Source organism: Silene latifolia, chromosome X (genome assembly GCF_048544455.1).
Source record: "Silene latifolia isolate original U9 population chromosome X, ASM4854445v1, whole genome shotgun sequence".
In the NCBI taxonomy this organism is placed as follows: domain Eukaryota; kingdom Viridiplantae; phylum Streptophyta; class Magnoliopsida; order Caryophyllales; family Caryophyllaceae; genus Silene; species Silene latifolia.
The window spans coordinates 340,137,913-340,210,001 of NC_133537.1; the positions used below are offsets into that span (position 1 = coordinate 340,137,913).

The 72,089-nt window shown below is 35.3% G+C and overlaps 1 protein-coding gene across 5 annotated transcripts; it reads left to right on the forward strand.

Moving 5' to 3' along the window:
* Window positions 1-20,534: 20,534 nt before the first annotated feature.
* LOC141619385 (uncharacterized) lies at window positions 20,535-30,933 on the forward strand. 5 transcript variants are annotated; one of them, XR_012531692.1, is made up of 12 exons: window positions 20,535-21,011; window positions 21,876-21,943; window positions 22,181-22,278; window positions 22,595-22,894; window positions 23,861-23,960; window positions 24,450-24,738; window positions 25,506-25,833; window positions 26,847-26,914; window positions 27,161-27,354; window positions 28,438-28,504; window positions 28,907-28,997; window positions 30,720-30,933. XR_012531692.1 is itself a non-coding variant. In XM_074436403.1 (4 exons), the coding sequence occupies exons 1-3, from the start codon at window positions 20,654-20,656 to the stop codon at window positions 22,232-22,234; spliced, it is 480 nt and encodes a 159-aa protein (XP_074292504.1). In that variant the 5' UTR covers window positions 20,535-20,653; the 3' UTR covers window positions 22,235-22,278; window positions 22,318-22,332. The 5 variants fall into 5 exon arrangements, 1 of the variants encoding a protein (XP_074292504.1); XR_012531689.1 differs by having other exon boundaries at window positions 23,877-23,960; XR_012531690.1 differs by lacking the exon at window positions 30,720-30,933 and adding an exon at window positions 29,356-29,587 and having other exon boundaries at window positions 23,877-23,960.
* Window positions 30,934-72,089: the final 41,156 nt, after the last annotated feature.

The window sequence follows — 72,089 nt, forward strand, 5'->3', positions numbered from 1 at the left end:
ACCATCACCTAAATTAATTACTCACATATATAATAACTCTTAGGGGTCGTTTGGTTCAAAGTATTAGAATGGTATGGAATGGATTGTGATACTATAGTGGTATGGAGTTAGAACCCCATACTTACTCATGAGTGTTTGGTTCGATCTTGGAATGGATATAGAGGTAGTAATAGTATGGAATGGAGTTAGAAACTTGAGTAGAAACATGGGTATGAGATTCCAAGGGGTTGGAATGGAGTTAGAATCCATTGGGTATCTAACTCCATTCCAAAAACCTCCAACCAAAAACTAGAATGGATTGAATCCATTCCAATTCATTCCAAAATCTCCAACCAAACACCCCCTTAGTTGATGTAGTTATTTGTTATCATAGTTTGAGAATTGTTACACTTTCGCATTGTTACAATGGAATTTTAAGTAGAACCTCAACATGAATGTATATATATGTTTCTGCTTAAACGAAACTCACAAAATTTAGCATTTGTTAGTGGCAATCAAATTAATCAAACAAAAAATATTAACCTAAATGAGGGCCAAATGGATCAAATGCTTAGTTGCAAGTGTCGAAACTTTTGACGCAAGTAAACCTGCAAATCCAAACACTTTTATTAGTAACTTAAAATCTCATATCGACAATACACCAATTAAAAAAAAACTAATTAATACAAAAAAAAATTATATATTGAACTGTAAAATAATACTATATTGAATATTAAAACATTTTGAATGATAAATATAACTTCGCCAACCTAAATTAGCATATGGAAATATAAACATATTAATTAAAAAAACTAATAAACGAAAATATTGGCAAAGAGAATATGATATTGAAAGAGGGAGAAAACTTGTATATTTATACATTTTTTAAGACATTAAATATTTGGGTACGCCTCTTCCTCTTCCCCAATATTAAACATAAAAATGAGTAAATTAACTATATGAATTTATGAGATTAAAATTTGTCAAATTTATATAGATTCTTTAACTATGTGATTAATGAGTTTTTAATTAGTTTTCCATTCTCTTGAACTTCTACTAATGTAAATACATAATTAAACAATAGGTAAAGATGGAAAACGGAAGTTTATGTAGACATAAGTAAAAAGAGTTTAGTGCTAGCTAGCATGAGATGATGTCACATGTCCTTTAGTTAGATGCTCTACATACCTTTTTTTTATATTATTGTATGTATAGATGAGTGAATTAAATTAATGTTGTATCACAATACATTATTTTCATATCACATTGTGGCTGAATAGAATCCTAAACCAACGGCTGCGTCGAGGGGACTCTCCGAACTGGCCATCTTCGGCAGCTGTGTAAAGGTCAAATTGGGGGAAGATGATACTTTGGAGGTTGTGTAGGTAGTAAATTCATGTAGGTTGGCTAAAAGAAGCTAGATTAGAGGGGATTAAGAAGGTAAAAAATGGGGTGTTAAGAAATGACGGGCAAACATGGTATATGTTGATTGTGGGTAGGCAACGATAGCTAGGTCCACGGTATGTGAAGGTGGTGACGTGGGATTTTTGTAATGTAAGGTGACATTTAGTCCATGTCTACGTGACCTTTAATGGTCACCCTTTTTAATAATATTTATAGATGATATAGGACAGTGTGAGTGGAAAACATGTATGCGTGTCAATAGTTAGAGGCTGACTTTTACATAGAATGTCCTACGTGGCTTTTTACAAGCCTACTTGGCTTTGTCTAGGTGGACTTTATTCCTCATTTTAGGGGAGGCTTTTAATTATATTTATAGATTTAGCAACTGACCAAAACTCAGTTGTTAAATATACTATAATTTAGCGACTAATGTTGAAACAAAAAATATATTAGTCTCTACTTTAGACACCAAACTAAAATGATAGCTAATTATGTCTCTATTGTAGAGACTAGATAAAGTAGGTAGCAAATTTAGTTTCTAATTTATGTTTTTAAATACGGAAATTTGCCAGTAGCTAAGTACGTAGTTATTATAAAGGCGAAACAAAGCGAGTAGAAAATTTAGTATCTAATTTAAGTTTGCAGCTACGGAATTAAGTTGGTAGCTAAAGTTATAGAGACAAAACAAAGTGAGTAGCAAATTTAGTATCTAAATTAAATTTTCAGCTACAGAAATACGTTGGTAGCTAAAGCTAATTTTCATTATCATGTATTTTTTACATTTCATATAAAATGTATGCCAATGTGAAATATACTTTTGAATTATTATTATTATAATCCATTTATATGATTAGCGATTCATATTTATATTTATATTTATATTGCCAAATACAGTTAAATGATGCAATCGCGATTCATATCATTAGTTATCATCGCTATTTACTAGCAGTACAATAACAATAAATCAGATTATTGCTGCGATATATTTATATTTGGTGTATTGTCATGGTATATTTGAATCTACCACAATTTAATAAATTTTTTGCCACGATCACTATTTATTAATATTTTCTCACAGATGTTGTTACATTTATAAGTGTTATGTCACTACAAATGTCACTTATACGAGGATGAGTTGTCATTATTGTTTTTAGGAGCTTTCTTATTGTTTTTACAAGTTGAACACCAAATAAATTTGAAGCCGGATACTAACATGAGAGCTGACAAGCTCCCTTATCAGTTTCCAAGTCGCTTCCCAACACCGAACTACTGAGCTTGATTCACTCGTGTATACCTTACACTAGATGCAATTTGAAGAAAATCAAGTTTAAGGAATTTATTATCCAGTTATTTTAGCTTTTAAGAACAAGAAATAGGAGGTCGGATGTATGCAATCTTATACTATACTAAAAACTGAGTATGTTTACAAGTAATCCATAATCTGTCTGAATCCAATTAAAAAAAATAGCAATTTTGAAACAATAATTAGGATTTACCTAGTAGCCCTTAACGGGGTAGTATTCATACATCCATGGCTGACTATTGAGCAAATTATTAGCCGAGGGCCTTGATGTGGGGTCAATATGTGTCATACCATTTATGAGTTCGCGTATTCCAATGTCGAGCTCTTCCACCGATGGGGGAAATTTACCATACTTCTTGTATGCACCAAACACATCAGCTTTTTCATGAACCGCAAACTCTCCACCGAACCGGCAAAGCATCTCAAGTAACACCATTCCCAGACTATAAATGTCAGATTTCAGGGTGTACAATCTGTAATTCTTCAGCTCAGGTGCACAGTACAGGGTTGTAGGCGGGTCTTCATCATCCGGTAATGTTCATTCGGCATCGCTTGACAACCCAAAATCGCCATACATGAATCGTTGTTGGGCTTCATCCATGAAAATATTTCCGTGCGAAATATCGCCATGCCTCACTGATTTACCATGTATATAATCTAATCCCTCCACCGGCTGCTTGAAAATTTCCCATATTTTGTCATTTGAGATGGATAGCTTAATATGTCTTTTAAGGACCTGTCAATTTTTTGCAAAAGGAACATGTCAATTCTTCTAAACTTTTTCAACGGGTAGAAAATAAAAAAGAGACTGTTTTATGTTAACCCAAATTTTATTAATATTGCCCAATTTTTGCAAAAAAAAAATAATAAAAAAAAAAAAATCTTGTTTTACTCTTGTCATAAAAACTAAAGATTTACTATTAGATTTACGACCCTTGCTCGTAATTGAAATTCCGATACAAAAACTCGACTCAGAGGTTAACATAGGAGTGTAAAGGATGTTATAGTCAATATATTATCTCCAAGACATATTAAACTTCTCATAATTTTATCAAGAGAACATACTTGTAACAACGTTTTTGCTCAATACATAGCATTGGATTAGGTTCGTCATCCTCTTCTATCTGCATCGTTCCCCCTTTAGATTAGGAACATGAAAGATACCAAGAGTCTTAGTTTCTATCCAACACGAAAAGTAGCACACGATGTTGGTGTGATGAAGCTTCGCTAGAATACGAACCTTTCTGTTCAACACAATAAGTAACAACTTGTTAGTTAATGGTACCTAATCATTCATCCGTTTAATTAGTGTCATTACGTTTGTTTTTTGCACAAACAGTAACAAAAGGTAAAAAGGTGGGGTATTCACATGTTTGGTTACCAATATACCCTTGTGTTACCCCACAATTTTTGATTTATTAATGAATTGTGTGGAAAACATGAGAGTAATATAGTCAATTAGTTGGAAACGTAAACAACTAAATAAAACAGGTCAAAATCAAATAAGTAAAGAACTAAATTGAACGGAGTAAGTATAATATAATACTAATGTTTAATTCAATAAAGCATACTACGTATAAAACTTGAGAAATGTCAAAATGATACCTAAAACTCAGTTGCTAAATATACTATAATTTAACGACTAATGTTGAGACAAAAAATATATTAGTCTCTATTTTAGAGTCCAAACTAAAATGATAGCTAATTATGTCTCTATTGTAGAGACTAAATAAAGTAGGTAGCAAATTTAATTTCTAATTTATGTTTTTAAATACGGAAATTTGCCAGTAGCTAAGTACGTAGTTATTATAAAGGTAAAACAAAGCGAGAATAAAATTTAGTATCTAATTTAAGTTTGCAGCCACGGAATTAAGTTGGTAGCTAAAGTTATAGAGACAAAACAAAGTGAGTAGCAAATTTAGTATCCTAATTTAAATTTCCAGCTACAGAAATACGTTGGTAGCTAAAGTTAATTTTCATTATCATGTATTTTTTATATTTCATATAAAATGCATGCCGATGTGAAATATACTTTTGTATTATTATTATTATAATCTATTTATATGATTAGCGATTCATATTTATATTGCCAAATACAGTTAAATGATGCAATCACGATTCATATCATTAGTGATCATCCCTATTTACTAGCAGTACAATAACAATAAATCAGATTATATTGCCACGATATATTTATATTTGGTGTATTGTCATGGTATATTTGAATCTACCACAATTTCATAAAATTTTGCCACGATCACTATTTATTAATATTTTCTCACAGATGTTGTTATATAAGTGTTATGTCACTACAAATGTCACTTATACGAGGATGAGTTGTCATTATTGTTTTTAGGAGTTTTCTTGTTGTTTTTACAAGTTGAACATCAAATAAATTTGAAGCCGAATACTAACATGAGAGCTGATAGGCTCCCTTACCAGTTTCCAAATCGCTTCCCAACACCGAACTACTGAGCTTGATTCACTCGTGTATACCTTACACTAGATGCAATTTGAAAAAAATCAAGTTTAAGGAATTTATTATCAAGTTATTTTAGCTATTAAGAACAAGAAATGGGAGGTCGGATGTATGCAATCTTATATTATACTAAAAACCGAGTATGTTTACAAGTAATCCATAATCTGTCCGAATCCAATTAAAAAAAATAGCAATTTTGAAACAATAATTAGGATTTACCTAGTAGCAATATGCATACCGCTAACAGTGTCGCTCAACGAGTCCTCCTTGCCTTCCAGTTGATGTCCAACATTCTCCTTGCTCCGTTCTTCCGATGCTACAAAATATTAACATTATGCAACATCATCAGTAAGACAGTAGAAAATTACAAGTAAGCATGAGAAAGAAAATTTAGTCATGACATCTACGTATCTAACAACATCGCAAAAATACTCGGCAATTATTTACGATGACGAACGCCTTCAACATTTATTTATGTTATAACTTAGTAGATCGCATTCCACATTTACGTTATTTAGATCACTCGTACATCAATCTAAGCTAATTTGAACCGAAAAATCTAAATTTAACATGACCGAGAAAGAAAATTCAGCCAATACATCTACGTATTTAACAACATTGATCGCAAACATACCCCACAATTAATTTAAAATGCTGAACAAAAATAAGCAGCCCGCCTTCGACGTTAATGTTAATTACGTAGATCGCGCATCGCGGTCGATGTTGAAGATATTACGATATATTGTAATATATACCGTAATCGTAATAATATTATATTATAGAATAAGAATATTATGCTACTACTATTAGAAGATACGATTATTATCTTCAGATATTTGGAGTAGTATAAATACGATATTATTGTAATTGTTTCAGACACGAACGATTATCATCAATAATACAACGATTCCCTTTATGAACTCCTCCCTCTCGATTTCTAATATGGTATCAGAGCCTCACGCTCTTGAGGCCTAAAAACGATCTTTCGCTGTCCTGCCGGAGGGACTAATGAATTATGGTGCCCTCCGGCGGAATTTCATCGTGATAATCTGTTCTTTTGTTTCAATTAAAAAAAAAATCAAATTTCAAAACCTTTACTCTCATGATACGTAGTAAATGGCTTGATTAGGAAAGAAGAAGAAAAAAGTTTGATTCATGCCATGAAAATGGAATAACGGGACGTGGTTTCAACTTTCAGCCATGTAGTTAGTTCAATTCCTTCATTAGGAGTACAGACGAGTTCTCCATCAATTCGATATGACGGATATTTTTCGTTTTTTTTAACGAAGTTAAGTTCGAAAAATTGCGGCGTTCTTGACCATAAAAATTCTACGATTTCGAAAATTTTGATCGTTTGATATTTTGACGGGTTCGAAAAACGACGACGTTCCCGTCTCTATCGATGTGTTGAAGATCGGAGGTCGAAGAAATTGAACATTTTCTTCCTACCTTTTTTTTTATTTGTGTGCAAATTACCATGAGTTTGAGGGTGATGTTAGAGAAGATTACGATATAAATATATCGTAATCAGAATAATATCGATAATATTGAATAAATTATTATATTACTAGTATTAGAAGATATTGTGATTGTGTTCAGATGCTTTCGAGTACTATAAGTACCGATTAATGTAATCATTCGAAAACCACGAAAATTTTATCAATAATACATCGATTCTCTTTATGCATTTACCCCTCTCCATTTCTAATATGGTATCAGAGCCTCTTCGATCTTGAGGACCTCGAAAATTCTACCCCGATCTGCCGGTGGGATTAGTCACTTCTAATACCCACCGGCAGGTAAAAGCTGATGATCAAAACCCACTTAAAAAAAACGCCGTCATAAAAAAAAAAAAAAAAAAAAAATTACGAACTTCCGAACCGATCTTCACCTTTCATGATGACAGAAAACCTTCCGAATCAATCATGGATGAAAGATAATTTTCATCTTTCTCGATGGTCTCAAAAATACCACCACGAAACAATGCTACTGCCATTGATTGCACCATGATCAGCAGTAGCGACAACGAACCGAAACTCAACTTTTTTTTTTACCATGTTTCAAATTTTGCGTGTTCTTATATGCATCTAGTCTTGTGACTTGGCATACGTACGTACTGATTAACATTAAGCATATATTTCAACGATTTCGCGGGTTCGAAAAGCGACGACGTTCCCGCTCGACGAAACCAATTCGAAAAGAGAGCCGCTTCTCTTTGTCTACCTTGCAAACCCATGGAAATTTAGACAAATTACCATGGGTTTGAGGGGGGATGTTGAAGATATTACGGTATATTGTAATATATACCGTAATCGTAATAATATTATATTATAGAATAAGAATGTTATACTACTACTATTAGAATATACGATTATTATCTTCAGATCTTTGTAGTAGTATAAATACGATATAATTGTAATTGTTTCAGACACGAACATTTTATCAATAATACATCGATTCTCTTTATGCATTTTCCCCTCTCCATTTCTAATAGTCGACATTAACGTTATTTAGATCAACAAACACAATTTACTCAACCTCCTTTCAAATCTATGTCAGCTAGATAGCATTGTAACAAATATTTCTCAAACAAAAAACTACAAAAAAAACATCCGCACTAATTAACAACTCGACATTCATCGATCAATCTTTACGTCTTAATATACTTTTGTTTTACGGCTAAAACGACTCAAATGAGATAACGCTTGTATGAATGAGACAAATATTTCGTTAAATTTCTAGGCAATTTACTTCTGTTTTACCTAGCATATTTAAATCATCTTAATATAAGACTAAGACAAATACTTCCGTCTTACAACTCAATACTTAAGACTCCATTTACAGTTGTTCAAATCTTTACGTCTTGCACTGATGCTTACACGGTTTTGCGCATAAAACTTGTACATTAAAACAGATTTTTGTAACTAACTACAGTATTTATTTTACTGACTACGACTACAATTGTTCAAATCTATGTAGATAGAGAACAATCGCTAGGTAGCAATATTTGTCGAACAAAACGCAATAGAAAAAATATCATCTCACTAACTTATTTATCGAAAATACTCAGAAAGTCAGAAATAGTTTAAAATGATGAGATAAACAATAATCATACCGCCGGTAGAAGTTTGAGACCACAAGCCTGTGTCATCACTAACTTGTTGTTCTTCTGGCAGTTCATATAACATAACGCACAACATCATTACAAAGAAAAAGTAAGCTAACAATATTTGTCAAGCAAACTACAATAAAAATATGTGAAACCGGATTTTAGAAATTCGTAGTTATATTTTAATGTACTCCATAACTTTATGAACACGGTAGTGATCATTACCGTTCAAGGCTTGATACGCACAAAATATTAGCTAATGCATTACATACATCAATTGGTCATTTGGTCCATCTTAAGACGAATATATATCCGTATTCGTCTTAAGATTAAAACGAGTCAAATGAGATAATAACACTTGTATGAATGAGGCAAATATTTCTCTAATTCCTAGCATTTAACGTATGTTTTTCCTAGCATATTTGAATCATATAACTTTTGGTGAAATACAAATTGTTCAAATCCTTATGGCAAAAATCATACATAACTAACAACATGGCAAAAATACTCCTCAAAATCATACATAACTAACAACATCGTAAAAATACTCCTCAATTAATTTAAGATGATGTACAAAAATAAGTAGCTCGCCTTCGACATTTACGTATTAACTATGTAGCTCGTCGTCGACATTAATGTTATTTAGATCACAAAACACGGTTTATTCAACATCCTATCAAATCTATGTCAATCGAAGAAACTTGACAGCATTGTAATATTTGTCAAACAAATGCGAGTACAAAAATAACATCGACACTAACTTAATTAGCGAAAGTACTCAGAAAGTCAGAAATAGTTTAAGTTGATGAGATAAACAATAGGCATACCGGTAGACGACGAGCCTGAGTCCCTCTCTTGATGACCTTCATGTTGATGCTCAACTTGTTGCTGTTCTTCTTTTGGCACTTCATGTAACATAATGCACGACATGAATTTTGAATCATCTTAAGGCTAAGACGAATATATACTTCAGTCTTTAATAGAAATTTGTATGCATACAAAATATAAGTGCAAACAACTCGATTACTTACGACTACATTTTTTTAAGTACAATTGTTCAAATCATTTTTTTTCAAATTTGCAACAGATTTTTTAACAAACTACATAACCTTTTTACTAAAACTAGTTTTATTGCCCGTGAAATTCACGGGTCTAGCTATGTTGGGTGTTAGATTGTAAATGTGTTATGCAAACCCATGTTTACGATCGCACTGAATACTGAGGACAAAAAGGCTTTGTAAGAAGAAAAAGATCCATTAATCAATACGTATATTTGTATATTGCCACTAATATTGCTACGTTTATTAATGTTTTACCACGATTATTGTTATTATTGTTGTTGTTGTCTTTGATTTTTTTAAAGTTTTTTTTATTAAACTTCTTCCATTCCAGTCATTTATTTTATTTTATTGTTCTTTCATTAAAAATAGTTGAGCCACGTAATTAATTCAACCGAAAATAATTTTTTCAAAATAGAAAAATTTATACTCCCTCCATACCAGACCAATGGTAACATTGACCGTTTTGCCACTATTCATGGTCGTAGGGAATCTTCGATATTATTCTTAATCTATAAGACAAAATATAGTCATTTGATATCTTGTTTTATTTATCGTCATGAGTACTATAAGAGTATCAAATTTTTGTAATTTTTAATAATGCGTAACAAAAGATATTTACGTTGCAAAACGTGTCTCGACAATTGTGAAAAAGTCAATGTTATCATTGGTGTGGTATGGGGGGAGTATTTTTATTTGGGAACTACTCCCTCATATTCTCTAACATCTTCCACATTTTCTACAACGACCAATTTACTAAGATCTTTCAATTTCCTTATTAGTCTATAATTTGTGATTCTTATGACTTATGATCCCATATTTTCTCTCTTACTTTTCATTTCCTCCATTTTGCACCACAACTCTTAATTCTCTTAAAAACTACTTAAAAAACAATGTGAAACATAATAGTGAATAGGAGGGAGTATAATTCAAGGTAGATTAATCGGTCAACATTGTGTTGAAAGAATATGGTGCGGATTATAAACGTTGAAAGAATAAATATTATTTTATCCGTAAAATTTATTCTAACAAAATTTCAAAATTTATTTAGTATTTATTTTGATGTTTAATTAGTTTAATTAGTTTCAAAATTTATTTAGTAAAATTTAATGATTGTGTTTAATCCTATAAACTCTTACAACAATTTATTTTTTTTTGCTAAAATAAAATAAAATAAATGCATAACGATGTGGTTTGAAAAAATTCTGTCAAATGGAATGTGATGCTTTACCATGTCTTTTTTTATTATATATTAGTTTAATTTCTCGTGAAAATCACGTAAATTATTTTTTACTACTTTTGTAATAGCTTGATATTCACATAATTATGTTGAGTTTTTGTGTGTGTGTGTGTTATTGTAACTTATTATTCTTTTATTCTTATTTTGGCTTTTGTTACGGAATTATATAAATTTTGCTCGGTGACTGAATTATATTTTTCTTAGTCCAACTCTATCAAAATGATAATAAGAAGTGTTAATCATAGGTATATACTTATTTTTATTTTTTTATGTACGTTTGGAAATAACAATGATATTTTATAAAGTTAATTATTATTTTCCCTCATTTTCTATTAACCGTTGTAACGTTTAATCAAGTAAAACAATTTAAATGAGAAGGGTGTAATAGACAAAGCAACATCAATACTCATGCAACCTTCTTACATTAAAATTAAAAGCTATACTATTTCTACAAAGAAATTATAAATTTATTTTAAGTCACTTGATAAAAAACATAAAGAATACTATATTTACACTAAATTTGCTTTGGTTAATGCATTTGTAATATGTTGTTAATATCAGTCTCAATAAATTAAATACACATTAACAGTTACGAATATATTAAAAATATCCCAAAACATTCCATTCCTATTAAAAATGTGAGACTAAAAAAATTTATATAATTTGATCAAGTTAAGGTTTTATTCAACAAAGTTGGACCTCCATTCGGCATAATGGATAATTATATTTGATTATCGACAATCTTAAGTTTCTTCAACAACATTCGATAACGGCAATAGCAAATTATACAATACGAATACGTGTCATATTGTTCTCTTTTTTATTCTAATTCCCTTTTATCTCTTAATTTCTCATCCATTAATTTGATTCCAACTCACCACAAAGGAAAAATATGATTTTTTTTTTTGGAAAAATCGAACCAAAATAAAATATATAGGTGAAAATAGACAACCTTTTATGTTCTTTTTTTTCTAGGAATGTGTTAGAGTTCTTATCAATTGATCATCTTTTTAGCCAAAATTTTGTCGAATTGATCTCATAATTATAGAATATGAAAAGTTTGGCATTAAGTAGAGATATTGTGGTTATAAGGTGAAGTTATGCGTGGAAGATGATGATTTACATAATGTGGAAAATCAGTATATTAATTGCTACTTTGCCTTTTCATGTTTTTTTTTTTTTTTTTACTTTTTTTATTATCTTTTTTAGGTAAAGCTAATTTTGTTACCCGTGAAAATCACGGGTTATCTCTAGGAAAATAAAAAATTTAGATAGTTGATTTTTTTGGTGAATATCAAATGAAATCGGCATTTATTTCATCATTGATCATATGCCTATTCTTTAATTTTGATCATCAACTAATAAAGATTCATAAATTTTAGAATTTGATTATGTACGAATTAGAAAACTTAAAACCAAATTAAAATATTAAAATTGCTAGTTGTATAAAAAGTAAATTTACATGTGGAGTATGCATGAGCATGACACCAAGAGTTAGCCGCTAACCATACGACTTCACCACAAGGTTTTCCTTTCGTATTGCCTACAAAACAAAAGTACAACAAAAAATAATACACAAATTAGTATTTGGTCATTCCAAATTCAAGTTAAAGAAAATACTGCAAATTTTTACCATCCACAAATGATTGTTTTGGAGGAAAATAAATGAGACGTTCTTAAATACGAGAAGCTAAATAATGTTAATTTGGAAGTTAAATAATGTACACTAAAATTAGTGTTCACAAACTTTAAATGACATAAATATTAATTAGGAAAAATATAAAAACATTCAAAGGGTTGTATATAGTGGGTTGCTTTATACAATCTTTATGGTGGTAGGAATTATTGCAAAATTAGTATGCGAGTTAAATGGAGTAACGGTTAGGGTAGGGTATGGAATTAGAAGAGACTTGTGAGAAAATTTGACGATGCCTTTAAGAAAATCATTGGACTTATGTGAAAATTATCGTGGGTTGAACTTAAATAATGGTTGAATATAAAATGCCATAATTTTACGTTTAAGAATATTATTAAGCTCATTTATTTTTCTTTTCAAGTTTGTGTAATTTTAAATAAATAAATAAATGTATAGGTTTTATGAGCTATATTACTATGAAAAATGTTAATCGATTCACTAACATTTCTTTTTATTGTAAAATGGGAATTTTAATTGTAAATTAAGAAATTTTGATGTGAATTTTGATAAGTTACATATTTTTTTTTTAGAATTTTTTAATTCAACCATAAAATATAGTTTGTAATTTGGAAGTTCATGAGTAATAGTTATTAAATGGAGGATTAGTGAATGAAAACTATTGTATGTTTAATAGCCATTATAAACTATTGCTTCCCATCTTTTAATTTGCCTTTTCACTTATTTTTGAGTTATGAGTATTATTAAATAAGATAATTCATTAGTGAGAAGCTCAAGAGGTAAAACAAATAGGAAAAAATGTTAATGAAAATTACTATTATTATTATTATTGATCTTAAATAGTGGTTGAAATAAAATGGCATACCTTTACTTTTAAGAATATTATTAAACTTCACAATTATTTTAGTTTTAGTTAAAAGGAATTGTATAACGATCTTAAATAAATAGATGTAGGTGTAAATTTTAAGTGGTACAATTTCAGGAAATTTAAGTTTTAACTTTTTACCGAAAAAAAAATTAGAATATTTTCAACCAATATTTCATCATATGAAAATAAATTAAAAAAAAACCTATGAAAAACTTTAATCAATTCATTAACATGTTTTATTACAAAACATTCAATTAAAATGTTAATTTTATAAGTTAATGTTATGTTGTCAATTGTCATTAATCAAACAATATAAATTAAAATTAATTAATATTAACCAATCTAAAATAACATGTGGAATAAAATTAAATGGTATAAGTAGCATTTTAACTATATAGTATAGATGCCTGCGCGGAGAATGGTTGGGTAGACGTGTGTCAATCTTAACCAAGGTGGCAATGTGAATGTCTATGTGGCTTTTCCACATCCTACGTGGTTTTATCTAGTTGGCATTTTTAGGATGCCTTTTAATAGTATTTTATAGATGAGTCATAATTTTATAAAAGAATCATCATTGGTTATTTTATTCATCTACTTTTTTAGCTCAATATTTTACTCTCCTTTGGTGTAACACAAAGAACAATAAAAGACGAAAGGGTCAATTATAAGATGACAAGTTGACCAAACTAAAGATGAAGGATAAAATTGTACATCAAATTGCAATCCTAAATAGACAACAATTGACTAAGACGCCTTAAAAATATGAGATCGGACAACAATAACCGAGAGGGAGTATTAATTTAATGTAGGAGTATATTATTAATTAAAATCATTGTACCATCAATCTAATCACACTATATTCCTTTTGAAAAGAAAAATCTAAATTTAGCATGAGAAATTGAGAATTAAAATTCAGTCATCATCTACATATTTAACATCATCACAAACATACTCCACAATTAAGTTAAGATCGATGAACAAAAAATTGAGGTGATCAAATCCACAGAAATGTTCATAATAATATAAAATGATGATCTACTCATGGAAGCAATATGCATATCGCTAACAGTGTCGCTCAACGAGTCCTCCTTGCCTTCCAGTTGATGTCCAACATTCTCCTTGCTCTGTTCTTCCGATGCTACAAAATATTAACGTTATGCAACATCATCAATAAGACAGTAGAAAATTACAAGTAAGCATGAGAAAGAAAATTTAGTCATGACATCTACGTATCTAACAACATCGCAAAAATACTCGGCAATTATTTACGATGATGAACCAAAAAAGTATCTCGCCTTCAACATTTATTTATGTTAACTTAGTAGATCGCATTCCACATTTACGTTATTTAGATAACTCGTACATCAATCTAAGCTAATTTGAATAGAAAAATCTAAATTTAACATGATCGAGAAAGAAAATCCAGCCAATACTTCTACGAATTTAACATCGATCGCAAACATACTCCACAATTAATTTAAGATGCTGAACAAAAATAAGCAGCTCGCCTTCGACATTAATGTTAACTACGTAGCTCGCGCCTCGCGGTCGACATTAACGTTATTTAGATCAACAAACACAATTTACTCAACCTCCTTTTAAATCTATGTCAGCTAGATAACATTGTAACAAATATTTCTCAAACAAAATGCTACAAAAAGAACATCCGCACTAATTAACAACGCGACATTCATCGATCAATCATTTTCGGTAATAATTTAAGACGTTGAACAAAAATAAGTAGCTCGCGCCTTCGATAATTACGTTGACTACGTAGCTCACCGTCGACATACATTAACCTTATTAAATCACAACACACAATTTACTCAACATTCTATCAAATCACAACACACAATTTACACAATTTACTCAACATTCTATAACAAACAACATGCTACAAAAACATCCGCACTAATTAACTTCGGCAATAATGTAAGATGATGAGATCGGGTAAAGAATATGCATACATAGTGAAGTGTCGTCGCCGGACGCCGAGTCCTCTTTATCTTCGCTACTCTTTCCGTCCTCTTTATCGTCTTCATGCTTTTCAACGTTCGTCATCTTCTCCGAGCTATCATAATCATCGTCCGAACTTCAATAAATAAAACACACACACAATAAATATCTAGAGAATGTTTATAACGATCACAAATAAAGAAACATTAACAAATAATATGAATTCCTGAATAAATAATCGACGACGACGTCGCAAATGATGAATGAGTATTATACCTAGTAGACATTTTACTCCGTAGTAAAATAAAGCGAGGAGCAGAGAATTATTAATTTTGGAGATTTATTTATAGAGAGAGAGTGGAGTAGAGTCTAGAGAGAGATTGTAATTTTGTAATTGTGAGACATTATTAAAGAAAATTATGAAGGATGAAGGGAGAACGAAAGGATTTGTATATATTTATAGAGAGAGATTGGAAGAAATGGAGTGAAAATTTCAAATTATGAGCTATGATGATTGTGGGAGATGAGCGCCAATTTTTTTCATCCTAAGATATTTTTTTGTAGAATTTCACATAGAATATTATTATTATTGTATTATAAGCCGACCTTAGTGAGTTAGTGGTAATAAGTTATAACTAACTTAAGACATCTCAAAAGGAGTGAGACGGTTACACTGGTGAATGTAATGTAATTTGTGTGTGTTGCATGATAGAGAAAAATATTCGACGATCCCAAGGTAGTTTAATTGTTCTAATGATGGAATTAGCGGGGGTTCATTTTATTAAAAGAGTAAGTCATTGATCGATGATAATAATTATACGAGTCTAATTTTAAAGTATAATGGTAAATGAAATTATAATAATAAGAGTGTATGTGTTCTTTTATAAACCACTAAAATTGTTTGATAATACTACTACCAGTAATAATAGGGCATGTGCTAACGATCATACGGCCTAAGAGTGGTAAGTTGTTGTAAGCATGTAACCTAAAAAGTCTATGTAGTCTCATAAGACGTACCCCTGCCTAATTCACACAAAAGTATACACCGTTGTTGTTTCAAACCTTTCATAATATCGTCTGATATCTCATTTAGTAAACACATCAAAGCTTATTGTTTTGTGATAAAAGTTCAAATATGTTGGCTTATTGATCAATTTTAAAAAAAAAAATTCAGATATATCGATCTGGGGTGGAAACAAGTGCGAAACTAGAAATGAAATGTACTTTGGGCTATGTTTGGAGATGAGGTTATTGTTACTGACTAGAAAAACATGAGTCTCGTCACAATACTCAATTTTTATAAATTAAGTAGTGACTTTTATAAGATTGTCGAAATGTATTAATCATCGAGAAAATTCTATTTTATTAACTTAGTTAAGTATTTTATAATTTGACTCATTTATTTGTCAATTGAACAAAAAAAGTAGAAATTCCTTAAAACGTTATTAAAGGAGTCAATACTCCATACTTGATAGTGCATGTACAAATTGTTACAAATTTTGGTGAGGGAAAGTCAACCACAGCCAAATCTAAGTGGCTTGGAAAGCAAGTATCTTATAGTGGACTCACAAGATATAAGAAAACAAGTAAAGGGTGAAGGTGTGGCAGTGTAGGGCGTGTGGCACCGAAGTCCAAAAATAAGAAGGGAAAAAGAAGGGATTGAAAACGCCGATGAACAGTCGAACTTGTAATTAACCTCTTATTTAACACAAATTTTTATTTTAGACGGATTAAATGTTATCATTTTTAGGGTAAAAAGTGACAACTTTAATTATAATATTTTGTCATTAAATGATTACGTTCTATTAAGAAAATGGTAATATTTAATTCATCTTATTTTAAACCGTCTGAAACAAGACTTAAAATATTAATTTGTGAAGAAAATAGCTGAATTGAACTGAATGTAGGTGAAATGAACTAAACTAAATTGAATAGCACTGAACTGAATCGAAATTAAGTTAAAAAAACAGGGCCCTTATTGCTCATTTAATAGTTAGAGTAATTATTTAACCACTTGATTTCATTTGCATTTCTGATATTGCATTTCTCATTTAATATTGCATTTCTAATATTGCATTATAATATTTTGTCATTAAATGATTACATTTTATTAAGAAAATGGTAATATTTAATTCATCTTATTTTAAACCGTCTGAAATAAGACTTAAAATATTAATTTGTGAAGAAAATAGCTGAATTGAACTGAATGTAGCTGAAACGAACTAAACTAAATTGAATAGCACTGAACTGAATCGAAATTAAGTTCAAAAAAATAGGGCCCTTATTGCTCATTTAATAGTTAGAGTAGTTATTTAACCACTTGATTTCATTTGCATTTCTAATATTGCATTATAATATTTTGTCATTAAATGATTACATTCTATTAAGAAAATGGTAATATTTAATTCATCTTATTTTAAACCGTCTGAAACAATACTTAAAATATTAATTTGTGAAAAAAAATAGCTGAATTGAACTAAATGTAGCTGAAATGAACTAAACTAAATTGAATAGCACTAAACTGAATCGAAAATAAGTTAAAAAAAACAGGGCCCTTATTGCTCATGTAATAGTTAGAGTAGTTATTTAACCACTTGGTATCGCTTCAGTTACCAGAGCGGAACTCATGGCTCTCAAACGTGGTTTGGTTATTGCTATAGAGCGGAATGTTACTCGGTTAATTATTCAAACTGATTCTCAAGTAGTCGAGCATTTTATGAATCATGAGCAAGAACATTATTCATCGGCACATTCTCATTTGATTGGGATATGCAAGGCCTTTGTGCAAGATACGGGAATACAGGTACGAATTCAACATATTTATCGGGAAGCAAACATGTGTGCGGATGCAATGACTAACCATGGCGTGGTACAAGGGCAGAGAGTGCAAATCTGGGAAGTGTCGGATATGTCGGCACAACTGTTTCAGTTGATTCAAGAGGATATGGGAGGCGTTGCTAGACCTCGATATGTCCCCTTTTATGCTTTTTAGTTTTGTTTTAATTTGGACCGTGTTCTATATGGGTTAATCCCGCTTCTTTTCACCAAAAAAAAAAAAAAATAACCCCCCCCCCCACCACCAAAATATATATATATATATATATATATTTCCATTTTTACATCTCCAAAATAATTTTTACTTGACAAAAGTTCTCATGCGAGCCCGCACAATAGACCTTCATTTTTGCCTAGGCCTTTATTTCCGACCTTATCGATATGAGTTTATTTGCTTTATTATTTGTATAGATTATTATATTTCATTTGTTAGATACCATGTGTTTGGATTTAAATATGAAATTCATATAAGTGTTAGATAGCATATGTTTGGATATAAACATGAATTTCATAGCCATTTTAATTTTGCGAACATATTTTTCATTAAAAATAAAAAGCTGAAATATAAAATGTTTGGTCAATTGAAGAAATGGTAGAACTGGGTTATATACTTTGTACCAAAATATCAAATGTCAATTATTATCACAAATCACAAGTTTCATATATACTTTGTGATTTCATATGAACATATAAGCTTGGTAAAATTTACTTTAAACAACCACACTAGCAAATTTGTAAATCCAAATACTGTAGTCTTATTGGTGAAGTTTACGCATTTATAATGTGATTCATTAGGCGACTTTTCAATTTCATTAAACTATGTATCATTTCAATTTTATATTGACATAATATCTCTCAAGTGTAAGTGAAAATAATACACTCCTCCGTGTTGTATTTAACTAATAACTTCTCTAAAAATAAAGGCATTAAGGAAGGGTCCCCATAATCATTGTAAAAAAAAAAGGGTCCCCATAATGCCATGAAAATTGTGCATTATAGTCCAAATCACAACACATCTAGTAGAGTAGTTCATTTATCCCGTGAAAATAGGGTTTCCCTTAAGGAATTGGTGATAAAATAATGCTTCGTCATGATAAGGGTATTAATTGTACTCAGGCTTTTCTAAGATTTACAAAAAAGGACAAAAAGAACAAGGAGGGATACGAAAGAACGGTCAAATTAAAGCTATACCTTATACTATACCCCACCATTCGTGCGTGGAGATACAATTGCATTGCATGGTAGGAGAACTCTAAACGTGACTCGTGAGTGTCTTATACGAGTATGTCAGTATTACGTACCCTTTATGTATTATCGAACGAGACTTGAGCAAGCTGACGATTAGATTGGAACAAATTTTTGAGTCCGAACGGAAATCAAATCGTGTTCTTTCTATTCCAAACTTTAATAGGGTCGGTTATAAGACTTCAAACTTATATATACCATTTTAAAATTATAATGACATTTTACTATTGATATTTACATATAAGAAACTCTTTGGAAAAATAAACAACAAACATCTACCATTTGAACAACGCACTCCATTTCAGCCCAACAAGTTGTAAATTCCACTCAAAACGTCTTTATTTGGTCATAAGCATCATCTACTGAATTTTCAAATTTTGGTCCAATCGAATTAATTAGATTCTAACTGATCCTTATAAGTAAATAAACCAATTATATACATGGTTTTCAAACTCATTACAAATTTCATCAAGAGTTATTTTAGAAGATCAGCTGGTTAGTAATAACCTTAAATTTATCGTCAAGAGTTGCAAAGATTTAATATACGATGCAGGGTGGACTGTGAAGTTGGAGCACACGTATAGGGAAGCTAATCGAGTTGCGGATTTCTTAGCAAATGTTGGAGTTTCATCGAGCACTAGCCCGACTCACTTGGATGCACCTACAAATGAGCTTCGGTCCTTACTTCGGGAGGATATTTTTGGGGTGGCCATTCCCCGTATTATATCGAATAATTAGTTCTCGGGGCTTCGCCCCTCATATGTATCAAAAAAAAAAAAAAAAAAAAAAAATCATTTTAACGGCTATTTATACTAAGAGGAAAATTTAACAACAATACACTTTCATATAGTAATTCGAAATACAAACTGTCCTATGGTCCATCACCCTCTTTTCTCATAATGCAATTGGTACATTATAACCGATGGAATCCGACTGAAAATTTACGTTGGAATCCGATTGAAAATTTACAATGGATCCTTATTTTAAGTCTGGACTTTTCTTTGTCCTTTATTGCATCATCTTATACCCAACCAACCAACCAAGTACCAACACTCCACCACCCTTAACCCATCCAATTTCTACTAAACGCCCCTAGCACGATCAGATGGATAGACCTTTGGGACCAAGCTGCCCTCACCAATCGAAAAACATCACCATTAGTAAACCAACCCAGGCTCATAAACACAACCACCCTACCCTCAAAGATGTTGCTCCATCCACAATTCTCAGTACCAAGGGCTTGTTGGTGGCATTATTTAACCCAATTTACATTTGCAAGTTCTGTTTTAGTAAAAATAATTTATGTTTTTAGTAATAGTTTAGGTCTTTTTCGGTCTGAACCGATCCAAATTTATCGAAACAAATAATATCCCAATCAAAATTAGACATAATTTATTTATTTATTTTTAGTTACAAAATTAAAGACATAATAGAAGATAAACCGCAAAAAACCACCCTGAAAACCAACGGACGAAAAAGCTCAACACCGGTAACAATGGCGGTTGCCGGCAATATCGCCACCAATGATCTCTTTAGAACCACGTCTCCTCTCCCTCCATCATCGCCATTTTCGCAATCCTTCAATTTCTCTTTCTTCCTCTCTCCTACTTCATCTCTTCTCTTTCTCTCCACTAAAACACACTCTCTCTCCTCCCAGTTTTCGCGCCCCGGTCCTTCGTTCTCCAGGAAATTCGCAGCTAAACGACGACGTCGAAGACAATTTTGAAGGCGAAGATGAACACGAAGAGTTTGTGGAGTATGAAGGTTATGAGAGCGAAGCTACTGATGAAAACTTCTTAGTTGATGAAGATGAGCTTCAAGCTGAAGCTAGGGTTTTGGTTCAGCAGTTTTCTAGATCTCTTTCTCGTGAATTGACCATTGGTATGTTTAATTTCTAGCCTTAATTTTAGCTAAATTCATTCAATTGTCCAGGAAATTATGTGTAATGATGATTAATTGAAAACGCGAGCATTATCACTTCAATTCAGGTGTTCTCGAGGCCTGTTTCGCTTGGATTACCATTTATGCGTTTAATTTTAGCTAAATTCACTCAATTGCGTAGGAAATTATGTGATTAATTGAACGCGAATATTATCGCTTCAATTCAGATGTTTTCGAGGCCTGTTTCGCTTGGATTGACCAGCTGTGCGTTTAATTCTAGCTCTTTAGTCCTTCATTTTAATCAATTACGCAGTACGTAGGATGTTAATGTGTAATGATGGTTGATTGCAACGCGTGAATGTTATGCTTCAGTCCAGTTGTTTTTGAGGACTGTTTCTGCTGAATTGACCATCGGTGCGTTTAAGTTTAACTTATTTCAATCCAGAAGGTTTCGAGGCCTGTTTCGCTTGAAATTGAACATGATATTACGTTGTACTTTGTCATCAAATCTTTTAGTTACAACTTACAATGTAAAACGTGCACTTAGATTAACTGGTAGGTGGTTGTTATAGCTTAACAAGAGGCACAGTGCTCGATTACCAGAGAATGTACCAATGTTGAAAATCTGGCGGCACGATGCAGTGTTAATTTCTAGAGCTTGATAAATTGCTCTTTCTTTGATGTTGGTTGTGTGAATTGCTTTCTTGAATAACTGTATTTAGCTGCTTTAGAAATGCAGTCTCGATTTCTAGAGTTTGATAAAAATATTTATTAACGTTTAGACGTTTAGTTGCCCGACTTAGCAGCTGTTTATGCATTTTTTTGTCATCAAGAATTCACGGATTTCTTTGTACACTTTTGCAGAAGATGAGGTGCAGGTTAGCAAAGAAGCAGGAGGAAAACAGAAATGCCAGAAATTTGTTCCTAAAAGTGTGAGTTGCCTTGGCTATATACGACTATTTGCTCCAACATAAGAAGCTTTAGTTTTCTACTCTATTGCATTTTATCTGGTCTCAAAAATTTATTGTTTGAGATAAGTCATCTTTCATTATAAAATGTCTGTTTCTTGGGATTCGTTGATAGTGAAATAGATCTGATTATGCCTACCAGTCAATCTACAGGTTTGAGATAAGTCATTTTTTGTTGATATCCTTTTCCAACTCCTGCAGATACATGATCCTCTTCTTCCAAGGGGCTATAGTTGGAAGGCCAAATGTGCGTAAATCTGCTAGCCTTTTGAGTTCTTACTAGCATGATTGTATCAGCGGTACATGCTTTATCCCTTCTTTTTTCTGTACTCCTGAAGGGTAACAGAGCAATTTACCTAGTATCTCTACCTATATATGGAGAATTAAATTGTCAAAGTTAACATTAGTTAATCACCAAACTTCCAAAGCTAAGCAGGACTATAGAAAGGGGAGGGAGGTTGTACAATTTATGACAAGTATCCCTGCTGTATAACCAAGGGTGTCTCAGATGTGATTATGAAAATAATGTTGCAACGTCTAGCCTGTTGAGTTCTTACTAGCATGATTGTATCAATGGTACATGCTTTATCCCTCTTTTTTTCTGTACTCCTGAAGGGTAACAGAGCAATTGTGGTAGATGAGCCTGGGGTTACTAGGGATCGACTGTATGGAAGGTCTTTTTTTGGAGGAGAATGAGTTCATGGTGATAGACACCAGAGGTGTTGTTACATTATCCAAAGCACAAGAAGTACTTGTTGAAGATTGAATATATCTACGACTATTACTATTGGTATAGAGGGAATCCCGTTAGCTGCTAGAGAGGCAGCTGTTACTAAAATGCCTTCACAAATTGGGAGACACGCAGCTATAGCCGTTGAGGAATCATCTATCGTCATATTTCTGGTTGATGGTCAGGTGCGTTCCTTTCTTAGATCACCAATTTTAGATATTTCTGGTTTTGCTTTATGTTGCTCCGTTTACATCACTAGCTAGCCCATATGGAATACGACTCATTTCCGTCAAAAAGCTGTAAGAAGTGATATTTGATACGAGTTTTATTTGGCATCTTTTTTTTTTTTGGGGGACAGATTTTGAGTGAACTATTTTCTAAGTGATCTTGGTAATTTGTTCCTTCAACTTAAGTCTTTTCATGGACTGCACCTCCCTAGCTCCCATCTCTAACTACTGCAAATCATTATACGGGTGTTCTATAACCTCCAATATATCTTTGACTTCATTTTTGGTAATCTAGTGTGCTTTCTAGTGTTCAGCTGCACAAACATTAATTTTCGTTCGATGTCTAATAACCCCCTCCTCTTCTTGTATTGATGAGTGACCAGTGTTTACTATCCTCTGAATAACCTGGTTAATATAGTCAGTGTGGTTTTTTTTTTTTTTTTTTTTTGGGTGTAAACCGGGGTGTCCACCGTCGACAATGGTGTATAATCCCCTCGCCGCGGGTGCTCTCACGAAGAGGTAAACGGCTGGCCAAAGAGTTGCTCCATTCCCATGGGCAGGGGTCGAACCCCTAACCTCATGGTTAAGGGATGAAGTGAGCAACCACTATACCAAACCCATTTGGTTAGTCAGTGTGGTTTTATGGTGGACACATGTTCTCTTGTGTTCACACTAGAGTCCTGATGATCCATAAGATCAGAATGTTCCCGTCATTAGTAATGTTGTATTTTAGTCATCTAATATTCTTCATCAATGTCGTAATCATGCTGGCAACGGCATGATGTGTTTCTAAGAGATTTGTAAAGTGGTGATGCTAATTCTTTGAATTTAACAATCTGATTTATATTTTGCACTGAAACACGCAAACATTAAAATGAACAACCATCTTTTCCTGGGGTTATTTCATTTATTAATTCTGAACAGGCCGGCCTGACTGCAGGTGATGTGGAAATAGGCGACTGGTTACGGAAGACCTATTCAGACAAGAATATAATACTTGCCGTCAACAAGTCCTAGTCTCCAGGTAAAGGGCAACTCCAAGCTTTGGAATTTTGGTCTTTCGGGCGAGTATTTCATTAGCTTAAACCATCTTTGACGTTGTGATGTTGCAATAATAGGCCTTTCTGCAGGCTGCAACTGTGTTTGCTGACCTACCTAAACGTGTATTGCTCGATCACTAACTTTATGTGTCTTAGTGACTCAGACCATCCTGTAAAGGTTACAAAAACAGTTTTGATTAAAAACGGAACATGATAGAATTTACCTAGTATCTCTACCTATATTTGGAGAATTAAACTGTCAAGGTTAACATTAGTTAATCACCAAACTTCCAAAGCTAAGCAGGACTATAAAAATGGGAGGGAGGTTGTACAATTTATGACAAGTATCCCTGCTGTATAACCAAGGGAGGTTGTACAATTTATGACAAGTATCCCTGCTGTATAACCAAGGCGGAGTTTTGTACATGTTATTATGTAATTCCTTACATTGATGAACATATGTTTGCTAACAGGCTTCAGTCGAGAAAAAATGCAACAGGATTGAAAGATTATGTTGAGGAGATTTACTGGGGCTCCAGTAAATGTGTCATGTTGTTTGGTCATAGTAAAGGAGGAATAGATGCTGCAGCTGCTTTATCTATGTATTGGCCTAATTTGAAGGACAAGGTAGCTGGCTTGGTATTAGCCCAGAGCCCTTATGGTGGCAGTCCAATAGCTTCAGATATCCTTTGAGAAGGTCAATTTGGCGATTATTTTAATGCATGAAAACTCACGGGGGTCCTGATATGTAAAGTAATTAAGGTAAGATTATGTTGTCCGTATTCTCTTATTTATTTGGCTCCTATTTGATAAGATGTTGAGCTGAGAAATTTGTCTTTTCTTCATGGAGGCCCCTTTTAAATGAAACCCATGACATAAGTTACGTGAGGTATTAAGAGTTAATTCATAGCTCCCGCATTTTCTATACCTCATTTTTAGAACTCCCACCTTTTATAATTTTTTTCCAAAACCTACATTCTTTGAGCATTTCTCCAAGATTTCACCAAAAGCCCATTTTTGCCCAAGTAAAAAAACATTTTTTGATAATATCAATCATGAATGGCCCTTTTCTTCTAACAGAAGTTCGCTTTCTGTAAAAAATGATTTCTATGTTAAAATATGGGCTTTAGATTTTCATGCTCGATACTCTCTAAAAAATGATTTCTATGTTGAAATATGGGCTTTAGGACAGAGTTTTAGTAAAATTATATAAAAAGGTTCAGATTTTTGAAAAAAAAAACTATAAAATATGAGTGTTTTAATAGGGACTTGCTAAATCCCGCGCGTCATTTTACTCAACCCCGCGCATTTTTCCCACTTTTTCCAATTGTAATTTGTATCCCTCTCATTTCTCAACCCCCACCAAGAGAGGAATAAGAGAGAAAAAAGAGAGAATTGAAAACCTAAAAAATCTTTTGTAACCGGCACCTCCCCACCACCCTCCCTGCACCGGCAAGAACAGAGGAAGAAAAATGGGGACAGTGTGAAAGATGAATGACTCTCTTATTGGTTCGGACTTTGCCTAACAGGGAGACACGAGGTCATAGTGCCTTCAGGGGCTGCAATGGCCGCGTCTGCATGTGTTGTTCAGACCAAGTACGGGAAAAAGAGTGACGGGTCTGCGACCTGTTGTGATGCTGAAGTCCCTGGATCGGTCGTGGTGAGCCGCTAGAGCACCAGTGGTGCTGGTGTTTTCTTTTGTGAAGGACAGTCCATATGAAGCTAGTTCTTCACAAGTGTTTGAGGCTCTCTTACAGAATACAGAGTTACAGTTGCTCAGTTGCTCCTGGAAACAGGCCAAAGCAAGAACTGTAATGTTGCTTGAAGGATGAATAAGTTGAAGAGTGTGTTTGTCAGGTAATTTTGGGTTCCTTCGTTCGTGTCTTGGGTCAAGTCATTCGAGTCAGTGTTCCTTCGTCTATCTTGGTGTGTGTGTGTGTGTGTGTGTTTTCCTTTAAGTGTGGTGCTTGTATTCATGACTGGAATAAGATCAGTTTTCTTGTTACTCAAAACGCCCTCACCACCGAAAAACACCCCCATCCGTAGGCCCACCATAACCTACAAACTCAACCACCGTTGCCCTCCAAAATGACGGCTCACCCCCAAATGCTCCTCCTACACCTTCGTAAAAACGCCTTTCCTCCAATTGAAATGCGTGAATGTTATCGCTTCAATCCAGAAGTTTTCGAGTCTGTTTATGTTGAATTGACCCTTGGTGAGTTAATTTTAGCTGTTCAGTCCATTATTTATGATTAATTATGTAGAAGGTTATGTTTAATGATGATTAAATCGAAAGCGCGAATATTATCGTTTCAATCCTGAAGTTTTCGAGACCTGTTTCTCTTGAACTGACCATTGGTTCGTTTAATTTTAGCTATTAGTCCATTTTTTTCAATTAATTGTGGAGAAGTTGTGTGATGTTGATTAATTTAAAAGTGCGGGTGATTGAATCGAGAAGTTTGGAAGGCCTGTTTCACTTGAATTTGAGTTTCAGTATTGCATTTTACTTTATTATTGTATCTTCTGGTTACAATGTCAAATGTGCATTCTGATTGATTGGTTGGGGGTCGATGTAGCTGAACAATAAGTATAGGGCTTGATTCCCTGACAATGTACCACAATGTTGAAACTCAGGTTGAGAGTTTTTTTTGTTGGCGGTGCAACACAATCTCATTTTTTAGAGTTTGATAACGTGCTTTCTCTTTAATGTTGGTGGTTCAAATAGCTTTCTTGAATGACTGTATTTAGCTGCTCTAAGAATGCAGTCTCGATTTCTAGAGCTTGACATGTAGTTCCTGACTTAGTAGCTGTTTACGCGCCCCATTGTCATTAAGAATTCACAGTGTCGATTTCTTTGAACACCTTTGCAGAAGATGAGATGAAAGTTAGCAAAGAAGGAAAAGGAAAGCATTAATGCCAGAAGCCTGTTGCTTAAAGTGTGAGTTTCTTTCGCTAGTACCCGGCTTAGTTTTTTTATTCTAGGTGATCTTGGTAATTTCTTCTTCAACTTAAGTCTCTTCATGGACTGCACCTCCCTAGCTCCCATTTCTAGTAACTAAATTTGGAAATGTTTTAATACTTTATACAGGTGTATAGTGACCATGGTAATTTCTTCTTCAACTCAAGTTTTGGTACTGCTTTTGTTTGCACTGACGTCAATTATCGCCTTTTTCCTATTTTTCAGGATTACAATATTGCAGAACGAATTGAGATGGAAGGGAAGGCCTCTTTAATATTTGTGAACAAATGGGATACTATACTGATTAAGAATCCGGAGACAGCAACAATATATGAGCAAGATGTTCGACGGAAGCTCAGCAATCTTCAATTGACACCCATTGTTTATGCAACTGAAATAACTGGACAAAGTATTGACAAGTATGAACTAACAACTGTCTCCTAAGGTCCCTTAATTTGTTGTCTATCATGAGCTTAAGACCGTATTCTTAACAGGGTGTTACATTACATATACACAGTCCTGAAACTTGTACAATGTAGAATGTTTATCGGATCAGCTGCTTGAATGTTTATCGGATCAGTTGCTTGTCCTTGCCAAAGTATCTTGATCTTGGCTTCTTTGATATTTCTAGGATTATTGTTGCCGCTAATATAGTTGAGAAAGAACGGTCAAGAAGGCTTAGCACTGTCACGTTGAATCAAGTGGTTCGAGAGGCTGTAGCTTTTAAAGCTCCATCAAGGACCAGGGGTGGAAAGAGAGGCCGTGTTCTTTATTGTACTCAAATATTAATTGATACAAAACCTATTCACTCTCTCACAATCTCCTCCCACACTCCTTCCTTCCTTTCATCCATTCGGCAATGCTAAACTTCCCCTCAATTTCATCAAACTCTAACCCAAATTGCTCGGGTTGTCCTAGGCATTTCCCCAGTAAAAGGCGGCTGAACCTTGACATTAACCTTCTACAGTTCCTCACGTACCGAACTATCAAACGAACAAACATAATGCTTGAGCCCCGTCTGTAAACAAACGTGCTTGAGATTCATAGCAGTAGGGACCACCGCCTTAAGCACATATAGTTAGAAGATAAGTGTTCTTTTTCAGGAGTTGAGAAGGCCTGTTTCGCTTGAATTTGAGTATCAGTATTGCATTTTACTTCATTATTGTATCTTCTGGTTACAATATCAAATGAGCATTTGGATTGATTGGTTGGAGGTTGATGTAGCTGACCAAGACGTATAGGGCTCGATTCCTTGACAATGTACATTTGAGAGTTTCATTTGTTGGCGGTGCAACGCAATCTCGATTGCTAGAGTTTGATAACTTGCTATCTCTTTAACGTTCATGGTGCAAATAGCTTTCTTGAATGACAGTATTTGGCTGCTTTAGAAATGCAGTCTCGGTTTCTAGAGTTTGACAAGTAGTTTCCCGACTTCGTAGCTGTTTATGCGCCTCATTGTCATTAAGAATTCACGGTGTCGATTTCTTTGTACACTTTTGCAGAAGATGAGGTGAAGTTAGCAAAGAAGCAGGAGGAAAGCAGAAACGCCAGAAGCCCGTGCCTAAAAGTGTGAGTTGCTTTCGCTAGTATACGGCTTAGTTTTTTACTCGGTGTAACATAATCTGGTCTCATTGACTCTTACTAAATCTTACTGACTAACTTAGTCACATATTTACGTGGATAATGAAGTCCAAGAACTTGATAATGTACTTTATGGGGGTGCAATATTGTTAGGTTTCCTGATATGCTTATTTAAAAAACAACAGAAAATCTTAGGGAAGTTAGATATGCATGTCAAAGATTCGTGGATATCTAAATTTATGAGACTATTAGGATGTTCAGCCTTTATCAGTGCTTTGTTTGAGGTTGATTGTCAATACAGCTCATATTATGGATTTATGCGTGTCAAACACTCTATTATTTTTTATGTGCTCAACACAGAATGGCTTTCTTTTTCCACTGGCTTTGCAGGTTTTCACCTCTTCCTATACCTTCTATCTCTGGAACAGGAACTGGAGAACTTCTTGATCTCATTTGTTCGGGTCTGATAAAAGTTGTTGAGGTATTCAGTCGATGTTCTTTCTAAAGTATCTACTCTTCACCCTGAGAAAGATTGTTTAGTTGTGTTGAGGGACTAAGGCAGATTGTATGATTCTTGTGGGGGTTGGGTAAAAGAAAGAAACAAATCAAGAAGGAAAAATAGGAGAAAAAGATTTGATTAGATGTTTGATGTTAGTCCTACTCAATAAATATCGCTGCGCCCCTGCACATGTATTTAATGTTTTTTACACATCTAGGTTTTTCATGCAATTATGAGAATGTGCACTTTTTAAACTGGAAGTTGGTCTTAGAATTATGCTTCTTTTGCTCTAATGGTGGTGTGCAAATTAGCTTATTCTACTATCTTGCTGATGCTGTAGATCAAGGCACGACAAGAGATGGTGTTCAAGATGAGCTTGAATTGACACCTTTGGTCTCAGAATAATCTGGTCTGCTTTCTAGGGGTCAGCTGTATTTGACTGAAGAGATGGTGTTCAAGTTGTACTAGGTTTTTGTTTGTGTTAGATTCAATGAGGTTAATAACTTAATACTCACAGTTTTCAAGGCTTTGACCATCCTGGCTAACTGGATTTAACTAGTACTTCCTCCATTCAACTCCACTCTACCACTTTCTTTTTTCACGTTTGTCAACGCGTGTTTTACACGCTAAATATCGTTAGCTTCGTATTTGCAAAAATTATAAAAGTTAGATATTTTTAATGTACTCGTAAAGACGAATCAAACAAGATCCCACATGAATATATTGCCACTTACGTATCGAGAGAAAATCGAAATTGAATACACAATTGTGAATAGTGCACAAAAATGAAATAGGTAGAGTGGAGTTGAATGGAGGAAGTATCTGGCATTCATTCCAGACCTAGAAATTGATGACTTTGGCTGTACAAATCATTGAATCCTTATTCCAGTGTGATTGAAGTACAAGTTAGGCAATTCATTAATGTAGTAACAAAAATATTTGAATGAATGGTAACTATTGAGCTAAAGTTCTCAGATTCTAGCTTAACCATACAAAATATCATCCAATATGTTTATCAGACTAGAATTAGTCATTCTTCGTCATTATTTCATTACGTCTAGTGGATACTATCTTAGTCACATATTTACGTGTATACTGAGGTCCGAGAACTTGGTAATTTACTTCATGGGGGTGCAATATTGTTATGTTTACTGATATGCTTATTTAAAAAACAACAGATAATCTTTGGGAAGTTAGATATGCATGTGAAAGATTCGTGGATATCTAAATTTATGCGAGTATTAGATGGCTAAGCTTTTATCAGTGCTTTGTTTGAGGCTGATTGTCAAACAGCTCATATTATGTATTTATGGGTGTCAAGCTCTCTATTAATTTTTATGTGCTCAAACTCAGAATGGCTTTCGTGTTTCATTGGCTTTGTAAGTTTTCACCTCTTCCTATATCTGCTATCTCTGGAACAGGAACTGGTGTACTTCTTGATCTCGTATGTTCGGGTCTGATAAAAGTTGATGTATTCTATCAATGTTCTTTCTAAAGTATCTACTCTTCACCCTGAGAAAGATTGAACGATTCTTGTGAGTGATGGGTAAAAGAAAGAAACAAGTCAAGATGAAAAAATAGGAACAATAAGATTTGATTTGATGTTTTTGCTTATTCTCCCTCTTACTTCACCAGTGGCCTTGCTGATGCTTTTTCTATTTGGTAAAGTTATACAATTAACAGGCTTCTATTTTGCCCATGTAGAAACCTGTTTATCTGGAAGAAGAGGAAAACTATGTTCCCTCCATGGCAATCGTTGGCAGATCAAATGTTGGTAAAAGCAGCATATTAACGACCAAATGTTGGTAAAAGCCGCATATTAAATCCATCGGTTGGAGAGAATAGGACTATCGTGAGCCCAGTCAGTGGCAGCAAACCTGATGCTATTGACACCGAATTCACTGGACCAGATGGCCAGGTGTGACACTTATTCCTCTTTTTTGAGTGGTAGGCGGTGTGTGTGTTTGATACTTTGATGGGTGGGTTCAATGTTTGTTTGCAATCAGAAAATTTAATAGTTACAGGAATTGCTTTTAATCATTTTTCATAAAAGTTTGACTACCTGGTTGATTATTGTGAAATTTTATTTTTCAGTTAGAGACTGAGACTAGTCAAGAAACAGTAAAATACATTAGAAATTTCACTTTTTATTGCTACAGTGCCTTATGTCGCCACCTTCTGTCCATTTAGTGTTGCTGTTTGGCTATTAGCTCAAGGTGTTCCTTATAACATGCAAAACCCGTAACACTTTCTCTTTTTAATTTCCAATGGCCAATCTTACAGAAATTGTGAAACTCCTGTCTTTTTATCGCTCCCTGGTTTCCAATTTCGTCGTACTGCCTGGCATCTGATCAACTGGATGCTGCCACTTTAGAGCATGTTTTCTTGTTACTGAGCCTTGTGCCCTTCTGAATCACATCTATGGGAAAAATATCTCAGTGTTCTATCATCATCTAAACTTCTTACTGCGTTTGATGTTGATGTGGATGACAGTCATTGATATGCTGAGAAATCGTAATCTATGTTTGCAGAAATAATTCCGGCTCATTGACACTGCTGGAATCCGGAGACAAGCAAGTTTTTCAATCTTCTGGAAGCACAACTGAGGCATTGTCTGTTAATCAAAGCCTTTCGTGCTATTCACCGTTTTGATGTTGTAGGTGTTTTAGTTGAGGCTGTGGCCTGTATTACAGAACAGGTAGTTTTCAACTTTGCAGTTCATCATTTTGAATCAGCTGTTGGAAGTCTATTTTCTAATAATGATTATTCTTATGAACGAATGTGAAAAATACAAATATCAATCTTGTGCAATAGGTTATTTTTATATTTCTGTTTTACATTTTTTTTTTTTTTAAAGAGGGCTTTACATGTATGTTTGCCATTGGTTTGAGCCGCTATTCTGTAATATCTCTCCTGGTTTACATGCATTGGAGATGGGTATATAATGGAAGGGATCAATAGTTAGCTAGTTTTATTATCTTAGGGAATAATTTCCTACTTATGTTCATTCATAAACCCAATGTGAATATAAAAGTGAAAATAAAAGTGTTCATTCATCAATACCTGCTAGCTAGATGCCTTATCTTTTTTAATTTCCTACTTATGTTCATTCATAAACCCAATGTGAAAATAAAAGCGTGAAACCCCAATTTGTTAACCTATTTTTTCCTAACCTATTTTTTCCTACAAATTGGTGAACACATACATCAATGAAACTAAGACTATACGATAACAAGCCAATTTAAACTCCAACATTTTTATAGGAGGGTTAAGTGAGATGAAAAATCTAAACTATATTGAACGACAACAAGAAATAAAAGACTTAAATAACAATTCTGCAAGAATAAGGTTAGGAAAAACCTCTTAGAACAAACTTAGTATCAATAGTAGATCTCGTTGTGACATCATGTTTAACCGTAGTATCCGAAGTCACCGAAGTTTTGGCTCGTGACCTGTGACTGAAGAACATTAAGCTTTGTAGGTAGTCTTCCTTGAGTTTTTGAGCACCGTCGTCAGAGCTCCTTAAATCCTCAATTTCTTCCTGTCAGTTTTCCCAACCAAGACCAAGACAAAATTATGTTTGGGCCAACGCCAAAGTACATATTATATCAACTTCTCACCTGCAGGGCCTTCTTTCTCACAATGTTATGTTAAGAACGTGGTTTCACCACCTGCAAACCGCTTCATTTCAGCCTAATTTAGAGAAAAGCTACCATTAGAGGAAATCTAGCTAGGTAGAAGTATTAACTTGTGTAGTGATATTTCATAAATGTACACACGGCTACACACAACAAACAACACAGTTACCTCCTTCTGCTGAAGCTTCTTATCTAACTCTTTAAGTTCCTTATCTAGTGTTTCTTGCAGAGACGAATGCTCAAGTTCCTTTTCATCACCTGAAACGTGTTCAACATACGTGAGTCTCTAAGATGACACATTATTTGCCTCGAGCAAAGATATCTTGTGCTTAAGAATCTGTTGTAGACCAGATTACTCGAAGCCATCAACTCAGATTCTAAAATGTAGCAAACTAATTCTTTCCTTTGAAGTAACTAAGCAAGATACCTGGAGTTCATCAAACGATACACTTGAGTCACCACGGTAATATAGAAGCTCTGCCTGAAGTTGCTCTATCTGGCCGCGCATTTGTTGAAACTGAGCAACAACAGGATCACGATTGATCTACACAGTGAAAGATTTTGCTGAGAAGAGGCACTTCATCATTTGAAGAATAGGGGTCATTTTTGTTGAGTTCATTTTGATCATTAATGAGTTCATCGAGAGAAGCAGAAAATAGTATGGGTTAATTACTTGCTATAAACACGGTGATGTGAACTTATTCGACAGAATACGATCAAGGTAATCACCCCAAGTGGCAAAGACAAGTTGACGATTCCAGTTTTTTCATTATCGCTGTAAAAACCAAATTTAAAATCGTGTGAAAATGGGGAAAATGGTGACTGAAAATGGATTATCAAAGGTGTGGAGTATCCTTCAATTAATTTACTACCAACAACACTGCGATATCTTCATCACTAAAGCATGTACAAAGTATATCTTATCAAAAATCAACTAAAAGAAAAATTAACTCGTTGAGAACTCATCATCCAACAAACAGAACCCAATCCCATCACTACTTGCTTGAAATAGCAAGATGATCGTGAGTATCTACAGAAATCGAATTCAATAAGATATAACAATGATAGTTCCCTCCATATAGCTTATTGTCAATTGATTTATCAAGTGCTGATCGATAAGGTTCCTTAACTTGAAAATCCAAATAAGCATTATCGTGTAATAACTCCCTACCCACAATTAGTATTTTAGGATCGTCGTGTTCACCAACCAAGTCCTCTTCGATCTTATTTTCGACATGCTTTTCTTCTTCACGAATAACAAAAGGCTCATCTTTTTATTCTTCCAACTGACCAGCGTGAAGATGTAATAAGGTATCTAGGGTAAGATTAGGAAACACAATACAATACCGTATTTATAATACTAACTCATACCTTAAGTTTAACCATAGATCTAGAATATACTGACTTATTCCGTAAGACAATAATAATATCTCTTATTTTATACTCACACAATATTTATTGTATTGTGTTTCCTAATCTTACCCTAGATACCTTATTAAGATGTAAGTTACAAACCACCGCTTCTTGTTGTTCATCGTCACTTGACATATCAATAATAAGATGTAAGTTTCCTGACAAAAGCTACTACATGAATCGATAACTGTTTGAGCTTGTGACAAAAGAGACCCTTCTTGCATCTAATTTCTTTACGAGTCTAATCAAAAACATGAATACCAACTTGAACAACATCCATAACTACAAAATAACCAAGAATCACCAGGATATAACACAAGTACTCACGATTCACCAATAATAAAGTCATTAGATTTTGTGTGTGTGTTTTGGATAACGTTTGTTGTGAAAAGAAAATTATCGGCTTTTAGGATCGTAACCGCTTCGATACCATGTTATATGTGATATGAGGAAGATTTTTTTCAATATAAGACACCGGCATATCTAGTAGCACACACGCTACAACCAGAATATTAAGAAGCAATCAAATTCATATTATATACATATACTCCCATTATTCGAATTATTTGTATATCTTCGATCAAAATTTCACTCACAAAAAATTAAAAAGTGTCATGACCACAACACAATTTTAAGTTTCGAATAATGTGAAATAACTTCTCGTATATATGTTTATTTAGGTCTCTCGTACAGTTGACGAGTAAGAGTTTAACCGGAGAAAGAATGCTAGACTTCTCCCACCAAATGGTTATTGGACTTAATTACATTCCTGACAAATCTATTCGGCACGGGGATTTGTCACCGATGAACATATTCTTGGACGAGCCCAAAGAAACATTAAAGATATAAGACTTTGGGTTTGCCACACCCTGAGGGAACATTGGGGAAAATGAAAATTGAGCTGAGACGGTTTACTGTGCCACAGAGTCGAGGTTAAAGAAGAGAGCATACTATTGTGTGAAAAGTGACGTTTATAGCTTGGGTGTAATACTTCTAGAGTTATTTTCCCGATATGATTACGTTGAAGATGTATCCAGGAGACCTCGTTAGTTGACGACCCTTATCAGTTCGAGGGGATTGTCTAAGTGGACAACTAATATGGACATGGAAATATGTGGTCTCGTATTGAGTATGATTAATGCTAACCCAAATGTCAGGCCTACTATTGGGAAGGGTCTAATATATATTGATCCCCTTGTCATCATCGTTATCATTTATTACTATCGTTATTATATTGTAACACTACTTGTTTTGTTTCTTTTCTTATGTACTCTGTAATTTTTGAATTCCATTAAAACACCTAATGCTAAGTTATTCAATAAATATATGGATCACTTGTCAGTAAAGAAGCCGTATGTAGAGACCTTTTAATTTAACACATGTTTTGACTGTTTGTAATTCAGATACGGTGAGGAATCAATAATTTACTAAGTTTTGTCAAGGCTTATTAGTATTTTGCCATGACTATTGTTACGTTTATTAATATTTTGCCTCGACTATTGCTATTGTTGTTGATGGTGTTGTTGTCGTCATCTATTTCTTCTTATTTTGAGTATCTTCTTTTTTATTTTATTACGAACTATAGTCATAAATGATGTGGATACAATAAGGATTATTATTGTATCAAACTATTCATTTCATGAGTTAAGTGTATCTTGTAGACATAAATTAACCCAATTAATGGTTTTGAAGAGGGAAAATTATTAAGAATAAGTAGTTTTGGTTGTGTAATTGTTGCAAAGAACAAATTGGACATGCAATCTTATCAATTACGGTATTATTCTTGCTAAATCTCTTTTCCTTTCGCATTTTCCCGGAATATTTTCGATTTCAATTTATTTCGCTTTCGCTACTTCTACACATGATTTGCGTTGTTTTTATGATCCTTTTACCTCAAGTAATTGATTGTTTGCTGTTATCGTCTTTTTGTGATTTTCCGTCAGCTAAAACTTAATTCGAGCTCATCAATGGCGGACATTCACGTAGTATTCGGTAGCTAGGTTTCTTGATTCTTCCTCATTCTCTCTGCTGAATTTGTTCCTCGATCTTAATTACGGTATTGTTTCTAAATTTCTCTTCCTTTCGTGTTTTTCTGGACTTTTTTTTAATTTAATTTGTTCGCTTCCGCTACATTTACACACGATTTGCCTTGTTTTTCTGATTCTTTCCCCTTAAGTAATTGGAAGTGGGAAAGCGTCCAAAAGGCCAAAACGGTGACAATTAGACCTATCAAACTGGTCAGAATATGGGTCGGGTCAGAATATGGGTTGGGTCAAATACGGGTCGGGTCACGGGCCGGGTTAAGGCCAGAATACGGGTCAAGAAATAATTTATAATGCCTTTTTTTAACGATTTTTTAATTAAAAAAATATTGAAAAATGTAAAACATATTTAAAATTAATATTTTAATCATATTCAATGTTTACCTTAGTTATGTTGACATAATTATTAAAATAAAGTTTTTTTAATAATTATTTTATTATTAAATATTTTAAAAGTTATATAAAATTGACTTTTTCTTTGTGTTTGTAATTTTAAGTAATAAAAATAATTAGTTTTTAATTAATTTTGCAAATTTAGTATATAAATATTAATATTTTTAATAAAAATTTTGATTTACCTCTGACCCTACGGGTTGAACTGTTTGGGTCGGGTCTGTTGGGATAAGTGTCCTCCGACAATAATGCGATCACAACTGTCGATCATAATGATCACATGTTTAAATCTCGTTTTAAGAATACATGTGGGATGTAATATTTTTACAGTCAACTGGTCCACACATATCGGTAATGATTGGCTGACTAGAGTTTGACATTACTGTCGTGCGACGGTGGTGATTAGTTGATCCCCTTAGGTCATACCTATAGGGAAATACTCTTAATTGATTATTTAATTAATCGTATGCCGATACGAGTTAATTAAAATTGCTTAAAATTGACGGATGATTTTGTGAGTGAAGTTAACGTGTCTTATTGTAATTTGATTAAATGAGGTACGGTCTAAGTAATCGAATTGTTTTATTACTTAGATAATATTATTGTTTACGAAACAATTAAAATAGAATGAATAATTTATTATAAATACAAGTTGTTGTAGTTTATAATTATATGACCCATTTTGGTACAAGTAATTATGAATTACTAATTATTTTTGTATGTGACATATTTAATTATATGATGATTTTTAATATGTTAAAAATACATTATAATGTAACATGTTAAGAAACATGTCACATATGTCACAATTGACAAAAATAAAATGGACCACCATTTTATATGGGTGACCGAAATTAAAGGGTTTTAGGGTTGTTTTGTTTGAATTATTTTAGTCTACAAACACAATCATAACCCTAGAGTGTAGGCATGCAAGGCTAAACTTTTTTTAGAAGAACAAACCTATAACTAGGGTTGCATGCTAGTCTCTTGTGAAGAGCAAAAATAAAAGGCATTGGGCATGCTACCCAAGGCTTGAGATTTTCGGCCACTATGGGTAAAAAGAGAAGAGTTTTTCTTTTCAATTATTCATTCACATCTTTTATAAAATTTCTAGTGTAAGAGATTATTTTTCTCTCTACATTTTTGTGAAACATTTTAGAGATAGAAAACTCACTATAGTCACCTCCTCTTAACCGAAATAGAGGACTACAAATTAATATTTTGTGTCAATATTTTAAGTAAGACTAATCCTAATACTAGATCATATTATTTTAGTCTTTAAGGGTATTCCTTGGGTATATATCTTTGGGAGGGATTCTAAGCTTGAATCCTTGTTCATCCATATAAGGAAAGCTCAAGAACAAGTAAGAAAGAGATCTTACTTGTGCCCTTTAATCCGAAATTCCAAAGTAAGAAAGATGATTTCTTCTCTAATTTCTATTTATGTTTGTATGCATAAGATTTGTAATTATTTTATGACTAAATAATTTCTCACATATATGAATATGTAAAATAATGAGATAAAGATTTCTAACAGGGTCTCAACCCTAAAATAACGGGTCATTTCGGGTACGGGTCAAACGGGTCGCCGGGTCGAAATTTTCGGGTCTTGACCCTAAAAACCGGGTCTGGTCAGAATTTGACAGGTCTAGTGACAATAATTGACTTGTTTTTTTTTTTTTAAGAAAATATTTGGGATATAATATCTACTAGATTTACGCCCGTGCAGAAATTACACGGTCTGCATTAATAATATTTGTTAAACGTATATTTTATTCTCAGATAATCCACGACTAGGTATTATATTATGGCATATTTAAAAAAATTGATTATAAGTCATATTTTTAATTTAAGAGAATAATGTAAACAATTAGCTGAATTTTTCATTTTTTTTTCACGTTCACAATTATTTTTAACATATGTTTTGTATATATTGTAATGTATATTTATGTGTTAGATATTTACAATGATTAGGGTCTGGCTATATGTATGTGTTGAGGGAATAAAGAAATTAAATCACTTTGACACGCACTACTTGCAATAGGGACCATTTTTTAATTTTTTTTTTTTTTATACTTTACTTCAATGGGCCAATAGGACTATAGGAGAGCTTCAAAGAACTCTCTTTTTTTGTGTGTAAGGGGGGAATAGACTAAGTACGGAGTATAAATTATTAATAAGGACGGAAGGAATAATTATTTAAAAGATATATAAAATTGAATTTTAAATTAACTTTTTAGTTAAAAACTAGTTTTGTGACCCGTGAAATTCGCGGGATGTTTTGTTTTGAGTGTGATGTTTGTAGTGTTTTTAGTAATTGAAATTTTATAAAATATCAAAACATATAGAAGCTCACCTTATGAATAAGTCATCACTGATTGCGCACTAAGATTATGGGCGTTTACATGTTAAAATAAAGATCAAAGTCGATAAATTAAATAAGCAAAAGTAGGTGAATTTGCTATTTTTTCGAAGGTAAAATGATGAAAAAAAATAAACAAATACAAAAATAAAATATACATTTGAAAAAAAAAAACTATTAGTCATTCACGTTGAAGTCGTCAATCTTGTAGTTAGTCTCCAATATATAGTTATTTAAGCTATTCTAGTATTTTACTATTAGAATATTCCTATATTCTCTGCATATTTGTTACACTAATTTGTTACCTATTATTTCTCCTGTATAGTTGCTTCTCTACATTGACTAGGCATAATTATAGGCTAGAATATTGTTCTGTTATTGTACCTTATTGTAACCTAGCTACACTATATAAGGATGATGTACATGCTTAACAGGATGAGGGAAATAGATTACTTTCATTTACTTCTTCATATAGTCTTCTTTTTCCAACGAATCGACCCTATAATAAAAAAAAAGTAACTCAGTAATTAGTCTGAATTAACCAACAAAATAGTGAAATTTGTTTTATGCAATATTATCGTTGTTAACTTAAGTTTCCTCTTAAATAGTGAAAGAAAAAGGGAATGAGAATGAAGTTGTAGAGATGTAAGTATATTACCTTTGAATATCTCAACACCACAAATCTTGATAGCCCCTAAATGAGAACAAAACAAACACAAACGATGAAATTGAGAATGTGATGAACATTTCATAACCCAATGGAACTTACATAAAAAGTAAATAAATTAGTTAATAATTTTAAAACCAGAATACACTTGTCTTGATATTAATAGAATGATAGGAAAGTTTAGTGATACATTTAGTTCTACTGACGATAGAGAGAAGAAAAATTTTGGCTTATTATTTTTATCTTCCATAAAAAATATATAAAGAATTGAGGATGCATTTTATGACTTTTGAGCATCCTTTTTTCATTATTATGAAATTTAATATAAACATTAATAAGGAATAAAGAGAAATGGAATGTATAAGTTTTGCTTGATTATTATTATTATTATTATTATTATTATTATTATTATTATTATTATTATTATTATTACTACTACTACTACTACTACTACTACTACTACTACTACTACTACTACTACTACTACTACTACTACTACTACTACTATTATTATTTATTTATTTACAAGATCCACTTTACATGAGATTGATTTAAGAGGTTGTCTTATTATGTAATTAAAATATGACATGTAAATGATGATAGTCAGTTTTGCTTGCCTTTTAATTAGATTTATATATTTTATATTTAGATTATTGAGTTATAGATTTTTCTCATTATTATGAAATTTAATATAGACCTAAATATGGAGCAAAGGAGAAATGGAATGTAAAAGATTTGGTTTATTATATTCTTATTTTTATTTTTTACAAAATCCACTTTGCATAAGAATGATTTAGAAATTATCTTATGAAATTTAAAATATGACATTCAGATAATGGTAGATAGTTTGACTTACTTTTTAATTATAGATTATAGTTTTATAAATTCAATTATTATTCCATGCATGTCATATTGTCAATATAATTAAATAATCAATAAAAATGAATAAGAATTAATGGGGTGTGAAAATGTCATGTGAAATGAAATTGAATATTCTAAGTTGCTCTTTTAATTAGATAGTATAGATTTCATGTAATGTTATTGATAATTAAGTATGTCATCTTCCTACAATTTTAATACAAACATAAAAATAATAACTAAATAATATTCTTACTATCAAGAAAATTTAAAACATAATAAGGATAAAAAGCAAAAGAATTCATTTAATTATCTATGTATGTATACTTTACCTACCAACTTTTTGAATAAAAATGAAAATTAGGCTTGTTATTATAATAGTTACATAGGAAACTTTTTGTTATTAATTATTGATTAATTTCAACAATTTATTCGATGGAAGAGAAACGATTTTGTGAATTAAAAGGAGATAAAAAAAATTATGATAACTACAAATTATAATGATGGTGAGAGAAACCAAAAACCATCCTATTAAATAAAAGAAATTAAAGGTTAAATGAATAAGTAGATTAATAACCAAATTTATGAGAGGAAAATAAAGAGTTTGTATTAATTTATTTTTTTGTGTTTGCAATTAATATTTTTAAAATTTATTTGTACTTATAAGCATGTGACAACTTTAAAGATAACTTTTTAATACATAATCTGGACTTTTATAATATTGTATAAATAAATAATCAAGTAATCAATATAGATGAATTAGTATTTACCAATAAAAAATCGACATGTGGATTAAAATTAAATGTTTTAAGTAGCCTTTTAACTATATTGTATATATAATTTTTTTTTTGTTTTCAACTTCATTTATTTTTCTTCGTTCTTAATTTCATGTATTCGGTTTTTTTTATTTCGAATACATATAATACCACACCATATGAAATATCTTGAAATTATTAACTTATAGTTAATGCGTATTTTTTTATTGTAGTTTTTTTTTTAGTTAATAAAGTTTGAAGCTAATGGAATTTGGGTGATTTTTAAAGGAAATAAGTAAACTAAATTAATGCAATATAATAATAAAGTGATAAGCCATGTCATATTAGTTTGCCAAGTCACATTGTTATTGCGTACGTGGCTTTTTTTCATCCCATGTGGCATTGTCTACGTGGCTTTTTTAGACTAGCCTTTTAATAATGTTATATAGATATTAAAATAATAAATTTTATATTTATTATTTCAAATATAATTTAAAATATTAATATTTTAATAATAATCTTGATTTATATTCGTCGGGTTTCGACCCTAAAACAATGAGTCATTTTGGGTTCGGGTCATTTCGGGTCACGGGTCAAGATTTACGGGCCTTTAACCCTAATAAAATGGGTCGGGTGGGTCGGTTTTATGGGTCGGTTATATTTTGACAGGTCTACTCCAAACCGAGGATTTTGTATTTTTTCTTTACTTTGTGCTTTCTTTGTATAGGAGTTTTTGCTGTTAAATATTTATGAATTATATTGAGTATTTGTTGTTTAGGAGAATGAATTTAGCAATTGATTGTCCTGAAAAACGAACTACCGTATGGGATCCAAAATGCACTAAGTATGGCAATGTTTCAAGAGTTTTAAGTGATTTCGAAGAATTAAGTGTCTTGGGTGAAGGTGCTTTTGGAACGGTTGTGCAAGTCAAATGCAAGATTGATCATTGTTCATATGCAATTAAGAAAATATTGTTGGAATATGATCACGGTTACAAGAGGGCTACCAGGTAAGTCCTAATTCTCGTTTCAAAATTGTTATCTTTTTTTAATTGGATTTCCAATAGCCATTAATTAGTTTTCGAACATATACCTGTCCCTACATAGCAACATTATTTGTAGTAGTAGGGCTCTAGGTGAATTTTACCAACCTAAACTTTATTCTATCAGGTGGCGTTTGGTTCGCACGTGGGTATGGATTTAGAATCAGGAATCATACCCGGGTGGTATGAGTTTGGAATTTGATTTCTCATACCTTGTGTTTGTTTCAATCTTGGGTGGAATGAGGTTGAACTTCCTTAAAGTTAAAAAAAAATTAAAATACAACATTAAAAATAATTATTTTTGATATTGAAAAATCATGAAAATAAAGATTTGATCAAATAAATGTAAAAAAAATTTCATTTAAAATGTTTCATATAAGTTTTTTTTCATAATTTTGGTTTTATTATTTGATACCCATGTGTCATGAGTATCAATCTCATACACAACTCCCCTTGGGTATGAGAAACCCATAACTCATGGGTTTGAAGTATGACTATGAATACCTCTATTTTTGCCAAACAAACACCTAGTATAGATTTGGCTCATTCTAAAGTCATACTGTGGACAGCGGGCCGCCCACGGGGGCGCTTGGTGAGAAGGTCGAAAACAAGCGTTTGCATTTTGTATGGAGTCGCCACCAATTTTTATGGGAAATTGGAACCGTTCGAATACCTCATGTCATGTCAAGACATAAAGTAGTGACATGAACACTAAGCAATCGTTACCCTTAGCATTCTATGTCTAGAATGACTCTCGTGGATGCCAATGAACACGGGTGTTCACAGAGATCTGGAGTAAGGGGTGAGGGTACGTATTAGGAAGCTCTTTTGATCGAACACCTAATCCCGCCCGCCTCGATAGCGGCCTCTACTAATGATTAGGGAAGTTATTCGTACTTGATATATCGTCGGTTATATGCATGCAATGCAACATCCAAGTTTTAATCCTAACATGTGAGAATTAGACTAAGTCGGTGAGACAATTAGTTTAACATACAATTTGGTCGAAGTTGGATTTAATGCTCAATTACATGTGAAAACATACAAGCAATAAAAGAAATACAATAAAAGAAAATTACAATAATTACAATGGATTAGGCGATTTATGTCGAAAATACCTTTAAGACGGATGATTTGATAAAAAAGGAATAAAAGAATAAATTAAAAGAATCAAATAAATTAACGAACAGGAATTAGCGTGATATTACGAATAATAGTTAGTTAATACGTAAGCTAATTAAACTACGTCAAGGCAGAAACGGAGTTCAGAGACAGAACTCAGCCAGGAACAGGCGCAGCAGAGCTGCGTCCCTTGGAATAGGCGCAGCAGACGCTGCGTCTGTTCCTTGGCTCAGTTCTGGCTGTGAAGCCGTAATTGCAAGCCGTTAATGTCGATTGGTAAATTTAATGATGGATTAAAATAATTACTCGGATGAAAGTGATTAACAGGTTATTTAACATGTGAATGGGTCGTGAAAACAGTAAAACATGAATGAGACGGAAGTAGACGAATTAATTTACGTGAACGAATGATTGACGAATTACAAACAAACTAAACAAATTAATTGGACTAAATATGATGAACTAATAACGGATTAATGATGAAGGACAGATACAAATATGTCAACGATGAATTCCAGAAACTCAATATGAACGAATTGAATTTCTAAAACCCGAATTGAGTTTAATGACGAAAACCCGCGAATATGAATTATAAGGGATTTAAGTCGGATTTAAGGATGAACTAAACATGTTAATGATGATAAATAATATACATGTGATTATTATGCTATCATGTGAACGAATTAAAGAACAAACAATCAAATAAGAACAACGAAACGAATTACAGAGGACGAAGGAAGAAGAAAGGAAGCGAGAAGCTGCTGGCGGCCCTCACGAAGAGGCGCGCAGAGAGGCTGCGCTCCTTTGAAGAGGCGCAGCAGTTGCTGCGTCCTTTCTCGACGTCTGTCTACTGGAAATCCGTAAAAAAAGTTTCTTTAAAGTACGGTTTTAGAAATCGGTTTTAATTGGTATTTTCGACGTAAACCTTACAATTGTAATACGATAATAAATAAAATACAATAAACAAAAGAGAGATTTACACCCTCAGACTTACATGTTGACGAAACGAGAAGGACTAAGATATCGATTAGTGATGCTCGACGCGAATGCAAAAAGAGTGCCCTCGTAAGAGGAAAACGATTGATTAATTAAGTTGATTGATGTGTAGTTGGTCAAATTGGTCGGTCATGCAAACGGAGAGGCTGGTACCCGGAAGGATCCGAGCTTAGGTGGTCGAATGTTCAAGCACGTAGGCGCCAATTAGTAAGAACAAAGTCTAGAATGCAAAGGGAGAAGAGAAGGGCGGACACTCGCGTGAGAAATATGAGGAACGAAGGCTCCTATTTATACTAATCACACGACGGAATTATGGTAAGACTAGGATACGGAAGGAAAGATCCGGAAATAACCGACTTAGGTTAAACGCGGAAACCTGGACAAAAAGAAAAGCCCTGGGAAAAGGCGCAGCAGGAACTGCGTCCCTTGGAAGAGGCGCAAAGACTGCTGCGTCCTTTCCGAGTAGGTTCTCTCGCGTAGAAAACGCGTTTGACAGCCTGTCGTATTTTAGGCATAACTTTCTCTACAAGACTCGTATTTAGGTGATTTTGGTGGCGTTGGAAAGCTAAGAAAGAGATCTAGAACTTTCTGTGAAATAGGCCTGACCCATAAAACTCGTTATGACCTTGTAAAACGGGCCTAAAGGTCGGGTTATCATTTTAACTAAATGAAATGCACATTTTGTAATGTAAACTTTTAGTTTAGCCTAATGAAGTGACATGAGACTCAAAATGAGACATAATCTCAACATTTTATGACATCCTAACCTTAGGTAGACAAGGACATTGCTTTGACTCGGGATTTGACGGTTTTTTAGGAAATGAAGACGGTTTTTGACCCGGACTCCAAATGTACTCTAATTACTGCCAAAACGACCGTAACGGTACGTAGATGACAACTAAGAGGTAGACATTAATGTTTGAGCAATCACTTGACGATAAACTTACGAACTGTCACAAATCGTTCCACGAATCAAACATGCGGCCCAATCATCACCGGGTGGTTTGCGGGAGGTGCAGAAACGAGGTGTCTACAGAGCCCCCACTTTGACTGAGGCTTGGACAAGGCGAAAGTCAAAGTATAGCCATCAGGTCAATCGAAGATTACAACCTGACGACTATGGCGACGCGAGGCGGTTCAAGGGGTCTGAACCAAGGACCTATCGTCGGGAACATTTTAGAGAGTCGTCGACTATCGGGAGGGTCGTTTAAAGTCCATTAGACTACGTAAGGAAGCTCTTGACCATAAGAAGAAACCATACCCGAGACTTAATCGAACTTCGCGGGGAAACAAGAAATATTGAGAGCGACGGGACGTCGGTAGAAAGCTATTTGGGGAATCCGCTTGCGTCGGTCTCAAGCGAACTCGGCAAAAACTTGAGGTTGAATCTGCTTGCGTCGGTCTCAAGCGAACTCTTCTTGGGGAATATATTGACGATTAGGAACATCTTGATCGTCATGGGGAAATCTTGAGTGAGCGATCTTTGCAAAATACTCTGCTTATTTGGATAAAAGGATTTGAGCGATGCAAAATACTCTGCGTTGGATATAAGGATTCGAGCAATCCGCAAAATCTTTCTTGCTTATTTGGATGTAAGGATTTGAGCAATCGCAAAAATCTTTCTGCTTATTTGGATATAAGGATTCGAGCAATATGCGCAAAATCTTTATTGCTTATTTGGATGTAAGGATTTGAGCAATACTGCAAAATACTGCTGCGCTGGGTATAAGGATTTGAGCAATACTGCAAAATACTGCCGCGCCAGGGAAAATGAATAGGGGTGTGTCGAAACATTGTCAGATAAAATCCGCTCGTTGTTGCAAGCGAAGTCTTGATAAAGTACTGCTTCTGATACTTACCTGCATGGTTAGTAGCCACACAAGAATGCAATCTAATATGTGCACGTAAGCAATTATCACATGGACCTCGAGTGAGGAATCACATAGGTTTAACAAAAGTTGTTTCTTTATAAAAGTCGTTTAAAACTTGTTCAAAGAAGTTTATCGCTTGTAATGTGTTATGCATATTCAATGGGCTTTAGACACGTGACTGACGCGACGTAGACCTTATGCGGACGTGAAATGTAGACTTAGGTTTGACTGACGCGACACCAACTTAGATTTGACGCGACACGTAGATGACTTTGACAGACTTTGTTTAAGTATACGCAACCCCTAGCCAAGTGTGGGTGATAACGCGTATCAATTTCTAAAGGTAGAAGAAATGCAAGAAAGATGGGCATATAAAAGCAAGGCATGAGCCATGGATCAGTTGTTCACTAGGACTTCTTTTGACATTGTTTGCTGTAAAAAAGACCCCTCTGAGGCACGATAATTTGGAGAATCGATCTAAGATCTTTGTCATTGTCCGGACCGAGTACTAGCTAGATTTAGAAGGAATAAAGGAAGGGTGGCATCTTGGAAGAGAAGCCCCCAGGATGAGAAGATGACTCCGGAATTTGGTAAAAAAGAGGTTGGGCGACAATAAGGAGCCCCCAGTATAGAGGTGTTGGTTGTGGAAGGGATGTTAATTGAGATTGAAAGTTGAAAACTGGGATGGTTGATAATTGAGATTGTTGACGGCTAGGATGGTTGTGTCCTTGAGGACTGCCTACGTATTCACGTGAAGTGAAATCAAACCAGATCGTAGTTCTGAGGTTTGGTTAATTTTGTTTGGGTGTTGTGGTTGTATCCTTCTTGTGTAAGAAAGGACTGCCTACGTATCCACCTGAAGAGGTGAAATCAAACCATGCTCGTAGTTCAAGTGTGTGCCTAAGCTATATTGTCAGGACCTTAAAGTGCAGGGGTCACAAGGGTAGTATTCCTTTGGTGACTCGAAGAATCGATTTGAGATGACTCCCTCCGATCATAGACCAAAGAGGTATAACTAAGTTTGTAAAAATTTCCTTGTCATGTGAGCACACTTAGTGGACCCTAAGGATATTGGGTTCGTCCCGTCCTAGGCAGCAAAGTATTTGAAGACTCCGTGTTTGGGTCAAGGTGAAACTGGATTGGATATTTGGAATGTGGAGCTCGGTAATAAGAGGCTTTGATGAACAAATCTCTGGAGCTTGATTTTGTGGAGTTAAGGCTTGATGGGGTTACGGCTTGTAATGTGGTTTGGAAATGGAGTCTCTTGGCTTGATGTAGCCTGAGCACATAAGGGTAGGTTAAAATGATGTGGGATCAAGTTTCCATGTCTTGGCCCTAAAGGATAGGTATATTTGACGAGCTTGAGAGGATTCTCAAAATTCCTAACTATCTCCCCGTAACGGTCTCGAGAAGGACTTAGGGTGTGTGATATGCTAAGCGAGGGTGCTAGCTGACCATCTTCATTGATGTCTTGAGTCTATGGACTTCAGCAGTATTCCGTATAGCATTTGATTCCAGGCTTGTTCTTGATTTGGACTCAGATTCTTGGTCTGGAATATATTTCGGATTTTTGCCCGGATTCTTGATTCAGGTTTTTTGAGGATAACTTTGACTTTGGATATTGACATGCTTGATCGAGCCTTTTTTTTTTTACTCTTTTGTGTTGGATTATGGGCATAATTGTGGCCTTCGATATTGATTTTGGGTATTCCTATTGATTGAGCCTTTGGCTTTGAGCATGGCTCGTATTGTCTTGGATTTGATCGCTACCATGGGTTTGGGTCAAACTAGCACCTTTGATGTGAAACGGGTTGGTTTTTAGTAACACGGGTTGTTTATTGTGGGGAATGGGCTTGCCTTCCGTCATGGATCGTTAACAAGGAGATGGTCTGGATTCGTCCTAGAATCTCTGGAGATATGCTTGTCCTAAACTAGGGTTATATTGTGGTTTCTATTGCCAGACATGGAATAGGTAAAGAAAGAACACGGAGTTTCAGGTCCTCTACAACTTGGAATGGAACATCATATAAGTGTACTCACATCGACTGTCATGCGTTGTTAATTGCTCTATTTTTTTTTTAAAATGTCTCAAATCAATTCTTGTTGTCACAGGAAATGGTAAAGGAAGAGATAGGATAGAATATGTGGATTGAAAATTGTATTTTTATTGAAATGAATAATAAATGTATTTAACAAAGACTCAAGAAGACACGTGACTCGTGGGACAGGCCCCAGGTTGTCACTAGGAATGAAAATGGACACGAAGAAAGACACTAGAATAAATATTATGGGATAGAAAGCCTAAGACTCGGACTCGGACTTTGACGCGATCTTAGATCTAGACTCGTAATCGTCGGCCCATGCTTGAGCATTTTCTCTTCCAGCAACTGGCTTCGGCATCTGACTTTGAGCATTCATCCATTTGAGCACCATGTCCTCATCATTGGGAATACTAGAAGGGTAAAGGCCCAAGAGACATTCCTGTCTTTGAAGAGTAGGACACCCATGAGGGTCATTCTGTTCTCTTAACGGATCGAGGGTCGATAAAGATATCTTGCCGTGATCGAGCATATAGTGGATGGTATATTTGAGTTTGGAGCATTCTTCAGTGTCGTGTCCATTACCCCTATGGAATAAGCAATATTGAGAACCGTCCCAGAAGCGACCTCTCCTCTCGTACCTAAGTGCGGGGTTGGACCGATTGGTTGGATCAGTCCTTTGGCAAAGAGTCTTTTAAAGGCTACCGTATAAGGTATGCCTAAATTGTAGTATGACCTTGAATGCCGAGTTCCTCTTTCCGGTGAAGGTTTCTATAAAATTCACGTCGGTAATGCGGATTGTTTGATTGTTGGGTTTAGATGTGGACGGTGAACCTTTTCGAATGACTTCATTGATACGAACAATCTCTCCCGATAGGTTTTCAATGGTTTTGATGCCACCTTTCAAATGAGAGGCGTAAACTGGGTGTAGACAGTCAATAACGCCCTCAACCAATGTCGCCTCCTTCGACTGATTGGGCATTTGTGAATCTATTTTTCTTCTTTTCACCAAATGATTGGTGGATCTTTCATCTTTTGGATCATCTGTGACATTGAACTCCCTATAAGATCGCTTAACTTCTGTACCCAAACATTTCAGGAGTGAGATAGAAATCCTACCATCCTCAATCCCGTCTTGTATAACATGCTTGAGTTTATAACAATTTTCGGTACCATGCCCCCTACCCCTATGGTATTGACAATATGAATTGCCATCCCACAATTTAGATTTCTTTTCTGGATCTGATGTGGGTCCTATTGGTTGAAGAAGACCTAGAGAGGATAATTGGTTCAAGGCTAGGGCATAAGGTATTCCTAGATTTGTAAATGACCTGGGAGAGTTGTTTAATTCCTTTGAGGAAGGCTCCATGAGGTTGCCTTTGATTTTGGCTCCTGGATGAGAGAAATTAGGAATAGATTGCTCACTTTTTGCTTTCTCCTCGAGACCATGAGGTTGAGGGTTTGTCTGGGTCTTAAGCTTCTTATCCATCTCAGCAAATTGATTCCCCATGTGGGAAAGCCGAGAGTTTAGAGTATCAATGGCTCCCTCTATCTTGGAAAGCATGAGCATTCCACTTTGGACATCGTCCTCGTTCGGCGCTTTGATTTCTTTGTCATCACGAGGATCGAGAAGATGAGAAAAGTCTAGGAACGATTCTTTATCGTATTTAGTGCTGTTAGACCCAAGAGGGTCGGTCCCATCGAATTGCTCCACAAATGGTGGCGTTGGAAGCTTGCCATCCTCGATCATATCCTGAATAATATTGTAGATACCCGTATCCGTCGATATTGGAATTTATAGAGAACCCGACAAACACCCGATGATGATAGGACACATGTATTCTTTAGTTGTCACTGTCATTTATTTGGGTTCGTTTTACGATGTAGAATGGGCGTCGTCGATGAAGTATTTTATTAATTTAAATGATATTTAAATTAATGTTTTTTAGTGAGTTCATTTTATTAATTTAAATGATATTTAAATTAAAGTCCTTTTTAAGGTGAGTTCAATTTAATTTATTTTATTTTGAATTTATTTTCTTAAGTTTATTTTATTGAAAATAAAATAAATATTTGATTTGAAAAATCATTTTATGAGTCATTTATTTTAATGGGTTAATTGATTTGAAAAATCGATTTTAAAAGCGAAGAAAACTCGTTTTTAAACATGTTTTTGAGCTCGATTTTAGCTCGGTTTTTGAGCCCGTTTCCTTTACGAATTGGCACGAATCTCGAGTACATTAACCAACCCAAGCCTCTACCCATCCACCCTTGTTCGAACCCCCTATCCACGGCCCAATTTCCATCCCCAAATCGTCCCAAACAGCCCGCAACAAACGAGCAGCCCCCCTGTTTTGGCAGCTCAATCTCGAGCCCAAAACCCGCTCCAAACACTACCAAGACCCGTACCCATTAACCCTAACCCATACCCTAGTATCCTACCCATATTATCCTAGCTTAATCACCAAGAAAACCCGCCTCAAACCCTCACAAAAGCTGCTGGACAGCAGCCATACGGGATGAAGCCCGATTGCCTCTCCCTCTCTTTTAACCTACTTTAACTCCTTATAAATACCACCCCTTCACCATACATTCATGCCTCTAACTTCTACATACATCCTACCATCACCCACAAGCTTTAAACCTCAGAAACAAACCCTAATTGCCTCCCAAAAACCCTAAACAAAACCGACACACAAACTGAAACTGTTTGTGTGTCCTCCTCGAAAAGCAACTCGTTCCTCTATCAAACCTCCATCAAAATTCGATTTTCTTGTTCCTAATTAACCACATAACATCCATCTACACATTAGACAAAGATTTACGAGCCAAATTGCACTTGAGAGTACACGAAATCCCTCGAAAAACAGAGTGTTATACACTCTGTTTTCGCGGTTTGTTCTTGTCTGTCCAGTTCTGTTTGTGCTCGTTTTTCGTGCCCAAAAACCCAAAACGAGCAGGGGTTGCTTTAATATCCCTGTTCTACTCTCTTTCTAGTTTTCAAAACATCTTTTAAATCGAATTTTCGTCGTGAAACGAGGGAGATATCATCGTTTGAAAATCGCTGTCCAGAAAGTTTCAAAAACGCGTGTTTGCTTTGCTCTTCGTCGACGACGGCCTCTCGAGATAAAATCTACCATCGATTACGACCCAAGACGGTGTCAACGATACATGTAGGTTGAGGGTGCATCAAATCCTCTTCTTTTCCCTTTTATTTCGTTTGTTTTATGCTTTTTTTTATTGTCTTGTTTTTGTTTGTTTTTCGTTTTGTTTATCGATTGTTCTAATTAATTATGAAACTAGTTAGTCCGAGTATGAGTTAAAGTACCACCATGAACACCCGCGTTGACTTGAGATGGGAAAATAAACCGCTACTTCAGTCGGTCGTACACCCCCGTCTCATTTACATATCCTCGTGTTCAAGGTAGGGCATAAATAAAACGAGTTTCTAACTTCGCTCTTCGCTTTTGACCCCTTTGTTATTTCGGCCAATTCGACATACCCTAGGACCCGTTGTATGTTAGTTTAACCTCTGATTGTTAACCTATGACGTATTTAGATGACATTAAATTAATTTAATAATCTAATTAGACACTTTAGGGTACATCGACATATCTTTAAAAATCAACTAACAATTCTGTAAATAATTGAACGCATCTTTCTCTTTCACCTAATTTCTCGCTAGTATAAGAGTGCGTGATTAGCACCTTCTTATTAACACTCGATGAGTTAACTTAATTTGCAAGCTTGACCTAATTCAACCCCTTTTGGGCCGTGTGGAACACTCGATCTTAAGCGAAGCTTTCTGACCTTTTTTTATCATCGTTTTCTAATGTATCTCCCGTATCGCTTTGCAAATCCATCTAACTAATGAACCCGACCTAGGAACTAGGGTAGCCGTGTCTGTGGCCGTGGCTTTAGGCCGTGGGGTTGGTCATGTTTCTCTTTGTCTCGTTTGTTTTATATCTTTTGTTCTTTGTCGTTTGATAGCTTGTAATTTATCGTTTGTTTATCGAGTTGTAATCTTTCGAGTTAGTTTTCTTTTTTACGAGTCAAAACCTCTTCAAAAAACCTTAGTCTTATTTGGTTAGACGGTTGTTCCCCAATGCTTGTAGGAGCGTAGTAAACCGCATGTTGATTAAAACAACATGACCCGGTTTATGCTAATGCATGCTTTGGTGCGTAGCCCTATGTCTAATTCGATGAGATTAAGTGGAAGCACGCATTACGAGGAGTGACCCAAGGCCGTGTGTCATGTAGGCCGTGAGTCACCCCCCCCCCTTTGTGCACGGTTTTCTAGGCCAAATGGCCGTGTGTGTTGTCGTGTATTGCGTTGTATATAGCAATTGTATTTAGATCGAGTTGTATCTTTAATTCGTTGTTGTGTCGGCATGAAATGCCCGGTTTGTAATAGGTAGATCCCAACGGCTCCCCCATTCCCCCTTAAGCCTTGTTTGCTTTGTTTTGTATGTTGTTAGATCAATCAACCCACATGCTAAATTACAACTTTGACAAAGTTAATTTAGTTGCATCTAAAACGACATAGAAATTATTGTCACATGTTAGGGTTTTAAAACGATGTTTGCATATCATATATCGTAGTAGCTATGACCTTGTTTGAAATCTGACACTTGACTTAGTAGAGGCTGTTATTGACGGGCGGGGTTAGGTGTCCTTATGGGCTTCCTAACACGTACCCTCACCCCTTACTCAAGATATATGGTTTGTGGATCCGTCTAAATACCATTGGATTACGAGAGTCATTCAAATCGAGTTATATAGGGTACAAGTCTTTATCTTTAATCACTCGTAGTCGATTGGCTTTATGCTTTTCGATGAAAGGTGTAAAGTTGACTTGAACGGTTCCAAGTTCCCAAAAAACTTGGTGGCGACTCTAATATGTCTTAATTCGATTCGAAAGAACCTCGAGTCGATTATGCCTAGTGTGGATCCCGCGGACGCAGTTCCCGAGGGCCTTGTCCACTGATTTGGCGACTCACTGGGGAAAAGAGGACTAGTTACACTTTGTGTTTCTAGGGTCTTTTCCTCCGAGGTGAAACTTGAAAAGAAAGTGTTGGAAAGTAAAACATTACTCATAGTGCTACGATTCATGCATAAACCCTTAAGGACTTGCCCGGGCCGTCCCAGCGTTTCTTCGTGATGCGTGGGGGGCGACGTCCCACTATGCTAGGAAGCTGCACATTGCTCGCTTCCACTTCGCCTCGCGTGGTTCTTGATGGTGGGGACGATCTTCTAGGTACTTTACCTTAAGACACCTTGCTCTATAAGACCGCAAAAGGATGGAGGGCATAGACCTTCTTATAGAAGACTTGCCGAGACTTAGAGATGTCTAGGAGCATACATCCTTATAACATGAGAATGACAATGTGCAATGTGCTTTCCCGAGTCTTTTTTTCCGAAAATTCCCATGTCCTTTTCAAAACCGGACTTTTGAACAACTTACTTTCAAAATAGCATGGTTTTAAAAACGCGGAATGCTGCCCAAATAGGACTAGAAATTTCGGCCCAAAATGAGCTTTTATAGCCGGCATGCTGCCCATTTCAAATCTCATTTTCAAATCAATCCTTCATTTTTCAAAATCAATCCAAAATGTTTCTCGAACCTCAACCAATCATGAAATGCGTCGAGTCGCGTCCGGGTCATGGCCGTGTTAGGCCGGGTATGTTTCGTTCCAAAAGTCTAGAACACGACCCTGTTGGGTCACCCAAGCTCACCTCTTGGGCTTTGAGTCATGTTGGTCGACCTCTTGGTCTAGGATAGTCCACAAAAAACGTCCAAGCTAGGCCCTTTAGGACGTTTCACTCGAACCCATGGGCTATGTTAGCCCAATCACGGGTTTAGTCACACCAAGTCCAGTTTAGAATCGAGTTATGACAGTTCGAGTCATGTCGTTTTGTCGAGTCTAAAATGAACCGATGTCTAAATCAAACCGTGAGTCGAACCCTTGTTTAGTCAATCTCAAGTCGAGTCTTTGTTTGAGTCAAGTTGGGGTCGAGTCCTTAAGTGTGCAGGGGCTCTTACTTTAAATATTGACTCAGTACGGGGTTTTCTTGTAGAAAGGCCGCCAAAAACCCGACGCCAAGCAATGGAAGATGCTATCAACAAACTCACCGAGGCCGTGAACCTCATGATGACCCGAATGGATGCAATCAAATCTAAGCTGGGTGAAGATTCCCCTCCATCTACCCCACCTCTGACTGATCTGGAGAAACGGTTCAAGTTCATCGAAGACCGTTTGAAACTCTCCCAGGGGAAGAACATTCACTATGAAAATGCTAGGGCCTATGCCCCAGTTCAGGATAAGTTGCCCACGAACATGGTACTCACCGACATCCCAAAGTTTAAGGGCACAGAAGATCCAGTCCACCATGTTAAGGCCTATAAGGGGTACTTAGCATTGAAGGGAGTGCTCACGACATGCTCTCTCGAAATTTTCGCTCAATCTCTCGGATGAACACCGAAGGCGTGGTTCTATAATCTGGACCTTAAGAACTTCCCCACTTTCGAAGATATTACGGTGGAGTTCTCAAGCACTATCTTTGACAACGTCGAGATTCAAACCAACATAAGAACTTTGGAGGTTATGACACAAAAGGAAAAAGAGGGCTTTACTGAATTCCTCGCAAGATGGCGCGCTGAAAGCGTGAAACTAGCTAAGAAGCCTGATGAAGTTGAAATGGTAGATAAGTTCGTAAAGAATCTACGACCCATTTACCGCAATGCTCTGAAATACCAGAATTTTGGCTCTTTCAAAGAATTGATAAGAATCGGGATAAAGGTAGAAGATGATGTCATAAGGGCGAGGAGAGGCGAAAAGCCGAAAGGATACCAAGGGGCCTCGTCGTCTAAGGCCAAGGCCCCAAAGAACGACCCATATTGATGAAGGCATCAATCTCTTAGAAGGGCAATCGAAGAAGTCGCGGCGCCAAACACCTAGGGCATTCACCGATATCGGATGCACTTATACATACGCTCTCCAAAGGCTCATAGCCCAAGGAAAGCTGAAGCCTATTGGTCCAACTCCAGGACCCTCTGGCGATCAACAAGGTAAATGGTATAAACCAAATGCCTCTGTGCCTTTCATCAAGGGAAAGGCCATGATATCTTGAAAGGTGCTATCGATGAAGCACGAAATCCAAGACATGATCGAGAATGGAACACTCCCGATCCCAAATGTTAAACCCAATAACATCACCAATCCATTTGGCGATCACGCTAACTTTGTTTCGGTCGAAGACAATGTCGATTATTCTCATCTTATCCGCCCATGTCACTTGAAAGGGGTGTTTATCGGGAAAATATTTGTGGATTCTTTGTGAATCCTTGCCAAACCCGAAGAATGAAATTCAAGTCGGGAGTCTTGCTCCAGAATGTACTCCTCTCGTTAACGAAGTTAATAAAGGAAAATTCGATTCACCGACCTTCATCATTGGCGTAGATCCTCAGAGGACTACCTCGGGATGGAGGCAGACCATCAAAGGGATCAAGGACCAGAGCCGAGCATCTAAGCTGACAGCTGAACAAGGGAAAGCTCATGACCAGATTTGAAATTATGAGTCGGGATCTGTTTTCTTATCTTAGTCGAGTCGAGTCTAGGACTTTCTTTTCCTGAAGTTGAGTCGTTTGTTCCGCGATGACCTAGGGTGTGTCCTAGGAATCGTTCCTTCGAGTCTGTCAAGCATTTGTCTTTCCAATAAAAAGTTACAGTTTCGTTTCCAAATTTGTCTTGTTTTCAATCCTCAATCATTCCGAAACATGATAAAACGCACAACACACTCAAAGGCATCCCTGGGGTGGAAATATGTCTCGTTTCAAAATGTAAGGTACACTAGGATCCTGTGTTTGATTCCTTTACCTATTCCATGTCTGGTGGTAGAAAACCTCCATCTGAACCAATGTTTGTGACAAGCTTTTAGATGATTCTATGACGAACCCGGACTAGCTCCTTGTTTCCCCTATCGATGATGGAAGGCAAGCCTTTTCCCCAACAAAATCATCCCATCTCGAAGAGGGAAGATATCAACCCGTTCTAACAAGGAATTGTTAGTTCCTACCCAAATTAGTTGGCGAAGCCCAGTTTTCAAGGTGTATCCATTTATGACTAAGAGAATGAATAGAAGATCATTTTCAAAGAGAGAAAAAAGATGAAAGAATGAAAAGATTAAAAAAAAAAAAAAAAAAAAAAAAAAAACAATGAAAAGATGAAAAAAAGAAAAGTGATGAAAGAAAAAGAAAAAAAAAAGAAAAAAAAGAAAAAAAAAGATGTTGAAATTATTGCAGAATGCTTTTGGTTGAATGTCGAAGTTACAGAAGCCAGAATTCAAGTCAAGTACCCATAGTTGAGGTTCAATGGGCGAAGCCCAAAAGCGTAAGTAGTAACCTCTTTACCCTCTAAGTCCTTCCTGAGACAGTTACAAGGGTATAGTCGGGAATTTTGAGAATCATTCCGCTTGTGTTGTTATACCCAGCCTTTAGGGTCCAGACATGGAAATTTGAACCCACATCAATTCCCAACCCATTTGTAATCGGGTTTCATCAAACCTGAGACACCATTTCTAACCACGTTATAAGCCATAGCCCTTGGCCTTAACACCACAAAACGAACCTTCAGAATGATGGTTTACCTTGCGAACCTATTTTTACCAAGCTCCACATCCTAAAGAATCACAACCTTTTGTACCAACCCTAGACACGGGATACAACGGTACCTTACAGGCTAGAATGGGATATGACATGATGCCTTAGGTGAAACCTTTGAGTGTATACACACAATCAAAATGCCATGTTTATGCACCTTGATCGAACTACGTCGGATTTGATTTCGCTCCACGCGAATACGTAGGCAGTCCTTCAGAATAAGGGATTCAATCCACTCATCAACCAAGTTGTCATCTTGTCGGTTTTTTACGGGTCTTAACCAAGTCCAAATGAAGCCACCTTTGTTTGAGTCGGTCTTAGCACTCGATGTAGGCTAGGATAAGGATATAGGTTCAGATGAATAGTATCAAGTCTCAGAATGAGCTTTATCTAACGGTTTAGGCAAAGATGCTGAGGCACATAGATGTGGGTTTGTGTTGGGAACAGAAAATATGAAAAACCCGCTGAAAAGAAAGAAGGCGTGGAAGAAAAAATAGTAAAAGCCCGCTGAAAAGAAAGAAGGCGGTGGCAAGAAATGATGAAACCCGCTGAAAAGAAAGAAGGCGAGGATAAGAGTGACAGAATGTTCCCAACAAGAGTGATGTGTGATGTCTAAGTGTTCTCATAAAATGAGTCCGTGTTTAGTGTCTGGGCGAAGCCAACATTGTTGCTCCGTGAGTTTAATCCACCTTGTCAATGCCAAGTGATCTTCATTCCCATGTGCCCTCGGGAGCACGCCCATGTCATACGATATCTCCGTCCCAAGTTCGACGACCTTGTGATTCCCATTTGCCATCTTTTGGCGCCAGAGTGGCCAATTTACATTTCTACCCCCAGCAAGTCCATATTTGAATTAAAGCCCGTGCACACTTAGGGTTTTATTTTCCTTTTTTTGTTTTACGGTAGCGGGCTACGCCCACGTGGTTTATGAGTCATACAGAGTGTCTGAGTCGTATTTCATGCTCACCCGTCAAGGTTCGATTTCAAAATGCCAAAAATTTCAAAATTCCAAAAACTTTTTGCGAATTGTGGATAGATGATCCAAGTAGTGGAATCCTTGTGGGTCGATGATCCAATCCTTCGAAATTCAAAATTCAAAATTCAACTTTTGAAGGGCCGATGGCCCAATATTCTAAATGATGACAAATTCGAAATTCGGGTCGATGACCCAATCATTCAACATTTTCAAATTCAATTTTCGGGTCGATGACCCAATCATTCAAAATTTTCAAATTCAATTTTCGGGTCGATGACCTAATCATTCAAAATTTTCGAATTCAATTTTCGGGTCGATGACCCAGTATTTCAAATGATCCAATTTCAGGATCGATGATCCAAATGTGCTTATGTGATGATCATTGCTAGTACGTTTTTGTGTTTCAAATATAGCAGGATATGCTTCAACTGGGGACTCTAAAGTCTTCGACTTTAGAGCCATTGCAAACTGGGGGCTCTGAAGCCGTTGGCTCCAGAGACCATTATCAAGATGAGAAGGACGACACCCACTCAGAATTCAATTCAATACAAGAGTATGAAATGGAAGAATTCCGCAGCTGAAAGCAAATGATGAAAGTGGCGGCAACCTCCTCGGAAAGTCCCGTCCCATTCGGACAAGCGCCAGCAGATGATAAATTTTGGGCAAAAGTCAACAGATGATGAATTCGGACAAATGCCAGCAGATGATAAACTTTGGGCATGTGTCAGCAGCTGCCGAACTACGACGCGGGTTTGAGTCCGTCAGAAACGGATACGTAGGCGCCTAAGGATAAGGCTCAATCCACCATTTATGGGTCGATGACCAACGATGATATTTCGACACAACAGAAGCAAGAGTCAATCCCCAACGAAGTTTCAGGTATGATCTCTTCTTATGGCTGGCGAGCTTATATACGCCATTCTAATGGACTATAAACGACCCAAAGAATCCTCAGGTCGAAAGGGACCTGGGGTATACTTTGACTTTCGCCTTGTCCAAGCCTCAGTCAAAGTGGGGGCTCTGTAGATACCCGTATCCGTCGATATTGGAATTTATAGAGAACCCGACAAACACCCGATGATGATAGGACACATGTATTCTTTAGTTGTCACTGTCATTTATTTGGGTTCGTTTTACGATGTAGAATGAGCGTCGTCGATGAAGTATTTTATTAATTTAAATGATATTTAAATTAATGTTTTTTAGTGAGTTCATTTTATTAATTTAAATGATATTTAAATTAAAGTCCTTTTTAAGGTGAGTTCAATTTAATTTATTTTATTTTGAATTTATTTTTTTAAGTTTATTTTATTGAAAATAAAATAAATATTTGATTTGAAAAATCATTTTATGAGTCATTTATTTTAATGGGTTAATTGATTTGAAAAATCGATTTTAAAAGCGAAGAAAACTCGTTTTTAAACATGTTTTTGAGCTCGATTTTAGCTCGGTTTTTGAGCCCATTTCCTTTACGAATTGGCACGAATCTCGAGTACATTAACCAACCCAAGCCTCTACCCATCCACCCTTGTTCGAACCCCCTATCCACGGCCCAATTTCCATCCCCAAATCGTCCCAAACAGCCCGCAACAAACGAGCAGCCCCCCTGTTTTGGCAGCTCAATCTCGAGCCCAAAACCCGCTCCAAACACTACCAAGACCCGTACCCATTAACCCTAACCCATACCCTAGTATCCTACCCATATTATCCTAGCTTAATCACCAAGAAAACTCGCCTCAAACCCTCACAAAAGCTGCTGGACAGCAGCCATACGGGATGAAGCCCGATTGCCTCTCCCTCTCTTTTAACCTACTTTAACTCCTTATAAATACCACCCCTTCACCATACATTCATGCCTCTAACTTCTACATACATCCTACCATCACCCACAAGCTTTAAACCTCAGAAACAAACCCTAATTGCCTCCCAAAAACCCTAAACAAAACCGACACACAAACTGAAACTGTTTGTGTGTCCTCCTCGAAAAGCAACTCGTTCCTCTATCAAACCTCCATCAAAATTCGATTTTCTTGTTCCTAATTAACCACATAACATCCATCTACACATTAGACAAAGATTTACGAGCCAAATTGCACTTGAGAGTACACGAAATCCCTCGAAAAACAGAGTGTTATACACTCTGTTTTCGCGGTTTGTTCTTGTCTATCCAGTTCTGTTTGTGCTCGTTTTTCGTGCCCAATAACCCAAACCGAGCAGGGGTTGCTTTAATATCCCTGTTCTACTCTCTTTCTAGTTTTCAAAACATCTTTTAAATCGAATTTTCGTCGTGAAACGAGGGAGATATCATCGTTTGAAAATCGTTGTCCAGAAAGTTTCAAAAACGCGTGTTTGCTTTGCTCTTCGTCGACGACGGCCTCTCGAGATAAAATCTACCATCGATTACGACCCAAGACGGTGTCAACGATACATGTAGGTTGAGGGTGCATCAAATCCTCTTCTTTTCCCTTTTATTTCGTTTGTTTTATGCTTTTTTTTATTGTCTTGTTTTTGTTTGTTTTTCGTTTTGTTTATCGATTGTTCTAATTAATTATGAAACTAGTTAGTCCGAGTATGAGTTAAAGTACCACCATGAACACCCGCGTTGACTTGAGATGGGAAAATAAACCGCTACTTCAGTCGGTCGTACACCCCCGTCTCATTTACATATCCTCGTGTTCAAGGTAGGGCATAAATAAAACGAGTTTCTAACTTCGCTCTTCGCTTTTGACCCCTTTGTTATTTCGGCCAATTCGACATACCCTAGGACCCGTTGTATGTTAGTTTAACCTCTGATTGTTAACCTATGACGTATTTAGATGACATTAAATTAATTTAATAATCTAATTAGACACTTTAGGGTACATCGACATATCTTTAAAAATCAACTAACAATTCTGTAAATAATTGAACGCATCTTTCTCTTTCACCTAATTTCTCGCTAGTATAAGAGTGCGTGATTAGCACCTTCTTATTAACACTCGATGAGTTAACTTAATTTGCAAGCTTGACCTAATTCAACCCCTTTTGGGCCGTGTGGAACACTCGATCTTAAGCGAAGCTTTCTAACCTTTTTTTATCATCGTTTTCTAATGTATCTCCCGTATCGCTTTGCAAATCCATCTAACTAATGAACCCGACCTAGGAACTAGGGTAGCCGTGTCTGTGGCCGTGGCTTTAGGCCGTGGGGTTGGTCATGTTTCTCTTTGTCTCGTTTGTTTTATATCTTTTGTTCTTTGTCGTTTGATAGCTTGTAATTTATCGTTTGTTTATCGAGTTGTAATCTTTCGAGTTAGTTTTCTTTTTTACGAGTCAAAACCTCTTCAAAAAACCTTAGTCTTATTTGGTTAGACGGTTGTTCCCCAATGCTTGTAGGAGCGTAGTAAACCGCATGTTGTTTAAAACAACATGGCCCGGTTTATGCTAATGCATGCTTTGGTGCGTTGCCCTATGTCTAATTCGATGAGATTAAGTGGAAGCACGCATTACGAGGAGTGACCCAAGGCCGTGTGTCATGTAGGCCGTGAGTCACCCCCCCCCCCCCCCCTTTGTGCACGGTTTTCTAGGCCAAATGGCCGTGTGTGTTGTCGTGTATTGCGTTGTATATAGCAATTGTATTTAGATCGAGTTGTATCTTTAATTCGTTGTTAAGTCGGCATGAAATGCCCGGTTTGTAATAGGTAGATCCCAACGGCTCCCCCATTCCTCCTTAAGCCTTGTTTGCTTTGTTTTGTATGTTGTTAGATCAATCAACCCACATGCTAAATTACAACTTTGACAAAGTTAGTTTAGTTGCATCTAAAACGACATAGAAATTATTGTCACATGTTAGGGTTTTAAAACGATGTTTGCATATCATATATCGTAGTAGCTATGACCTTGTTTGAAATCTGACACTTGACTTAGTAGAGGCCGTTATTGACGGGCGGGGTTAGGTGTCCTTATGGGCTTCCTAACACGTACCCTCACCCCTTACTCAAGATCTATGGTTTGTGGATCCGTCTAAATACCATTGGATTACGAGAGTCATTCAAATCGAGTGATATAGGGTACAAGTCTTTATCTTTAATCACTCGTAGTCGATTGGCTTTATGCTTTTCGATGAAAGGTGTAAAGTTGACTTGAACGGTTCCAAGTTCCCAAAAAACTTGGTGGCGACTCTAATATGTCTTAATTCGATTCGAAAGAACCTCGAGTCGATTATGCCTAGTGTGGATCCCGCGGACGCAGTTCCCGAGGGCCTTGTCCACAAATATGCTTCAAACAAAAGCATTCCTCTGTATCGTGTCCCCTACCTCGATGGTACTGACAATATGAATTGCCCTTCCATCTAGGCAGTATCTTTTCAGGGTCCGGGGTTGGACCAATTGGATGAAGCTTCCCTTGGGAAACTAGTCTTTGTAGAGCTACTTCATATGTGATTCCGAGGTCAAGGAATTCCCTATGAGCTCGTCCTGGCCTTCTGGGTGGAGTTTCCAAGAGGTTAACCCCCTTGTCTTCATTGCCCTTCTTAGATGGGTGAGTTGTGTTGAAGCTATAACCTGGCCTTGGGGTATGAAAGGATGGTAAAGGTTTCGTCATGTATATCTTGTCTTCCATATTGGTGACACGAGTTCTCAAGTCTTCAATGGTGGCCTGAAGCTTAATGACTGCAGCACTTAGTCCCTCGACTTCGACAGATAAACGTTCTTGAACACTTTCATTGGAAGTTGTAGAATTCCTACCGAGAAGAAAATGACGCGCATTACAACTTTTTTTTGACATAGGATCACGCATACTAGAGCAACAAACAAAGGAAGGGATGAGATGACACATCTAGACTTGACTTGTGAATTCGTGAAATGTCGTGAGCGACTTCTCGTGTTTGGATTCACGATGTTTGACCTTGACCTTTAGACTCGAGTGTTGACTTTGACAGAGTGACGTTTATGTGGTTGACTTGATTGACGGGATTGATGACACGTGTTGATTCTAGACTCGAGGTTTGCTTATAGGTGTTAAGAAGACTATTGTAGTTTAGACTCAAATATGAGGCCCATTAAGACTCGTGTGTTAAGTCTCGGAACGTGTGACTCGAGTGTTTAGATCCTAACTGAATTGGGGTAGGGGGTCCAAAATGATGGCGTGACGCCTTAGGACTTGACTTGAATTTGAAAAGACCCAAAATATAAAGGAAGACGGGTTTATGACTCGACGAAGTTCCGACTAGGACATAGTCGGTTTGAACTTCGACTCTAACTTAGCCCAATTGAATTTACATATTTACATGTACATGGTTTGAAAATATTTTTATTAAAACATTCTTTTTGTTTTTTTGTTCTTTTTTTTGTTTTTTTTTTTTGGACTTTTTTTTTTCTTTTTTTTTACGTTTTGTTTTTGTTTTTGTATTTAGTTTTGAAATGGGTTTTAGGCCCGAAATTTTGACTTGACATTGGACAGAGTTTCGGCTTAGGCATTTTTCGAAAAGAGGTTTACAAAAAGGTTTTTGATTTTAGAAAAAAAAAGGTTTTGTTTAGAAAATGGTGATCACATAAGGTACAAACAATATACAAGCATTATAACGGGATGCTGAGTGCATTTAAAAGGGTTTTGGTTTAAAGAGTGGGTTGCCATACCGAACCATCAAACCCGAAGTCTGTGGAGAGGCTCGTGCCAAACAAGAGTAAGGCCGATTCCTAGTCCATTTCCTCAAGTAGTGAAGGCCCTTGATACAAACAAGAGTAAGCATCATGGTATGGATGACGTCAATCGCTATCCATCCTTAGGCCCAAATAAGAATTAGGACCGTTTAGACGGGACGATTGGTCGAATGGGTTGGGTTGGGCCTAGGAAGGCCGAATGAAACGATCTAGGAAGACCGAGTTATGAAAACCGACAATTGTCTTGTACAAATTATTCCCTAACCTTGTTCGAGTTTCACCCTAGCTACACGTAAGTGTATTGTCCCCAGTGAGTCGCCAAAGCGTGGAGCGGGCCGCCCACGGGGGCGCTTGGTGAGAAGGTCGAAAACAAGCGTTTGCATTTTGTATGGAGTCGCCACCAATTTTTATGGGAAATTGGAACCGTTCGAATACCTCATGTCATGTCAAGACATAAAGTAGTGACATGAACACTAAGCAATCGTTACCCTTAGCATTCTATGTCTAGAATGACTCTCGTGGATGCCAATGAACACGGGTGTTCACAGAGATCTGGAGTAAGGGGTGAGGGTACGTATTAGGAAGCTCTTTTGATCGAACACCTAATCCCGCCCGCCTCGATAGCGGCCTCTACTAATGATTAGGGAAGTTATTCGTACTTGATATATCGTCGGTTATATGCATGCAATGCAACATCCAAGTTTTAATCCTAACATGTGAGAATTAGACTAAGTCGGTGAGACAATTAGTTTAACATACAATTTGGTCGAAGTTGGATTTAATGCTCAATTACATGTGAAAACATACAAGCAATAAAAGAAATACAATAAAAGAAAATTACAATAATTACAATGGATTAGGCGATTTATGTCGAAAATACCTTTAAGACGGATGATTTGATAAAAAAGGAATAAAAGAATAAATTAAAAGAATCAAATAAATTAACGAACAGGAATTAGCGTGATATTACGAATAATAGTTAGTTAATACGTAAGCTAATTAAACTACGTCAAGGCAGAAACGGAGTTCAGAGACAGAACTCAGCCAGGAACAGGCGCAGCAGAGCTGCGTCCCTTGGAATAGGCGCAGCAGACGCTGCGTCTGTTCCTTGGCTCAGTTCTGGCTGTGAAGCCGTAATTGCAAGCCGTTAATGTCGATTGGTAAATTTAATGATGGATTAAAATAATTACTCGGATGAAAGTGATTAACAGGTTATTTAACATGTGAATGGGTCGTGAAAACAGTAAAACATGAATGAGACGGAAGTAGACGAATTAATTTACGTGAACGAATGATTGACGAATTACAAACAAACTAAACAAATTAATTGGACTAAATATGATGAACTAATGACGGATTAATGATGAAGGACAGATACAAATATGTCAACGATGAATTCCAGAAACTCAATATGAACGAATTGAATTTCTAAAACCCGAATTGAGTTTAATGACGAAAACCCGCGAATATGAATTATAAGGGATTTAAGTCGGATTTAAGGATGAACTAAACATGTTAATGATGATAAATAATATACATGTGATTATTATGCTATCATGTGAACGAATTAAAGAACAAACAATCAAATAAGAACAACGAAACGAATTACAGAGGACGAAGGAAGAAGAAAGGAAGCAGGAACTGCGGCAGCCTCACGAAGAGGCGCAGCAGGAACTGCGCTCCTTCGAAGAGGCGCAGCAGTTGCTGCGTCCTTTCTCGACGTCTGTCTACTGGAAATCCGTAAAAAAGGTTTCTTTAAAGTACGGTTTTAGAAATCGGTTTTAATTGGTATTTTCGACGTAAACCTTACAATTGTAATACGATAATAAATAAAATACAATAAACAAAAGAGAGATTTACACCCTCAGACTTACATGTTGACGAAACGAGAAGGACTAAGATATCGATTAGTGATGCTCGACGCGAATGCAAAAAGAGTGCCCTCGTAAGAGGAAAACGATTGATTAATTAAGTTGATTGATGTGTAGTTGGTCAAATTGGTCGGTCATGCAAACGGAGAGGCTGGTACCCGGAAGGATCCGAGCTTACGTGGTCGAATGTTCAAGCACGTAGGCGCCAATTAGTAAGAACAAAGTCTAGAATGCAAAGGGAGAAGAGAAGGGCGGACACTCGCGTGAGAAATATGAGGAACGAAGGCTCCTATTTATACTAATTACACGACGGAATTATGGTAAGACTAGGATACGGAAGGAAAGATCCGGAAATAACCGACTTAGGTTAAACGCGGAAACCTGGACAAAAAGAAAAGCCCTGGAAAAAGGCGCAGCAGGAACTGCGTCCCTTGGAAGAGGCGCAGCACCTGCTGCGTCCTTTCCCGGGTAGGTTCCTCTGCGCGTAGAAAACGCGTTTGACAGCCTGTCGTATTTTAGGCATAACTTTCTCTACAAAACTCGTATTTAGGTGATTTCGGTGGCGTTGGAAAGCTAAGAAAGAGATCTAGAACTTTCTGTGAAATAGGCCTGACCCATAAAACTCGTTATGACCTTGTAAAACGGGCCTAAAGGTCGGGTTATCATTTTAACTAAATGAAATGCACATTTTGTAATGTAAACTTTTAGTTTAGCCTAATGAAGTGACATGAGACTCAAAATGAGACATAATCTCAACATTTTATGACATCCTAACCTTAGGTAGACAAGGACATTGCTTTGACTCGGGATTTGACGGTTTTTTAGGAAATGAAGACGGTTTTTGACCCGGACTCCAAATGTACTCTAATTACTGCCAAAACGACCGTAACGGTACGTAGATGACAACTAAGAGGTAGACATTAATGTTTGAGCAATCACTTGACGATAAACTTACGAACTGTCACAAATCGTTCCACGAATCAAACATGCGGCCCAATCATCACCGGGTGGTTTGCGGGAGGTGCAGAAACGAGGTGTCTACACATACCTTATACCTTTATAAGTTGAAACAAACTAAAATGAAAACCAATTTGTACTTTCAATGTTAACATGAAAAGCTCATAAAACTTTTGTTATGTTTGTTGTGGTAGGGAGGCCATTGTTATGGCTAGAGTTAGCCATAGCAATGTTGTGATGTATCATACCTCCTGGATTGAGGAGAGATGGGCAGAATATGGAGTACCTAAAGCTAGTGGATGTGGAGTACCTAAAGCTAGTGGAGTATTGATGATCTGTATAATGATGGAGCTATGCTTTGGGTATACATTTCTCATATTTTGACATGTTTAAACCAATTTATTTAACATTACCTCTGTATATTTTATTATGGGTCGGGTCTTTGCAGGCTTAGGCCGAACCAAGCAAAATGATAAAAGACCCATGTGTATGGGCCGGGCTGAACCAAATGTTTGGGCCTATTTAGCGAGCCCAAGCCCGTCCCTTGGGGCCTAAATGGACTTTTCGAGCCCTAAAATTTACGACTTACCGAAGAGATAAATTGCATAATACGTTCAAATGGTACTTTAAAAACATACTTACTCCCTCTTATTCTACATAACCCTCCCCTTTCATGGAGGGCACGGGAATTAAGGGAGGGGAGTATTATATGATAAAGTATTGGAGTGGGGTAGGAGATTGGAGAGAGAGAAGGTATTGTGTGATTAAAATAACTATTGTTGTGGGGTGAGTTGATTAAAATAAGGATTGTTGTGGGGTAAAGTGATTAAAATAAGATAAAGTATGAGTATTGTGGGGTATTGTTGTGGGGTGGGGTGATTAAAATAAGTATAAAAGTTTGTCAAATAAGGAAATAGGGAGAGTATTGTGAATAGACGAAAAAGGAAATAGGGAGAGTTATTTAGAATAGGAGGGAGTATTTTATAATAAGATTGTACAAATTGATGAAGTGTATATGAATTTTTCCCCAAAAATATATTAAAAACAATACAATCGTCGCCACTTTAAAATGTTTAATTATGTTCTAATAGATATGATTTATCTTGCACTAACATTATTTTGGAATCTCAATAAATATCTATGAGTTTGTAAACAATTGTTTCGACTTTCACGCTACTAGTTTAACAAACCTTTGAAGAAAAAAGGTTCCTCTATTTATAAATGTGGGCCGGGCCAGGCCAAAATTGGGCAAAATGCTTGGCCCAAAACCGACCCAAAATATTTCGGGCATTTTTGGGCCGGACTATGGGCTTTTTTGGGCCAAAATAAAAGCCCCAAGCCTTCCAAAATAGTGGATTGGGCCAGGTCAATGGACCATTTGATCACCTCTAGACTTAAAATCATACAATCCATCATCCAATAGCACACCCGCAGGCCGCAACACGCTACAACCAAAATATTAGGTATGAAATTTATATCATATACTCCCTATATTCGAATTATTTATTTATATTTACCAAAATCTCACTCACAAACTCTTTGTATACTAAATTGTAACTAAAAGATATACTAATAAAAAAAATTATAAACAATTTCATTAATTTTGCTTAAAAATATATACATTTCATGACATTAGTCAATTTTTTTGATTAGTTTTATAGTTTAATTTTTTTTTTCTAAAAATAAAAATTCTATAAATACCGCGCATTCAGTGCGCGAGATTTAAACTAGTATTGCATCATTCATGAATTGTCCCTAATGTACATAAATAAGAGATACGGAGGTAGTAAAAATGTAAAATAGTAAAGTGACATAATATTAAATAATATTAAAATAAGTTTTTTTAGACAAATATATTAAAATAACTTGAGAATATTATTATCGCATAAATGTATAATTTAGTTTATTGTTTATATTAAAATTATTATTATTATCAGTATTTTATTTTTTAAAATTTTTTTAATCATTATGTGCTCTAATATGTCTTAACACTTTTGGTCATGAAACTCTAACAACATAGAAATTAATACTCTTTTCTAAATTTTGTTTGTTTAATGATATCATTTAAATGTTCAAAAATTCTAGCGATTAATGAAATAATTATACAACAAGTCAAATATTTCTTTTATAAGTTTCAATAGCAAATCCGTGTAAATTATGCACGGATATAAAACTACAAGGCTTAGAATACGTTTATCATTACCCTCTTCCCTTAACTAAAATTCTGTTTTACAGTAGGTGTCAATCTATACCAAATTGATTAATTTAATGTTAAATTCTGTTTTACATAGGTACCAACTTATACCAAATTGATTAATTTAATATTTTGATCAGGACTCTCGAAGAGTGTATGAGGAGAGGGTTGTTGACAGATGACGAGGATATTTGGAGGGTGTTTAAACAACTCGTTGGGCGGTGAATCATTTTCGTCTACTTGGTATTAGATATGGGGATCTCAACCCTCGCAATATATTCATGACCAAGTCAGGAGATATAAAAGTAGTGACTTTGGATATACCACGATCAAGCCTGAAGGGATGTTCCAAAGTGGTGAATTTGCACCAACAATCATTTAAAATGCTCCTGAGATGAGAGTTGGGAAGGTGAATCAAGAGGATTTCAAGATCAACATCTTCAAAGAGAAGTTACGGACGTATTCCTTAAAGAGCGATATAGGAGACCTTCTAATTCGGAGGTTAGGGAAGAGGGGGGGGGGTCTTCTATCCACATTTAACTCAAGAACTATAAAAGGTAGGTGACCTTTTGTGGTGCCCATATTTTTCCATACTAACAATGTAAGGAAATATACATCTTTTATCTTCTAAGACCATTTTATAAGCATGCATGTAACTAGATCCATTATAACTAAAATTAACAAGTAATTTTATCACTGATTAGAAAAGTCTAATTAGGGGTCTAGCACCATCATGATGATGCCAAATATGAGGTGGTCTAGTACATGGCCAAGAACAAGAGCGGTGATCAGTAATGATATGAATTGTGACATAACACCTTATACTAATAAATAGTCGTGAAATAACACCATATAAATGTAACAACGGATACAATATACTAATAAATCGAGGCAAAATTTTAGTAATTTGTGGTAGATTCAAATATACCATGACAATACACCAAATATAAATATCTTGTGGCAATATAATTTGATTTACTGTTATTGTACTGCTAGTAAAGAGCGATGAGCCGATGATCAGTAATGATATGAATCGCGATTGCATTATTTAACTGTATTTTCGATTGCATTATTTAACTGTATTTGGCTACACTTTTAATTTGTAATAGTTTTTATCATTTTTCATAGATACAAGTCATATTGATCTACTTAAGGTGTTATTAGCCTCGTAATAATCACATCGTATTTTTCTATTTAAGGTGTTCTTAGCCTCGTGATGATCATGTATCATGACGTTGTATTTATTTTATTCATACGAGTCGTGTTTTAGTCTAACAATTCCCTTATACTAAAAGAATAAGAGTTTTCAAAAATTTCCCGCCTAAGTGCAATGCTCTATGATTGGTCCTCACATTATGTCATATTATTTCTATACCATAAATAAGAGATACTATTTCTAATTTCAATATGCAAAACCATATTAGTAAGTATTTTGAATTTGTTACACAGATGTGATTGCATTATCAAGTATGATAAGAGGAAAAATATTTTGCACAATCTTTTTCATAATTTTATTTTTTCTGTTTTTGATATAAAGATATTACAAGTTGATTATATTGTTTCACAAATTCTCTAATTTTGTTTTATAATTAAGTCATTAATTAAATTTATTCGCTTGGTAAATGTAATAGCATAATAATACTATTTAATTAAGAATAATTTATAGACTAGGTTAAGGTTATACGTTAATTTTTTTTTTTGGTGAAAATTATCAAATTTTCTCTCTTATACGGTTATACTATTTAAGCATGTTACTAAACTATAATATATACATAATTGTCTAAAAAGTCGTGCAATTTGCATGAGATCTACACTAGTCATATTATAAGCCCATGTGATGGTCAATTTTTTGTATTAGTCATGTATCATTAATAACTTTTTAGTAATTTTAGATATCAGAAAGTAAAGTAACGACGAACAATATGATACATTAGGACAATATGTTAAACAAATATTTGATTCACTATGTCTTATCTATTACGGAGTATAGAAATGTTTTTCCAGGTAAATGGAAATTTTGTGCCCAAAACTGGCAAGGTGATTTGGTCTCCCAAATTCGGACCCTCTTGTGTTTTGTGGCTGCTTAGTGACTTTAAAGAGCTGGTGGCTTTGGCGGGGTTGTGGAGGCACGTAACACACTTGATGAACACCTAGCTAATGTAAAAGTTCGATATTGGAAGCAAGAATGGATAGGGTTCTTTCGATACTAAATAAATGTCATTTTGAGAAAGCTATTACTAACACGTGATACTTTGGTGATGTGTGTTTTAATTACTTCGCAAGTGTACGAGTATCGTTGCACTAAACAAGGGTCGAAGTCGAACCAGAAGGAGCTAGCAAGGGTGATCACTAATCTTTATGATTCTAATTGTTTAGCTAAGTCAGACACAAATTGTATAGCTTGTTTAACTATTAAACTCCACAAGTATGTAGTCAAAACTAAACTAATGCAAATCCTAATATTAATGATAATCTAATATGACAAGGTTTTACTAAATTAATAAAGGACATAGGGCACGATCTTTCCGCCGAGAATTGTAATCACTATCATAATCCCGTTAATTAGTTGTCAAGGGGATGTATGTTAAGGGGAAACACCTCTAATTCATCAAACACCTCCCTCCGTGATACATGTTTAGACACTAATAATCCGAACTTACCTCCCTCCCGGGTTCGTAAGTTGGAATGTCCAATTCAAGGCCTCAAGTCCACTAAAACGGGTTAATTCTTATGTACCCCAGCAATGGTTAAGATTGTTAGCCACGATAATTCACGCTCATCCCTATCCTTCTCCCAAAGGTAAAGTTCAAAACGATTATTACCCAAGGTACCCTCCTTGAATTCCCCTCTGGGGTTCAACTCAAATCGACAAGCGGTCTAAATGGGTAGTCAATTCTCAACCTAATCAACTCTCATTTATGGTCAAAGGTTAAGAACCAGCAAGAATCCCGAGTAGAGCATTAACAAACAAATTCCATTGGTAAAACCTAACTAACCCCCTTTAACGAACAATTAAAGTGGAATTAATTAAGTTAATCACTCATGTTGGGGATTAATCAACTCTAGTAAAAGACTACTCACTAATCATAGTTATTATGGAAGGAATATTAATAAAGATGAAGACTTTGTAATCTAACATGATAAATGTTGTAAATTTACTTAATAACACGCAACTACTAGACTAAAGAAGATAAGTGACTAATTAATCTAAGATTAGAATAGATTAAATAATAAAAGACTACTCACTAATCATAGTTATTATGGAAGGAATATTAATAAAAATGAAGACTTTGTAATCTAACATGATAAAGGTTGTAACTTTAATTAATAACACGCAACTACTAGATTAAAGAAGATAAGTGACTAATTAATCTAAGATTAGAATAGATTAAATAATAAAAGGAAGAAATTTTAATAACAAGTAATCTAAAAGTTCAAAACTTACTAAGAAAACTAAACACAAATAATTAAAGCAAAGAAGAAATAGACGAGAAAAGATATTACCTATAACAAGGAAGAAGAAGTAAACAAGAAGAAATGAAACAATAATAACTTGAATCTTTAGTACGTGAAAACAGGACAG

What these genes read in the sequence shown, in the direction of transcription:
- LOC141619385 (XM_074436403.1), top strand. Translation starts at nt 20,654, where the DNA reads ATGATCTCTTTAGAACCACGTCTCCTCTCCCTCCATCATCGCCATTTT. An exon ending in TTCTCGTGAATTGACCATTG is followed by an intron (nt 21,012 to 21,875) that starts GTATGTTTAATT and finishes ACACTTTTGCAG; the next exon opens with AAGATGAGGTGCAGGTTAGC. An exon ending in AGAAATTTGTTCCTAAAAGT is followed by an intron (nt 21,944 to 22,180) that starts GTGAGTTGCCTT and finishes CAACTCCTGCAG; the next exon opens with ATACATGATCCTCTTCTTCC.